This window comes from Lynx canadensis, chromosome F2, assembly GCF_007474595.2.
Source record: "Lynx canadensis isolate LIC74 chromosome F2, mLynCan4.pri.v2, whole genome shotgun sequence".
Lineage (NCBI taxonomy): Eukaryota > Metazoa > Chordata > Mammalia > Carnivora > Felidae > Lynx > Lynx canadensis.
Window position 1 is genome coordinate 70,076,522 of NC_044320.2, and position 72,089 is coordinate 70,148,610.

The window sequence follows — 72,089 nt, forward strand, 5'->3', positions numbered from 1 at the left end:
GATGTACATAATTCAAGTATTTTTTTCATGTTCAGTTCACTACTAAGCCAAAATAAACATATCTTTGAATAAAAATTTTTGGTGGAGTCTAACCACAGCGGGAGCCTGGAATTTCACCGGTTGTCACTTTCGAAACACATGCTTTACAAAGTCACCATCTTAAGCCAGTTTCCTATTGGCAATTTTATTAGGTGTTTATCCTCCGTTGTGCAATTTCTATTAGTAATTGCATTATGAAACCCCACGACTGTCTGCTGGAGTTTATATAGAAAATAAGACTCTACTATCCTCAGCAAATGGAAGTCAGAGAGACCAAGGAGGAGACTTTCAGAACGGAGGGATGTGGTGGCAGCATGAAGTGAAACAGAAAGGCCAATATTTCAGTGTGAAGAAGACTAGATAGAGAGCATCCTTAACAAGATCAATTTTTACTGAGTGCTAGAAACAGAAGGTGGCTTAGGCCATTGCAAAGATGAGGGAACACTGGCTGATATAAAGGTCCAGATCACAATCATGGGAGGGAGGGAGAAAAACTTTGATTGGAATTGGGAACAGTTAGACATCAAGTGGTCAAAGAATTCTGCGTCCCTGAAAATGACAGGAATTGGGATAAACAAACAAACAAAACAAAACAAATCAATGAACCAAGCACTAAAGTTCATCCTTTATGTAAGAGAATAACCCAGAGACTGAAGATCATACAGAAGTGGACGGAAAGGTGGTACGAAAGCCTGGTGCCATGGACTTCAGTATGATTTTTATTTAAGAATGGAACAAGGGTGGGGCGCCTGGGTGGCTCAGTAGGTTAAGCATCCAACTTCAGCTCAGGTCATGATCTCACGGCTCGTGGGTACGAGTCCCACCTCGGGCTCTGTGCTGACAGCTCAGAGCCGAGAGCCTGCTTCGGATTCTGTGTCTCCCTCTTTCTCTGCCCCTCTCCTGCTCTTGCTCTGTCTCTCTCTTTCTCAAAAATAAATAAATAAATGGGACACCTGGGTGGCTCAGTCGGTTAAGTGTCTGACTTTGGCTCAGGTCATGATCTTGCAGTTCGTGAGTTTGAGCCCTGCTTCGAGCTCTGTGCTGACAGCTCAGAGCCTGGAACCTGCTTTGGATTCTGTGTCTCCTCTCTCTCTGCCCCTCCTGTGCTCGAGGTCTATCTCTCTCTCTCTCAAAAATGAATAAACATTTAAACAAACAAACAAACTTAAAAAAAAAAAAAAGAATGGAACAATGGTGCCTGAATGGCTCACTCCGCCAAGGTCCTACTCTTGATTTCAGCTCAGGTCATGATCTTGCAGCCGTGGGATCGAGCCCCCCACATCAGGCTCTGCACTGAGCATAGAACCTGCTTGGTCTTTCTCCCTCTTTCTCTGTCCCTTCTCCTCTCATACCCTCTCTCTCTAAATAAAAATAAATAAACAATAATAATAATAATAATAATAAAAAAATAGAACAGTAATTGTTTGAAAAAACTGGGTAGATTGCTCTAGGTTGAGAAATTAGCAGTAATACAAGGGGAGGGAGCAGCTCCCACCTTCCAGGAAACCTTTTTTTCCCCAACCTACTGATTCCTTTTATTAAGTTTTTAATTTGGGGGTGCCTGGGCGGCTGAGTCGGTTAAGCGTCTGACTTCAGCTCAGGTCACGATCTGGCGGTCTGTGAGTTCAAGCCCCGCAAGTTCAAGCCCCGAGTCAGGCTCTGGGCTGATGGCTCAGAGCCTGGAGCCTGCTTCCGATTCTGTGTCTCCCTCTCTATCTGCCCCTCCCCCGTTCATGCTCTGTCTCTGTCTCAAAAATAAATAAACGTTAAAAAAAAATTTTAAAAAGTTTTTAATTTGAATTTCAGTATAGTTAACATACAGTGAGTGTTCTATTAGTTTCAGGTGTACAATATAGTTATTTAACAATTCCATACATCACCCAGTGCTCATCATGACAGGTGCACTCCTTAATCCCCATCCCCCTACCCACCTCCCCTCTGGTAACCAACAGTTTGTTCTCAATAGTTAACAGTCTGTTTCTTGGTTTGTCTCTCTCTTTTCTTTGTCCATTTACTTTGTTTCTTAAATTCCACATATGAGTGAAACCATATGGTATTTGTCTTCCTCTGACTTATTTCAGTTAGCATTATACTATCTAGATTCACCCATGTTGTTGCAAATAGCAAGATTTCATTCCTTTTTATGGCTGAATAATATCCCATTGTATATACATACCACATCTTCTTTATCCATTCATCTTTCAGTGGACACTTGGGCTGCTGTCATAATTCGGTTATTACAAATAATGCTGCAACAGATATCAAGGTGCATGTATCCATTTGAATTAATGTTTTTGTATTTCTTGGGTAAAATACCCAGTAGCGTGATTCCTGGATCCTAGGGTATTTCTATTCTGAACTTTTTGAGGAAACTCCATACTGTTTTCTACAGTGACTGTACCAGTCTGCATTCCCACCAAGAGTGCAAAAAGGTTCCTTTTTCTCCACCTCCTTGCCAACACTTGTTGCTTCTTGTGTTTTTTGATTTTAGCCATTCTGATAGGTGTGAAGTAATATCTCATTGTAGTTTTCACTTGTATTTCCCTGATGATGAGTGATGTTGAGCATCTTTTCATGTGTCTATTGGCCATCTGGATGTCTTCTGTAGAAAAATGTCTGTTCATGTCTTCTGCCCATTTTTAACTGGATTATTTGTTTTTGGGGTGTTGAGTTATATCAGTTTCTTTAAATATATTTTGGATACTAACCCTTTATTGGATATGTCATTTCAAAACATTTTCTCCCATTCAGTAGGTTGCCTTTTAAACTAGTTGGTTGTTTTCTTCTCTGTGCAAAAGCTTTTTATTTTGATGTAGTCCCAAAGGTTTATTTTTGCTTTTATTCCCTTTGCTGGGAGAGACATATCTAGAAAAGTGTTGCTATGGCCAATGTCAGAGACATTACTCCCTGTGCTCTCTTCTAGGTTTTTTATGGTTTCAGGTCTCACATTTAGGTCTTTAGTTCATTGTGTGTTTATTTTGTATGTATGGTATAAGAAAGTGGTCCAGTTTCATTTTTTTTGCACATAGCTGACCAGTTTTCCCAACACCATTTGTTAAAGGGACTGATTTTTCCCACTGTAAATCCTTTCCTCTTTTGGTGGAAGTCAATTGACCATATAATTGTGAGTTTATTTCTGAGTTTTCTATTCTGTTCCAGGGATGTATGTGTCTATTTTTGTGCCAGGTCCATACTGTTTTGATTATTACAGCTTTGTAATATAACTTGAAGTCTGAATTGTGATACCCCCAGTTTTTTTCTTTTTCAAGATTGCTTTGGCTATTTGGGATATTTTGTGGTCCATACAAATTTTAGGATTATGTGTTCTAGTTCTGTGAAAAATGCTGTTGGTATTTTGACGGGGATTGAATTAAATCTATTGATTGCTTTGGGTAATTCAGACATTTTAACAATATTTGTTCTTCAAACCCATAAGCATGGATGTCTTTCCATTTCTTTGTGTTGCCTTCAATTTCTTTCATCAATGTTTTATACTTTTCAGAGTACTGGTTTTTCACCTCTTTGGTTATTATTTTTGGTGCAATTGTAAATGGGATTGTGCTCTTAATTTCTCTTTGTGCTGTGTCACTATTAATGTATAGCAATGCAACAAATTTCTGTACATTGATTATATGTCCTGCAACTCTCCTACGTGTCCACTGCAGTGCTCTGTGAGGTCTTATCTAACTCCTCTTCACCTCCTCACGGGTCACCAAACCCTCCTCTGGCCTCAAATTTCCCAGAGTACTTCAGGCAACCTGAAGGTAACCTGAGGAGGAGGGCACAGAATTGGACAGAACTAGACAGAATTAATGTGCCCTGAGACTCCTAAAGATGTGTTTAATATCCATATCTAATGGAGAAAGCATTAGCAAAGTCTGTAAATAAACATGTAAACATAAACATCTGGCAAATGAAAGCCAGCACTGTGTTGTGGTAAAACCTCCAGACTCTGACTTACTGGGCTAAAATCCTGCTCTACCAGCAACTAACTCCAAGGACTTGAAAAACATAGATTACTTCCATTTCCTTTTCTGTAAAGTGAGAATCATAATAAAGGTATTTAACACAGAAGTGTTATGAGGATTAAATGAGTAAATTAACATAAAGCCATTAGAACTGCCCATGGTGAATGTGCAGTAAAAGGTAGGTATTATTTTGATTAGCACAGTTTTTTTTTTTTAAATTCTCTTGATTTTAAATTAAAATTGATGTTGACTTTAGTTACATACTTGGTTTTCCTTCTTTTGGTGTACATTGTTTTATACTTATGGTTTTCTTCTTTTGGCAGAATTTAAGCAATGAAAAGTAAATTAAAGAAAATTGTTAGGAAACACTTTAATTATTCCCTAAGTCTAATATAGCTTATGCTTTCATATTTTTACACTTAACAACGCACAAATACACACATGATAATAACTGAAATATAATTTCAATACGTTATCTAAGGACTTCTCTCATTGAATTCTACCAATAGTCCTTGAAAAAGAGATTCTATAAAGTATTCTTAAATAGGTAAGGGAAAATAGGAAAATGTTGAGACGGTATATTTAACATGAAACTCTCCTTCTCTCTCTTTCCAGTTCTTGCTCTTACTAATCTGTAAGTTATTTTAGACAGGGATTCCTTATTTTCCCTTCTTATTACAATCATGTGGGAATGTAAATACTGGTGGCTTTTCAGATGAAACTGCAGAGTGAAATGTATTCTGCACTTTAGTGGGCCTTTACTCCGCTCCTAAAATGAAATAGCAAGTGGAAGATTTTAAGACTTGAGGTCTATTTATTAACAGGCTGCTTAGGATAGCATTTGTACTGTCCTTTCCTGGAAATCTTCCGAACTCAACACTAGCCAATCTATCATAGCTACACAAAGGAGACGATGAAAAACATGCCTGTCTCCTGCACTTAAAATTGAAATTAGCCTGATTGGATTGCACAAAGAGTCCTCTTGCAGTCAGCCCTGGTTGACTTCAAAGGATTCACATACATGGAAGAAACAAAACAAAACAAAACAAAGCTGCAAAGAGTCGAGAATCTGGCACAAATAGTGTCATTTTTTCACTCAAAGCTTAAAACAAAGAGCAAGCAAAACAAAACAAAAAACACCAACAACTACAGCAAAAAAATCTGCTCTTGCCAAACAATTTTAAAACTATGTTGATGTGATTAGTCTAATTACTTGTCATTTAATAGCTACAGGTGGCTCTCAATGTTACAACTCAAGTTTAAGTCAATTATCTTTATGTAACTTATAAAAGACATCTTGCTTTGTAAGTGAAGAAAATAAAGAATATTCCTGAAATTCGGCTATACTTGTTGACCATTTACAGTGGTGTGGCCAACATAAATGCGCGCAGGGCCAGTGAGAGGTGTGATAAAGGAAGCAGCCCGCATGGGGAACTCGGTGAACGGGGAGGGACAGTCTTGTTTAAAGGACAGCCATCCCTCAGCATCATCCCGTTGGTGCCTGGCAGGGAGCCGGATCAGCACTGCCAGCTCTGAAAGACTGTCAAGGGAAGGCTGAAAACTGGAGTTTTGTATGATCTCTCCCAGTTTACCCACAATTGCAATTAACTAAAAATGTAAACACTGTGCAGGGTAACCCAGGAGTCATATCTATCATATTTTGTAGAAAAATCAAGACACAGAGGTGTTTGCAGCAGACGATGAAAAGGTTGGGTTGTTCAAAAATTAATAACTACACGAAATCTCTGCTTCTTCTAAGTTGGAAGAGTGAACATGTCATCCAGAGGTCAGTGGCAGGTGCCTCAAGGCTTCAGATGTCCAGGTCCAGCTCCTTAAGCTGAAGCCCAGGAAAGCCGCTCTTCTGGGGCTGGGCCATTACTGCTGTCCCTGAAGCTGCAACCGCGAGGACTCACACATCAGCTGCTACACCTGCAGCTAATATTGTTATTGCTTCCTGAATTATTCCCATTGCTGCCCCCATAGCCTCCTTCATGGAGGGTCCCTCAGTGCTGCTGCTGCTGCTGAGCGCAATGTTGTTAGTGCTTCCAGAATGGTTGCCACTGCAGCATTATTATGCCTGCAGCTACCGCTGGGGATCGCTTCAGACACTGGGAACAGAAAGAGAGTCGCTTCTCCCCTCCAGCTGTATGGTGTTCAGTCGGTTCCCCCATAGACAGATGACATAAAAATGCTATGCCAACTTCCTTAAGAGTACAGATGCCAAATTCTCCTGCAAATGTTAGAAAACTAAGTTGACCAGTGTGTATGCATGTACATATATACATCAGTCATACAGACTAATGGCACTGGTTTCATCCAGTAATGCAGGAATGCTCTACCAATAGAAATCCTTTCAATGTCATTTACCACATTAACAGACTGAAGAAGGGAAACCATAGGATCATCACAGAAGATGCAAGAAAAAAATATATGAGAATCCAATATCTATGTATATTAAAAGCTTTACAACCAAAGTGGGAATAGAAGACAACTTTTTAAACCTGATATGTTTATCTATAACAAAACCATCAATGCCAACATGTTTAATATTGAAATATAATATTTTCTATAAAGGCGAGGAAAAGAAAAGAGCTGTCTGATGACACTGCCTCTATTTACCACTGTCCTGGAGATCCTGGCCAGTGCAGTAAGACAGAACAAAGAAATGTTATAAAAGTAAAAACAAACAAACAAACAAAAAGACACAAGTTATTATTGTTTGGAAATGTTAAAATTACTCTTAAGAAATCTGAGAACATCTGCAGTTAATACTATGCAAATCAATAAAGCTTTTATATATAAAGTCAAAGCAAAAAAACCCAATAAAATTGTCATAAAACAGTGGGAACCAATTAGAAAAAAAAACTATTTTAAAAATATAACATTTACAATAGTTTCTGCTATGACTCTGCACTGTATAACATACTTGAGTCCTGACCCAAACTCACAGTGCGGCTCCTTATCACAGGACCTTTTTTTTTTAAACCAAAGTGGTTAAGTAGATGGTTGGAAAACCACAGTCGTGTGGATTCTGGGAAATGCTGTTGCATCAGTACACAACTACCTGCCATGGATGACCATAGTCCACCATAGAGACGCTACAAACTCTGAAGCTGAGTGCGCCCTTCCCTCAAATTGATCACCATAAATGCTTGTTAATTAAGTAAATGAATACTGTTTCAGTTATCAAGTCACATACTTTAAAAGGGGGGAGAGAAGACCATTCTTAAAAACAATCTCAAATTTTCCTCCAGATTCATCTTGCATTTTGTGAGTTCAACCACTGGATAACACCAGCTCATTTTAGTCCCTGCCGGTAACATAACCCATTTAGAAATACTGAATGTCTTTATGAGCACATGAGTAATTAACCAAATAATGGGCAATACATCAGCCAATTATTCCAGAGCATAAGCTGATCCTTGGAAGGAAATCTGATCATTAGAGGGCTTTGGATCACTCCCCCCACCCCGCCCCGTTATTTTAGGAGTATCAAACTAATTCCCCAATGAAATCTAATGCACTGAGATAATCTGATTCAATAAAAGGAATAGCACCCCTATGCCATTTCTAATGAAGAAAATTAATTTCCTGGTATACTTGAAATGTCAGAATTCATACCCACAACCTCTATGAACTAAAATAAATCAACTAATAACAAATATTAAGGGAGAAAACTGAAATACTAGTGTTATCAAAGGGGTTATATGATAATGATTTCCATTGAATGTATAAAAATTTCTGTATGTTTTCCTAAGAAAAAATGCTTTAAGGAAAATAGAATGTATTAACACAGGAGAAACACTCAAAGGGAATACATGAATTTCTTTTCCTCTTTTGAATAAATGTCAGCTATTGGCCCATAATACACTGGGTTAGATACACAGAAAAAAAAGAATGTGATTAAATAGCTTCTCATTTGGGTGCACTGTTTATGTATTCAGTCTTGATGATAATGCACTCAAACACAATCGATCACTGATTTTAATTTCCTTTATTGTGTTACAGACAGATGAAAAGGAAAGAATTAAATGAAGGAGTTGTTTAGCCAGGCTGTGCACTATTTCCCTGTCCAGATGGCACCACACGCCGTGTGTTCTTTGCAGCATGAGTTTGGCAGCAATGCACACCCCACCCCAGTGCATGCGGTTCACACGGTACTTTCCTGGGTGATGCTGTGTGAACGGACTCACTTCCTCACCCTGTGTACGCGAGGGGACCACGAAGCAATGAGCGACACTTTCATGAATCATAAAATAATAATAAAAAAAACAGTCTCGTATTCTGTATGTGTTACATGTTCTAGAAATTACAAGATCAATAATAGACGCCTTTGACACTACTAGGGATTCCATGATCAAGGCTGTCTTTGCTAATACTTTTCACTATAGTAGGGTTGGAAATTCCTGTTGTTTTCTCCCTCTCTCTCTCTAACTATACAAACATTAACCAGAATTTATAATATAAAGTAAAAAAAAATATTGTGTAGACATGAGAATAACAATTGTTTCTTTATTGAGTATTTTCTACAGGAGTAAAGTAAAACCTAAAGAAAGGATCTGTAATTAAAAACCTGAAATTTCTTAAGCTTTATGACCAGTGAGAATATAGCATTTTTTAAGCTTTTTATTCAGCACTCAGGCTTACTACCCAGCACCATCCATTCTGAAACCTGTATCTTGAGAAATCGTTTCTTCAAGGAACTTCCTCAAAATGCCTCCCTTTTCCTGGAAATTCATACATACAGTCTCTTAACTTGGACATCTGTCAATACAACTGGCTAAAAAAGTAAAACATATGGTGACTAAAACAAGAGTCTAAACAAGGACCCCCATTCCCAGACGACATTATCTGACGCTCAAAGAGAGCCCTCGCTGCCAGGGCCCCCCACTCTCTCTACCTCTAATATCCAAATATCCAAATAATCGTTCCTATGTATCTTTCCCAGCTAACTGTGCCCTCTTTGAGGGACAGAGTCGTGCCTTCTCCATCCCTGTATTCCCCAGGGCCAGGGCCAAGGACTGGGCTTGTTTTCTGAGTTCAATAATGCAAAAAGGATAGTTGAGAAATCCTTATATGAAAATAAAAGCTACTTTTGTATTCCTTGTCATAGAATCTATTGTGGACATTTTTCGATAGTTCAGAATACACTTGAAACATTTCATCCTGTGTTCTTTTATGCGCTGGTCAGTCGAGTGTGGCTCAACACAGGAGGCACAGGAGAAATCTGGGAGAACTAAGTATTTTAGACTCACAGGTCTGTGCAAAACATGCAGAAGCACATGGGGAAGACTCGGGATGGTGAGGAGGCAGAAAGCAAGAGCAGGGGAAGCTAGGGTTAGGCTCTTTCTTGGGAGTTCCGGGGGGAAAGGCAAGGCAGAGCAACAGAAACAGTTCAGGACTGACTATCTGAATGGTTTTGGTAGGTTCCTAGCTTTAGGGGTGGTCCCTAATTGCCTAGGACCTGGCCCTGGTATGCCCAAGACACAGCCTATTGCCTCCTGGGTACACTGACCAGGGAGAGGAGGTGGGGCTCTGGACTGGGGAGTCTGCCTATTAGAGGCATGCTTTGGCCTGACCCTTTCACTCCCTTTCCCCAGCCAGAAAGGTTTTTAAGATACCAGAACATCAATAATATACAGAGATACAAAGGATATCTATCCAGAAGCACCTAAAAATATGAACAACACACGCATGCTCACGGAAAGGCTCATGCAAGTCTGCAAGCAGGAAAAAGGTGGGGTCCCAGCCACTTAGAGAAGTGGGCAGTACTGCCCACCTCTCCTTTCCTTTCCCAGTACAAGACCTCCTGGTGTCCTCTCACCTATTCTGTCTCCATTTAAGGCGGCGTGTAGATGACTGAGAACAGCGGGGGCACAGTGGCGCACGTCTGTGCAAGTGGAAGAAGGTGATTTATCAGCGGTGCTGAGATTCAGCACCGGTGCATTCCGTGGAGAGACGGGGCACTGGAGGGGGAAGACTCTCTCTTCCTCTTGTTGAATTCAGAGCTCCTCTTTCCCAGGACCAGCGGCAAAAGTGTCAACATATGGAACCCTGTGAACTGGGCTGACGTCATCCTGAAATCACGGTGGGGTCTCGGGTCCCAAACTGCCGTCAGCAAAGACAATGGAGCCAGTAGATGTGCCTTCTCTATCCTGGCTTCTTTGTAAGCCTCGTCAGTCCAGCCATGATGCGCTGTTCCACCTGCTAGGACTCTCCCCTCTAACACAGGCCACCCAGTGCAGGAACCTACTCCTCCACACATCTAACAGCTTTGTCGACTGCCTCCGAAGCAGTCACAGACCTGTGACTGTTCCACGGGCAGGCACTTCCAGCCCACCCCATGCTCGTTTTCTGTGGTGCTGCTGTTATCGGTGTTCTACCTTGCACTCCCTGAAACCCCTGTTCTCAGACCACATGGGCCTCTGGCGCACAGATACTCTCTTTATGTGATGTGTCAGGTAGGAGAAACCAGTCACGCTGATTTTCCTCTTTTGGGATATTGTGGGACATCAGTTATTATTTCTGGATTGTTACAATTCAGTGTGTTAGTCTACTGTAAAGGATTACATCATAGAATGATTGTTTCTCCAAAAGTATTACTATCTTTGTTTTGGACCTGAAAAAGTTACTCTATATCAAACTGAAAGGGAGAGTAAAAAATAAGGACCCATAAATAAATGCTGATTATTTCCTCTTTTCTTCTGGAATGTTTGTATAAAAGCCTCCAGCCTGAAAATGCTTTCCCTGGAGCTCTTTGTCTGAGCCGGTACCGATGATGTCAGAATATGGTATATGCCACTCAAATTTGTTTCCAATTTAAATTCTAGGGCACTGAGAATATAATCTAAAGAAAATTAATCCTAAAAATTATAACTTTTAGCAAGTAAAGCCACCATGAAAAATTAAAATCCACTTCAGTGTTTATAAAAGAGGTAGAACAGACTTCCCACCACTTATACTTCAAGGACAAACGGTAGGAAAACAAACAGCCACATCCAAGGTCACAGGTACCTTCTCCATCCTCACCATGGACCCTAGATACCAGGTTTAGAATGGGACTGAAACCTATTCAATCAATATTAATAATCATAAAAAGTGTGTCCCTATAACTCCATGGAACTACTTTCCATAAATTTTCACTTAATGGAATTGAACTGCAAGTGGTTCCAAGGCATTCATAGAGTTCTCATTGTCATGTGGGGACACGGCACAAGAAGCCCCCTTAAATATCAGACCTCAAGGTCAAGGAGAAAAGAAACACTGCCTTTGTGTTTCCTCCCATCCTGAAACAGTGTGCTAAGGGGTCGAACTGATGGAAGGCAAGAAACAAAGATATAAAATGGCAGGCATTGTCCCAGGAAGAACAAGGCAGAACATGCCATACAACACATATAAAATGTGTCCAAAGGAAAAAGACAAAAAAGCTCTTTTCTCTTGCCATAAATAAATAGAATAAAAAAGCCAGCAGAAGAAGAGTGGACACACAATGGAAGACAGTCTGTAATGTGTGACTTATTAGCCCTGTATTTTTGCCGATGATACGCTACTCTTTGATTCCGTATGCCAGGCAGTTGGAACATAATTAAAAATAAGGCGGTGTGTAAAAAGAAAGGTGACAACAAACATTAAGTAGGATGATCAAACTACTTTCATGGAAATAGAAGGGCATCGGTGATTGCTTTAAATCACCATCTCAGACCTGATAAAGATTATGCCTTTAAGCTTCCATTTCCTTTTCGACCTCACAAATTGATTTGAAAAATAATGAACTGCTGTTTGTGGAGCACTTATTTCTTAAATAATGATTGTAGTAAGAAGGAAGATGATGGTCAAAGGAGGAAGTATTCTTTTCAGAGCTGAACAGGTTTTAAACAGTGACATCATCTCTGAGACTCCGACTGGCTAGGTCCGGATGATATTCTAGTACCTGGACCTCATCTCTCGGGAAGCAGCAAAGAGTTACCTGCAGCGATTCTCAGACCCTGAGTGCTTGATCCTCACATCAGATCCAAGTTGCCGCCCTCAGCTCTATTTCGGAAGATAAAATCAAGAGTGATTTGTGCATCCTCACATCCAAAATGGAAAATTAGTTAACTGTGTCACTCTACCTGGAAGAAGAAAATACATGGCATTCAATTTGCCATGGCACAGAATGTTGAAAAGATAAAACCTGTCTGGGCCAAAAAGAAAAAAAAAAAAAACAACAGATAAATTGCAACCAATACTGGAGTGTCAGAAGTCTCAAAAGTGCCAGGTTGTTTATATCTTCTGCAATGCTCTTAACACTAAATTAGGAAAGATACTAAATAGCATTGGAACTGACAGACTGTAGAAAGTGATATCAACAAAACTGCTCAGAGATAGAAGGAAGTCTTAGCTTTAAACGTCAAGTCCAAATTGATCTGTAGATAGAGAAAGATTCCCTCCTGGAAAAAAAAAAAAATTGCAGCCAAATGCTCATCAATAGAGACAAAGATGAGCTCGGCAAACTCATTATAGTGCCAGTGAAGCTGTTTGATAAACCACAGGATAGAGACAAAGCTCTCTGTTAAAGGAGCAGTCTGAGGCTCTCCACTCAACCTGCCAACTGCAGCTAACATGAACATCTCTTAACAAGAAATGTGCAGGGGGTGGAAAAATGAAGGAGCGATTCACTGAATGAGACAGAAAGCTCCAGATCAGTCAAAGGCAGTGCCTGAAATGCCCGGACTTGGTTAGATGCCAAAGCCCAATGATGCCGCGAAAACATCTGCAATCAACTGCTCAGAGGAGATCAACATTCAGCACACCCCAAACTTAGCTAACTATTCATTTACAATTCTACACATCTGGGGCAGGGCAAAACTGAACAACGGGCTGGGCCAAATGTCATCCATGGGAGAAATAATGAGGGCTAAATATCAGAACAGCCATCTCTTCCTGCCTGACGCAAAATGTCCTTGCAGATCAAGCTTTGTTCAGATCATTTGTGACTTTGTATGGGGTCTAGATGTGTAGGCTTACACACGTAGCCCGGAATGAGTCCCGGTCTGCCGGTCTCGACAAATGTTACTCTAAGCTAGTGAGAGAATCTGAGCCAGAAATAATATATGCTCAAAGATTCAAAATGGGATAGTGCTGCTTTGAAAAGAGATAGGGTTGTGACAACCGTGGAGATGCTCAGGCAGTACCTCCCTGGTAGAGAACCTCCCAAGAACCTCCTACGGATGACTGACAGCGTCCAGCTGCTGTACTTCTAAGTGCACAGTACACAAGCTGGGGTCCCGCTTCCCCCTGCTGCTCCCATCAGTGGCTGAGCAGGGCAGGGCCACTAGACCAGGCCACCTCTGCCTGATGTGGGAGTCCTCTGACAGGCGGTCTTTGCTTGGGGAGAGATCTCAGAACCGCACAGTGGTCCGAGACCTGTCCCACCCAGCCCTTCCATGCTCTTCTCTTCTCACAGGTGCCACCCCTAAAGGCTCTTTTCTCCTGCCCCCACCCTTCTCCTTCCTGCCATCTCCTCAGTAAATCACCTGTGTGTCTAAGCCTGCCTGGGCGACTGCTTTTTTTGAGGACCCGAGCTAGCACAAGTTTGCATCTACAAACTATAGGTGGCCATCAGTCTTTGATTCCACAAGCTACAGATTCTACCTATGGAAGAGTCCAGATTGACCTATCAGAATGTTTGTTTAGAGTTAGACAAGTATGGCATGGGTCTTCTAACTAAGGCATGTAACATGCCTTACAAGATTTAAATGATTTTCTTTTTATAGTAGGGTTACTAGCATGATACATGGTGGGGGTGGGGGAGCAGAAGACGTGTATTTCACAAGGCATCTGGCAGTGTCCCACGTATGACACCTGGTCTGTGAATGTGGTAAGGGCTGTGGGGTGACTAACCCTGACTAAGCCCATCAAAGGACACTTCGGGGGGAAGGCTGTGCAGGATGCGTGGGAGAGGTGCACGCAGGGAAGATGGAGAAGACTGGGCAGAGACCCAGCAGGCAAAAGCTGCCATCCACGGGGATGCTTCCAGGCCATTTACTACACACCAGGCAGTGTGTGAGACACATTGCATGCTTTATGTACATAAACACATAAAACCAAAACGAAATCCTTCAGATAAGCCTCTGAAAGAGAGAATTTCCTCTGGGTAGGGCTGAGGAAGCCAAAGCACGGGCAATTTGTTCAACCTGACAAAGAATGTACTGGTGGTTAAGGACCAGAATCTGAAACCAGGTCTGTCAAGCCCTGTGCTAACCACACCCCCCCGCCTGCTGTCTTTGGGGGAAGGATTTCAAGTTCAGTGTGGCCAGGCTTTGACATGCAGTGTGAGGAGTGGGGGGAGACGAGGGTCTCCTCCGTAGGATGCTTCTTGCACAATTTGAAAGCGGACCTGCAAGCCCTTTTTACAAGCAGCCAGTGTCCTCTGCAGGGCAGCACATGGGGGTGCGGGAGTGTATGCGGTGAGCCTTGGGCTGCTCTGCAGGCACTAATAGCATGGCCACCCCACTGACTGGGTGGTCTCTGGGCAAAACGCCAGCAGGATGAGGTTCAACCTGGGGAGGGTGCGAGCTCGGTCAGGTGACCGAGATCGCCCCTCCCCTTAATGCCACAGGTAGCGGATGTGACCCATGCTCCCTTCGCAACAGCTTATTTCAGTTTTAACTGTGGCGGGCGGGTCCAGTCGAGCTCAGCCCGCTTTCGTGCCGTGCCGCCAGCTCAGCAAATCGAGAACCTTGCATCTTCTGCACTTCTCTAGTAAGACCTTTCACAACTCAGTGCGATCTCGCTTCGTACCATGCTCATATGCAGCCTAGAAGTACAGAAAGCTTAGCAGCTCCTTCAGGGGAAGGGAGTCATGGGGTAATGCTGGGGGCAGTCTCTGCTTCCTAAAGGTCATGGAAAAAAATTGAGCTACTGTTTTTACAGTTGCATTCTAGATAATGTGCCCTTATATTGGCTTTTCATTTTTTTTTGTCTCAGTTTCCCTGCTTCCTCATTCCCCTGTGATCAGGGGAATGAAAAGAAAAAATATATATATATACATATATGTATATATATATATGTATATATATATATATATATACACACACACACACACACATATATATATATACATACACACACACACACACATACACACAGAGAGAGAGAGAGAGAGAGAGAGAGAAAGGGGGGACAGGGGGCTGGGCTGTAGTCCTTGTGATAGGCTCTCCTATCCGGGTAACTTAAACTAAACCAGGTATAGGAAATGATTCTAGAACATACTCAGGATGGGATCTGGTACTAAGTCAATCACAGATCATCGCCCCATTTGTGATTAGATGGGGGCAGTCAGTAGTCCCTGGAGCGCCTGAATTACAATGACTCAGTCACAGGTGAGGTGACTGGGCTGAGGGACAGGGTTGTGCGGTAGCTCTAGCACCCGAGCAGCATGAGGCCACGGTAAATAGGAAGGCGATGGCTGGCAAAAGGCTAACTTTTGCTTAACTGCCTTGGAAGGCTTGAACAGAAGAGACAATGTAGGTTCAGGTTAGTCAACTATCAACCCGGGGCATGCCATGCCGGCCAGGACCCGTGCCAACTAACACTGAAATACCTCCTGCAGCCATAGGACAAAAAGTGCCAAAAACACATCCCAGAATTCATTGTTAAGGCTGAGAGCTCAGTGGAGACTGAACGTCTCAGCTCAAGAGGTAGCCTCTGCTGACATCAGGGCCCTCAGAGGAACAGAGGCGACATGCCACAAGAACGTGTTTCTCATCGGAACATGCCAACGGAACCAATGGCACCTTGAAGCCTCGGATGAGGACTCTCAGACGTCTGCATCGAACAAAGGTACAGGCAGAACGGCCCCACTTCCCATAGCGGCCAGCAACACACCTGCAGGACGCGGGCTCTATGAATCTCGGGCCCCACCGGAGCAGAGGTCCAGGGGGAGAAACCAATGGCAAACATTCCACCGAGGGACATAAAGGGCAGTTTCCCCTGAAACTGGAGCTCCAATTGGTAGTTTTAGACTCCTTAGTTCAGCGTAAAAGAGGAATTGTGTTCTTTTAGTGTCACTGATTCTGGTCACTTTCGGGAGCTAAAGGGGGAGGGGGCACGGCGGCAACTTGGGGATTCCCTGGGGTCCTCTAGTCCTTCCACGCCTGGTGATCACTGAACAGACCATTGTAACAACCACTGCCCACAAAAAGGGCAAAGCAATCAAGAATGCAGATCCCGCTGGGCTGAAGGTCTCTGTCTCTCTACAGGGTGAGCAACGTAGATCTGCAGCAGCGTTGGATGAGGGTGAGGGAGATCGAGAAGGTGTGGCTGCAGAGAGAGCTGATAAATGCCCACCGTGGACTTGATGCCAGCTGCGGCAGGGAGTTTGTCCTCCCAAACCTGCCTGCATGAAGCTCTCTGCTAGAAACTGTAGCCAGTCTCCACCTTGAAAACACAGTGGCAGAGCAGACCCAGTGAGGGACGTGCCCCACTCTGAACAGCGCCACGGGCCGGAATGTGGCAGATACCACTGGCGCGTTGCATTCTGAGCCTCACCTGCAGTGACACCCGCATGTGAGCTCAGCCGCACCTTGTTGTACCTCAAAGGAGCATGGCCTGAGTCGATGTTCCAGGGCTTTCTGAGATGCCAATAGAACTCACTTGCTCTCCTTGTAGGCCCAGCCTGAAGGTAATACCCTTGGGAGTGACCTTCAGCCAATGGGAGATCAGTGTCAGTGAATAACGGCTTCAGTCTCCCGACTTTCATGAGGACGTTTCTGAAAAGTATTCTGTTCATTTCACAGAGACTCTGAACAAATTGCCCAATTGCCTTTGGCAGTGGAAGCAATAATGCACACTTACGTCCTTTTCCTCCTCCTGTGTCTGCCTCCTTCACTTGTGCTTCCTGAGATCATCTCTCAGACAAACTACCTGCCCTGAAACCCCTTTTCAAGCTCTACTTTCAGAGGAAACCAGACCAAAACACACAAAATGTCTTGAAAATCTTCATATTTTCTACTGATAACAAATGTGCTCACGCCTGCTAGAACGGTAGCTGGATTGAATATTGGATAAGGGGTATTTATTATTTAGAGCCAAGAACAGTATGAGTCTGGGGTATGTGCCAGATTTCAGATTTCTACTGCTCTGCAGAATCTTCACCATAAAACGTGGTGGAGATGCTGAAAACCCACAGTCACAGCCAGACGAGTTATTGCAACTGGAATTTTTAAGTCACTCACATAACATATTTTTTGGAAAAAGTCTACCCCAGAGCAAAATTGGAAGCACTGGAAGGAAATACACCTTATGGGCCTGTAATTTTTTAGCTTTCAGATTCCCTTACATATCCAGTTCGAGCCATCATTAGTATTGCTTTGGGGCACTCCCGGCCGTCCCCAGTGAGCAGTCTGCTACTGGCTCTAACCACTTTCTAAGAAACATGAAGTTCAAGCAGCGTCTAAAAGCTTAGATCAATGAGTCATGAAGAAGCTAAATGAGATGACTAGCCTTCACAGAGCTCCCAGCCCCAAGTGCAACACGGAGGAGTGCCGACTGATGCTCTCTCGGGCACGGCAGTTAAGACAACACTTAGCACTTCGCAGCTTCCAGGCCCAAATTTACTGAAATCCTGTACACTCCATCGCCACGCCTTTGAAACATGTCATATGACTTTCGTTTTTCTAAACGGAGGAAAAGAGATTACAAGTGACTTACTTAATATTAGAGTGGTCAAAACTTTAAAAATTGGAATTTAGTGGGCCCTGAGTTCAGGAACATTCCTCCTGTGGCTGTTTAGAATTTAAATCGGACTGGGGCGCCTGGGTGGCTCAGTTGGTTAAGCGTCCGACTTCGGCTCAGGTCATGATCTCGCGGTTCGTGAGTTCAAGCCCCGCGTCAGGCTCTGTGCTGACGGCTCAGAGCCTGGAGCCTGTTTCAGATTCTGTGTCTCCCTCTCTCTCTGACCCTCCCCCGTTCATACTCTGTCTCTCTCTGTCTCAAAAAATAAATAAACGTTAAAAAAAAATAAAATAAAATTAGAATTTAAATCGGACTGACGTATCATCCCAGAAGTTTTGTTTTGTTTTGTTTTGTTTTTTTCCTGTACGCTATTTCCTGCAGTGTCCTAGATCCAAGTGCCATCAAGGAGTTCTTTGAAGAGAAGGCACTGGCTTCAAGCTTTTGAGAGTGAGGAATGTTTTTGTTGCACTCAACAGGCCACAGAGGTCTTGGAGACTCAAAAATCATTGTTGAAGACAGTAAAAGAGTGTTTCCTCTTCCTCACTTATCGTGAATACACAAAAGAGGAGGTGCAAACTATAAGGAATGGACTGACAGGTGTAGGGTAGAATGGACATCTTATTGTGTGACCACAAGTAGTCCAAAATTAAGGCACCGTTCCTTTATTATGCTACCTGAGTTGAATAACTTTTCATTTAGAGTGCTTCTTGCAGAAAGTGTGTATACGGACTTCATTTTTTAAAAATTTCCTTTTAAATGTGGTTAAAATGACTCTGTTAATTAAATGATTTTACATGACCTTTTCACATAGATATAATTCCTGAAGTTCTGGTCACAGTTATACCCCAAAAGGCTAACAATCTTCTCAACATATATAAATCTAATGAAAACTAAAAAGTATAGAAGAGAATTAAACTAATCCAAATTACACTGATATAAAGTAAATATACAGTAAAAGCCTGATACCTAAGTGCCATTTTCTTAAAAGCCTCTGGGATGCTTATTCAAAATACAGGTTTCTTGGCCTCACCGAGGACCACTGAATCACAATGTCCTAGGGTAAATTCCCATTTCTCTTAAGCACACTCCACTCCTACCCCTCCCCCTACCAGCATGGGACTGAACAACTGAATCCTGGGAGGTGTGGACAACCAAAACCCTGAACATTGTATCCTTACTCCCCATGTGTGGACAGCAAGTTGCATAAGAGTTCTGGTTTATAAAAGCGTATAAGTTGGGATTTATTTTCTCACACACACTAAGTCGGCCTGTGAGTGTCTATTAGCTTTGCTCCATCCACCAGTGCTGTGGTGCCAGGGGCAGTGTCTATAGGTCCCCTGCATCTCGTTCTCAGGACTGTCACCTTCCACTAGGAAACACTACTCAGCTCACATTGAAAACACCTGCTGTCACCCTCAGAGGGTGCAGCCTAAGGACATGCACAGTCATCAAGAGATGCCAGGTGTATTAGCAGGGTTCTGTTGGCCTCCTTCTGATGTCTCTGTTAAGCTGTCCACCTCTGACTGTATCACCTGTAGCTGTTAGGCTACACTAATAGCTGATTAATTGCTCTATTCTTTTCTTTAAAATTTTTTTTTAACATTTATTTTTGAGAGAGAGAGAGGAAGATAGAGCACAAGCGGGGAAGGAGCAGAGAGAGAGAGAGAGGGAGAGAGAGAGAGAGACAGCATCTGAAGCAGGCTACAGGCTCCAAGCTGTCAGTACAGAACCCAACATGGGGTTCGAACCCACAACCCGTGAAATCATGACCCGAGCTAAAGTCAGACACATTATGAACAGAGCCACCTGGGCACCCCAAATTGCTCTATTCTTTTCAATGATGCCGTGGGCATAAATTTCTTTAAGGTCTGTGATCTTCTGCAGGGATATTTTTTGAGGCTAGTATTTGAATTTTTCTTAAGTTTATTTTATTTGGGGGGGGGTAGAAGAGGAGAGAGAGAATCCCAAGCAGGCTCCACGCTCAGCAGAGAGCCCAATGTGGTGCTGGATCCCACGACTGTGAGATGATGACCTGAGCTGCTATCAAGAGGCTGATGCTTAACCGAATGAGCCACCAGGCATTCAGAGGCCAATATTTGAATTTTGTTCTCGCTCTGGGAGAACATTCTTTTTCCTCTTTCTTTTTCTTTTGGTTATCTCTGATAAAGTAGATGGCCTTCAATTTAGCTTGTTGTTCTAGTGCAACTACCAGTGTCCTCTTAATAACTTTCCATAAAAATCTCCATTGTTTTAGAAGTGCCCTGGTGGCTCAGTGGGGTAAGTGTCAGACTCTTGGTTTAGGCTCAGGTCGTGGTTTGTGAGTTTGAGGTGATTCAGGCCTCATGGTTTGTGAGTTTGAGGTGACTCAGGTCTCATGGTTCATGAATTTGAGCCCTACATCGGGCTCTTAACTGTCAGCACGGAGCCTGCTTAGGATTCTCTCTCTCCCTCTCTCTCTGCCCCTCCCCAGCTTGTGCATGCTCTCTACCTCTCTGAAAATAAACTTAAAAAATATATCTCCATTGTTTTTTAAAGCAACTTTAGGTTTGAATACCACTCGCTCAACTCCAAACAACATCTGTTTCTTTGGGTAAAGCTTCAGAGCTCTGACCTGCCTCTCTCTCTTAGCAAAATCTCTGAGCCACTGCTCTTGAGATGGGACACTCCTGATTTATGAGCAGGATGCTGGGTGGAGGCAGTACACTTAGGTTACCTTAGCTTGCCTCTCTCAGCTTTGAACCTCCCGGTATGAATGATCTAGGGGAAAGGGGATTAGGACCTGCCAGGCCTAGAGCAGAAACTTTGCCCTATAAGTGGGGGACAGGCTTGCTTGGAATTTAGTCTCTGAAACATGGATCTGGGAATACAATATGAAATCCTGGCATCCTGTTCCTCCCAAAAGATGTCATCGCCCTCGACTAGGAACTGTGAGGAGTTGTTAACTACATTCTTAACCACATTCACCTGAGGAGTGGAATGTCCCTCTTGCAGAGCTGGACGGGGAGGAAAGAAGCAGGTCAGGTCAAGTGACACAGACTCTGTTCTAACCAAGATTTAGTAGATTTTTTTTTGAAAAGATGTTTCTTCGTTTTCTATAAAGCCTTAACACAATTTCCAGAGAGACTGTGTGTGTGTGTGTGTGTGTGTGTGTGTGTGTGTGTGTGTAACTAATATTCATGAGTTATGGTTGTATTGCTGGGGACACGTCTGTGGAGCTACTCACACTGCCATTTTGGAAGTCATCTCTTTTCTTGATTCTTTAGACCTGTTAATGCATTACAGAATTTGCATCTCCATCTGTGGTTATTAGTTGCCAGTTTTTCTCATTTGTCTTCTTATAACAGTTGCAGTGTGTTATTGTGGCATGAAGGTTTAAAATGAAATTGTTCAATTATTTCCTCTTTATTAGATTTTGAATCTTAGTTGGAAAGATAGTCTCCACTCCCATGTTATAAAATAATTCACTCATTTTCCCCTAGTACTTGTATGATTTAATTTGTACATTTAGATTTCCAAACATTTTTAGTTTCTTGAAGTGGGTCGTGTGAGGTATAATTTCTAAATTACTTTGTTCTAAATGGCCACTTAGGTGTTCCAAACTAATGACTAAAAATTCCATCTTCTTCTCAGTACTTGAGATTGCACATGTTCCACATAGATTTTAGTTGGTTTTAGATTCCATTTTGTTTTCTTGGTGTATCAGTCTATTTATGAGCTATACTCTTTCTCTTTTTCTTAAATATTTGTTTCTGAGAGAGAGAGAAAAAAAACATGAGTGGGGAGGGGCAGAGAGTGGGGGACAGAGCATCTAAAGTGGGCTCTGGGCTGAGAGCAGATGCTGGGCTCGAACTTATATAAACCATAAGATCAGGACTTGAGCCAAAGTCCAATGCTCAACTGACTGAGCCACCCAGGCACCCCTATGAGCTATACTCTTAACTCTAAAGTTTTTATGTTTTTAAATGGTTAGCCCTTTCAACTCAATTATTCTAATTTTCCAGGGTTTTCTGGAAGGCTCTTATTTATTTATTTTAAAATTTTATTAATTCTAGAATTAGCTTATATAGCTCCGGGCCAAGAAAATAAACTATTTGGAATGTGTGACCACATTTACACATTAACTTTAGAACTACATCTTTTGATTGAGTTATTACAGAAACAGCAGCACTAAATATCCAAAAATATTTTAACAATACACATGAAAAGTCTAAATGAGGAAAAATCTAAGATACCACTGAAAAGCAGGAAAAAATGAGTTCAATCAAATGGGCAGACCTTCTATAATTTTGAATACAGTAAGTGGCGATTTTCTCTTCTAACATACTTTATGCATTGTTGTTTTTGGTCTATAAAAGGGCAATTGACTTTTGTGTTTTAACTTCATAACCTGCTAAATGACTGCTTCTTTTGCTGTTTGTGTTCATTTTTTCACTGTCTGTCTTTGGTTTTCAAGGTATACTATTATAAAATCTATAGATGAAAATATTTTTTTCCTTTCTTGTAACTGTTATGTTTCAAATTATTGATCTTGTCTGAAGGACTGGCTAATACTTCCAAAATAATAATTAGTAGTAATGGATAGTTCAGTATCTCTTGCCTTGTTCATGATGTTAGTGAGAATGTGAATGATGTTTGCATCTTAATTAAGACGCTGGTGCTGATTTGTCTTCATTTTCCTGGAATAAGTCCCACTTAGCCATGATGCATCTTTTTTATGGTACTGTTGGATTCTATTCACTAATGATTTTTTAGAACCTTCATCAATATCTGTGTGATTAATCGGTGATTTGGTCGTGCAACTGTTGTTGCAACCATTGTCAGATTTGGGGACCCCCTTCATAAAATTAATTTAAACGCTTTCCTTATTTCATAAACCCTGGAACAGCGTAAGCAGCAATAGCAGTATTTGTTCTTTGAAGGTTTGATGGAAGTCTCTGTGACAGCATGGGTGAGGTCCTTTCTGGGGTATGACACTTGGATATAGTTCTCTACTTCTTCTAAGGACACTGAAACTCAAACTTTCCCATCTTCCTGGGGTTGGTTTTGGCAATTTGGCAATTTTGTTTTCCCAGAAATTCAGCTTTGTTCATCTAAGTTTTCAAACTGATTTACAAAGAATTGTGTAAAGTCTTCTCTTACGAATTTATTATATTTTCCCAGCCATTTTTTATTTTGTGTATTTATGTTTCTTTCCTTTCTTGATTGTGTTAGATACTTATTTGTCTTTTAGGTTGTCTATTAGTTCAAGACACCAGCTTGTGTACTTAGGTATGTTACATTTTTCTTGTTTTCTGATTTGTTAATTTCTGCTTGTATCCTTCTTACTTTATTCTTTCTTTGTATTTATTTTGTTCTTTTTCTTCTCTATGAAGTGGATCTCTCCACTTATATTTGTGTTAAAAGCCACAAATTTGTCTTTGAACATTGTTTTAATTGATTCTACAGATTCTCTTTTGTATAGTTATAATAATTTCTAAAAGAAATCCTTCAATTTTAATTTGCATTTCCCTTTGATTCAAGAGATGTTTATAAGGAAGTTTGAAAATTATGCATCTAGGGGCGCCTGGATGGCTCAGTCCATTAAACATCTGACTTCGGCTCAGGTCATGATCTGATGGTTGGTGAGTTCCAGCCCTGCATCGGGCTCTCTGCTGTCAGCACGGAGCCTGCTTCAGATCCTCTGCCTCCCCTCTCTCTGCACCTAGCCCACTCTCTTTCTCTCTCAAAAATAAATAAACATTAAAAAAATAATAAAATAAAACTCTGGTTATAAAGACTTTCTACCCTCTTTAAAAATTAATTTCTAGTTTCATGTATCATGATCAGTGAATATTGCTTGCATTGTTTTTAATGAAACATATTCAGATTTGGTTTATTATTTTTTTTAAGTTTACTTGTTTTTGAGAGAGAATATACATGCGTGTGTGTGCAGCAGGGAAGGGGAGAGAGAGAGGGAGAGAGAGAATCTCAAGCAGTCTCTGCACTGTCAGCACAGAGCATGATGCGGGGCTCAATCCCATGAACCATGAGACCATGACCTGAGCTGAAGTCAAGAGCCAGACACTCAACCAACTGAGCCACCCAGGCACCCCTTGCCTATTTTTATATGTTAAAATTTGCATATCCTTCTTTATTAAGTTTTGTTCCAATTACTTACTTGTCTTAGCTTGCCAATATTTTGCTCAAGTCTCTTCTTATTGGTGGGATTCTGATTTTTTGCTATGTCATTTGTTATTAGTATCTATTGCTGTTATTTTTTTATTAACATTCAGAAATGTTTCATATATTCATTGCAAAATTATGAATTTACTAAACACCATAATTCCGCAACATGCCAGACAATTCAAATCTACAGAGATGAGCACCATTGCCCCTCATGTACCCATCACCTTAGCTTTAATAGTTCTTCACTCAAGGTAAGTACCGTTCCATTTATACACTTCTACCAGCCCTCCACCTGCTTTCCCTGCATTATTTTGAAGGAAATAATAAAATAAAATTGCCAAATTTTCTTCTTTTTCCATGCTTTCAAACAGGTTAACACTAAGATTATCTAATCTTTAAAAGTTTGTCAGAATTCCCCTCAAAACCATCTGGGTCTAGTGCTTTTTGGTTGTTGTTGTTAGCCATGTCTCCTATTTCTTCTTTGGTAATTGTTCTGAGGTTAAATTTGGTGGGCTGCACTTTTTCTAAAAGACCATGTGTTTCATCTAGTTTTTCAAACAAATACAAACAGTATTATAAAGCATGTTTCTTTTGATTTTAAGAAGTTCTCTATTTTATGGTTAATTCCCTTTATATATTTCAATATTATAAACTTGTTCTTCTGCTTCTTAAAAGCCACTATTGTGAATGAAAAGATAATAAGCTTTAGACCAGGAGAAACATTTGTAAGCAATATATATGATGCATTCAAATATGCACATAACTATGAAAATAATAATAAAACAGGCAGTCTAGTAAGAAAAAATGAACAAAAATTTTAGACAGGTCCACAAAAAATATATGTGAATATCAAATAAGCACACTAAAAGAGTCTCCATATCATTAGTCATCAAGAATCAGAGCGGTGCATGGATGGCTGGGTCAGTTGAGTGTCCGACTCTTGCTTTTGGCTTAGGTCATGGTGCCATGACCCTCACACTCATGTCCTTCAGTTGGTGGATGGATTTTTTTTTTAAATGCGGCAAATATGGGGCGCCTGGGTGGCTCAGTCGGTTGAGCGTCCGACTTCAGCCCGGGTCACGATCTCGCGGTCTGTGAGTTCGAGCCCCGCGTCAGGCTCTGGGCTGATGGCTCAGAGCCTGGAGCCTGTTTCCGATTCTCTGTCTCCCTCTCTCTCTGCCCCTCCCCCGTTCATGCTCTGTCTCTCTCTGTCTCAAGAATAAATAAACGTTAAAAAAAATTAAAAAAAAAATAAATAAAAATAAATAAATGCGGCAAATATAATGAAATAATATAATGAAATTAATGAAATACTTCTTAGGGATTCAAAACAAATGAACAATTGACACATACCAGAAGGATGAATCTCAGATATGCTTTGATAGGTAAAAGAAGCCAGACTTAAAAAGCTATGTGCTGATAATTCTGTTTGTATGATGATCTGGAATAGATACACTTACAAGGAAGGAGACGACATCATTGGTGACCAGGTTAGGGGACTGGGAGAAGAGGTGACTATGTGAGGAGCTCAAGGGGGGATGATGGAATGTTCTGTATCCTGATTGTCATAGTACTTGCACAACTCGATGCACTTGTCAAGAGTCATAAAACCATGCATCAGTAAGAGATTATATTCACTGTATGCAAATATAAAAAAAAAAATAAAGTGGATAGGTATCAGGATGGTATAAAGGTAAAAACAAATTCAAGGAAAACAAAATAAATACATCAGATATCCCATTTTTTGCTACGAAATTGTTCTTACTCCTTCACACCCCTCTGTGTGCCAGCAGGCTGACCTTTTTAGGCAACATCAACATACTCCCTTTCCAACAGTCTTTTGGTGGGCACAGCCACATGGGACCCCCCATCATGAGATCAGAGGAGTGAGGAAGGCAATGTTAGGGTATTGATTCTCCTGGCTCCTTCCCTGTGGGACTGCCTCGGGCTGGCTGTGATCTTCCACAAATCACAAAAATTCTTCTGGTCATCCTACCAACGTGAATCTCCCCTTTCACTTTCCGGCATTCACTTCTTCCTCTGATCCTTTTTGATCTAGCCAAGGTAACAATTCCCACTGATACTAGCCCTAGGGGATTACCTCACAGAGGTAAGAGGTTTCCTTACCTCTGTCCATACTTCTGTAAACATTCTTCTATTAAAACCTTTCAAATCATCCAATTTAAATTTGCCATCCATTCCATGCAGAGATCCTAACTAATAATATAGTGAATTAAGACTCACGAGAATAAATGTTCTGGGGACAGCAAGGAGGCCAGCTTCACTGGATTAAGAAGCTAAAATTTGAATAACTGAGAAATAAGGTAAAATGCACAGAGTGAGGCCATAATCAGCAAGGTCACAAGATCTAAAACTAGGTTACTCTTAATTATGTGGGGAAAAATGAAACCATTGGAAACTTCTGAACAGCAAATTCATATTATTAAAGTAATACTTAATAAAGATCAGCTGTATGCAAGATGGATTGGAGTGGAAAACATGGAGTTTGGACGAACAATTAAAAGAATGATATATGACACGTAAGGCGAAGGAAGCTACACAATCATTATGCAGTGGAAATGACAAGCATAGAAAATTAGACCTTGGAAAGTAAGTGGATACAGGACAAGAAAGAATAAGAGGAGCCAAAGATGACTTTGCAGTCCAAGTCTGGGTGACTGGAAGAATAATGACGTTATTAAAGGGTGACATTTGTTGGGAGTACAGACTGATTTGCAAAGGAAGATGATGCTTTAGAGGTAAGGAACTCACCCCCTCATACCACCATTTCAGGAATTTGCTCTGGGTGGTGGATTTGATTTCAGCTTTGAATTTTTTTTTTTCTCCCTACATGAAAGGAAAATCTCAAGTTGTTAATCCCCACTGAGAACCAGCAAATGGCTCAATGTGAAGAATTTATGGAGTCTGATTCCATAGACCACTGGGAAGAGAGGCTCCAATCCCAGGAACAAGGTAACATACTAATTTCTGTGACTCAACTCAACAGGTCAGACAGATTGATGGTTGGACTCAGGCAAAAGTTACTTTGCATTGAATTGGGAAAATGGAAAAACTGTCCAAACCGAAGGAAACACTGAGAATGGAGCTTATCTAGGAGAAGCTGTACCACACACGGGGGTAAAGGTGAGGGGAATCATTATGCCAGACAATTTACTTGCTTAGCAGTTTACCAGGCTAAGGCTAATCACCGCAGTGAAATTACTTAGCCTGGGAGGGGGTGGTATTTGGATTCGAAGGCCACAGCCGTGCATGGTGTCATTCCTGTTTCAGTTCTTGCTCTGGCTGGTAGTGAGCTACGTTTGGTGCAGTGTGGGGGAAGCCAGCCATGCTGATCACACTACTGAATCTGACACCTGAGGAACACAGTTTAATAGTAAGCTTAGGTTCCCTGTGTAGTTACTGATACTTTTGCTGCAGACGTGAAGTCTGGCTTGAGAACTGGGGCCAGGGAGGAGATGCAGACAGAACTCAAGCAAGAGAAAGGAAGCTGCAGATGGAATACACCCCAGACGCAGAGTTGTGCAGAGGTCAGCGCTTTTTCTTCTCTTCGGTCTCATATAGAATCTAACGCAATATTGGATTCACAGAAGATGCTCATTAAATAAATGTTGAATAGGAGTGGTACGAACCCAGACTAAAGGCAGTCTCGCTTTTGGCTTGAAAAAAGCCAAAAACTTGTAAGACCCAACAAAGATACTTAGGTTTTGAAAAATCCGATTTGCTTCCAGAATCATGAAGTGGAATTCTCAAATACGTAAGGGTAAATAAATGTCTTCTAGATAAGGGGTAAGAGCTTATATGACAAGACAGTATGTATACAGCTCAACAAAAACTGAAGGAATAAGGAGGGATAGGCAGACTGAAGTTACTACTCTCTATTTTTCAAAGAAATCCCCTTGGGGATGAAGCTTTGAGTTAAGAGGGCATATCAGAGACGTTTCAGCAAATCAGTGGTTTCTCTAACTTGAAATTGAAACAAGTATAATGCAGATCTGTTCACACTTACCTAACTGATAAATTTCTTTCATCTCAAGAGATTAAGAATAGATATTAAAGAGGCATTTCAATAACTGATTTAAATTCCATCACTTCCAAATGAGTAAGGGCACTGTAACAAAAGTACATGTAAAGATCATCTTACAAAGTACATTGCAGAATCATCTCCTCCTTGGATACGCTTCTCCAACGGTGTTTGCCAGTGGCCAGAACTTCATGATTCAATGTTGACAGTAAAATCTTGAGTTTACATTTTTATCATTGAATCAGAAGGCTCAGAAGAATCACTAATAGACGCTGTAAAAGAAACCTATCCAAAAACCCTACCTGCATTTCCAGAATCCCTTGGTGGTTTATTAGGAAGCATCCATATCTGTGATGCTGGATTTTTCAACCGTAAAAGAGATCTTTGTCTTTAGGTTTTTTTCATTGTCTCTGTCTAGGAGGATTGAAGTAATAGTACTTAGTCAGTTTACTGGGGCTAAGCCCCAGAAAAATTAATAAAATAATACTCATTAAAACATATTTATTATCTCTAATATGCCATAAATGGATTTACAAGTATTCCTCACAATAGGTGCTATTCCTGCCATTTCAGTTATGATGGAAAACATTAATGTGCCCAGAATATACACTGCATACCCTAAGGGCAAAATCACTCTCACTTGTTCTTAATTTTACTGATACAAACACTGAGGCCTGGTTGTGAAGTGCTCAAAGTCACAGAACAACACTACTGCAAACAATAAACTCACACAAAACTCAAATGTGCAACCTCGTTTTCATGAAATATACATCAAGAAATCATTTTTATTTTCACATCACCAATGATAGCAAACAACGTAGCTACATTAAGGTATTTATAAGAATCACTATAAAATGCAATGGAGTAACTCCTCCCAATATCAATATGTTTTAGCAAATGGTGAGGGACATTTTAAGTGGACGGGTAGACAGGTATTTATTAAGTTCTTGATATTTTATTAAATTATTAAAATCACAAAAGCTCTAACAAGTGCTTCCCAGCAGAGAAAGAATACATAAAGAAACCTAACTGAAGGGGCATTTCATTTAAAAAACAATATGCATTCTCTTATTTAAAAGTTTATTAATTAAAATCTGAATGGGTTCTCTTCTTCAGGCTTAGAGAAGAGTAGAAGTTCCCTTGGGAAATTTTCTCAGCTTTCCTCAAGGCTAAAGAACTTGGTTTTATATAGATTAATAACCTTAGAATTTTATCCTCAAAGAAATGTTTAATAGCCTGATGGATTATGGTATAGTGCAGGTGATTTCTATGAAATGTTATCTTTTACTTGTTTTCAGCACAGCAAAAAGGGACCTCATAAAATCGTAGTCTCCCTTCCTCAATGTAGTTTCCATTACTCTCTGAGTTTATCAAGAAGAGTAATGATGCTCTGATTAAAAAAGGAACACCAGTGCTGCTGGAGTCGGGCCTCACCAAGGGCAGGCCTGCACATCATTCTTTTGCTCGTTTTCCCAGCAACTGTGACGGAGAACAATGGTGAAACACCTCAGATTATGACAACTGTGTAAGGGCGGCTGTGTGTCTTCAGTTCCTCAGGAAACATTCACAAAATGTTTCTAACCGCTGCCTTGCATATACTTATCAGTCTTCTGTTTTTCCTCTCTATAAATATGTAGAAATATGCTAAAAGAGGCAAAGTCTATCAGCCTCCAGCCCACCAGCCCAGAGTCACTATCCCATTAGTGAGATTCTAAGATCTAAACAGAAAGGGCAGCACAAGAAATGTGATATATTCTGTATCTCTTCAACTTCCCCATCCTATCACTCCTCTGGTTCAGTTTCTTACCACAGCTAAGCTGCTTTCTTGCAAAGGTCTTCCAGGCAATTTGCTTGCTTCCTAATTCATTCTTCACTTCAGGTCAGCACTCTACTCTCTCACTGCCAGAATTTCTAAACCTTTTAGGTTGTTGACCCTCTCAACCCCATTCCCATACATCCCTCCCAACCGTGGAGAATATCCTCAGCCCCCTTTCAAGTCTCTTTAGACTTTATTTTCCCCGTCATCCTATTTTTCTGAACTTTGTGTTATTTCCTGTCCAAGTTATGTGAGGTGATTTGATGAGAGTGCTTCATTGATAAAACCTGGTAAGTTTCCAGTGGGTTCAAGATAATTCATCCTGCAGAAATATTCATGTGAATCAGTTTTAAAACACTGGGATTTCTTATCTGTCTCTTTTTAATCTTTAATTATATTTCTTTCACATTATTCCAATGAGACAATTTCTGGTAGTTTTAAAGGCTAACATCTTATATATTTTTAATCACTTTAAGCATATAAAAGGCAATTTGACTATTCACAATGTATTGTCAGAGTATTTTTGGACACTGGAAACATTTCTTGGCAAAGGGAGTGCACTGTTTCCTGAATTGACATTGATCTTCCTTTTAACACACCATGACTAATGTAAAAGTTTGTGAATATTTTCTACATGTTGGTTCTACATATGACCACAAGAAATTATATAAGTGCAGAATTAGTCACATGGTTCTGTTGTTTAGGATCTACATGTGGAAATGGTCCATATGTGAATGATTGGTCCTGAATGATTTATGGAGAATACGAGGTGATATAAATCCTATTGATATTATTGGTTCTGACTTAAGAGACACAAGGTGTACAAAGCTGAATCTGAGCAGAAACTGGTTTTTCTACTCTCTTTACCATTTTTTTTTTTCTCATCAAAGCAAAACTTGGAAAGCCATACATATTCAACAATATACAATTTGGTGTTCAAAGCCACTTTGTCCCAGAGCATGTACTATGCTAAATGGTATCTGTATATAGTCCTTTATTCAAACTCTTAGGACCAGGTGTGCTTCTGAATGTAGAACTATGCATATTTTAGGAAAGCAAAACAGTGCATGCATCTTCCATTAAAACAGACTCCCAGAGGAACCCTGAGCAATATCCTATAATCAAACGCATTACTGTGTCAGCAGTGAAAATCATGACTATTCACTTAGGAATAATGAACTTTATAAATGGCCTCTTCTTAAGACAGACAAGGTTTTGCAGCCAAATGAGTAATAAAGACAATTTTAATTTTTTCAGCTTTTGTGGATTTCAGAATTGTAGATCGAGGCTTTTGGACCTGTGATGTTTAATGAAAAGTAGAACATAGATTCTGCTCTCAAGGAACCCAACAAGTGTTAATATTTAGCTAGTTCACACTGGTAGACCCATACTGGTGGTAAAATATTAAAATACTTTTTTTCCAGTGATTAAGTGGCCATTGTCCCAAGCCACTCAAGGACTCTCCCTTCCAACCCATGCATCTCCTGAATGCCTAGTGCTTCTCCTGCACCTACCATGACCCAACTACGGAAAGAATAACTTTGGCTCCATGGCCAACCTCTGTGTGGTTGGTGGGTGTCTGAACCATACCAACTGTTCAAAATTTTGAATATCACTCCTGAAATCACAGGATATTACTGAATTTTGACAGAGCCAGAGAATTCTGACAGAATGAGAAGAGGTTGAGAGAACTAAGGAGTCCTACTTCCTTTTACTTTTAACTTTTATAGATCAGAGGTTTGGGTAACCAAAAAGCCAGTGAAATCATCCGCAATCCTGTTTCTACTGTCCAACAAGGACAGCCAGTCCCCAAGAGAGCAAGCAGGGAAAGGGTGACCCCGGGAAAAGATTGTCTTCCATGATCTCTCATCAGTGGCTTTCATAATTATATTCATTATATTTACCTCAGATGTAGGAAATTCCATATATGCTCATTGATATTTTTTTTTCAACAGATGTGAATTTTCAGCATGGCACCATTGAAAGAGAACACGATTTGATGAAAGACCTATTGTTAAGAACCTCTCCTTTACTTTTTAGAAATAATATCCCTGAGCAAATTCCAACCTCGCTGAGTGTTATTTGTATTTTTCATCTATAAAACGAGTATAATAGTTCCTTTCTGATGCCAGGATGTTTGTAAATATTTATGAGATGGTATATATTGCTACATTAATACAAGACATTACCATTTGTTTCTTTATCAGATTGAAAGTGACTCTTTTAGATTCCTGTTGGTTTTTTTCACTGAATTTGATCAGTCCTGATGGTCATGCTTCAAAATGAGATGTATTGATCTGTCCCTACCCTGCCCAATTGGCCAGAGGTCACAGTGTTGAGTGGATACTAATTAAGACTTTCATTAAAAAATGCTGCCACCTCTGATTTAGTGTGACAGGCAGTACAACAGAGTTGCTAAGAGCATGGGAATATGATTGCCTCGGTTTAAATCCCAGCACTGGCACTTACTAGCTTAAGCAAGTTACTTAATCTCTTTGTTCTTCAATTTCCTCATTGCTTAAATGAGGATAATAATTGTTTCTATCTCATAATATTGATATAACACTGAAGTGATTTAGTGAATGCAAACCACCTACTACTGTGCCGAGCAGAGAGAAAGCTTTAAGTGCTGACCATGGCTGGAAGGACACCTGACTCCAGGAGGAGCCCTTGCCACAGTTACTGCAGACTTGTTAACTGCTGGCCAGCCTGTAGAGGCTGCTCTCGACTCAGTTTCTCCGGAGCCATGCAATCAAAGCAACTCAACTCCTTATCAGACCTTTCTCATTGTCACTGCCATTGCTGCTGCCATCCTTCTCCTTCTTTTCTCCTCCTCCACATCGTCCTACCCTCCTTCTCCTCCTCTTCCTTTTCCTAAAATTCACCTGTAATGCATATCTCTTAGTACTGTAAGAGCCAAGGGCAGGCAGCCCCACGATGGGCCACTCTAACATGAAGATTATTCTGAGCTGAAGGCAATCGAGACCCTACCTATTCAAGAGAAACTCTTGCCACTCCCTTAACTACACAGAAGGATGCAAATTGAGGACTTTCCCAGAATAATTAGCAGAGAGACATTTTGTCTGAGTGACCTATCTATATGGCAGGGCAAACATCTAATTACCAAACATCTTCTCTTTTTCCTATTGCTCTGTGAAGTACATTCCTTTCCCCTGAAGTCCCTTTTCCTGATTTCAGGATGACGTATAGACCTCATTTTGCCTGTCTTGGCAATTTCCATGTCTGCTTGGATTCCCCATACACACTCTATTAAATTTGATTTCCTCCTGTTAATCTAATGTCAATTTGACTCTTAGTCCAGCTAAAAGGATCGTTAGAGGGGACAGGAAGTCTTCCTCCCTGACAGTACAAAAACATGTTATTAGTTTTTGCTCTTCCACCTCTAAACTTCCCATGCCTAAATTATTCTACTGCATCTTGATAATACTGAAATAGTTCATCACACACACACACACACACACACACACACACACACACACACGGTCTCCATTTTGTTATCATTATGTCACATTGTGGCTTATCCTCATTGGGCATTTCTGTTCTTATTCCTTTACACATCCAACACTCTATTTTTTTTAATTTTTTTTAATGTTTATTTTTGAGAGAGAGAGAGACAGTGAGAGTGGTGGGGGGGGTTCAGAGAGAGAAGGAGGCACAGAATCCAAAGCAGGCTCCAGGCTCTGAGCTGTCAGCACAGAGCCCGACATGGGGCTTGAACCCACAAACCATGAGATCATGACCTGAGCCAAAGTCGGACACTTAACCGATTGAGCTACCCAGGTGCCCCTAACACTGTGACCCATTTTAATCCTTATCAGAACTCTGAAGTACACTCCACCAAATCAATGTGTCATCCTTTCCACTGGTTTCTCCACCAGCCAGAAGTTTAGCTATGTTTATTAGCCTGTGTCACAGCTTGCTGACAGTCTTTAATTTTCCATCCTATTTTCTAATGCCTATTCCTAAGTATGCCACTTCAAATAAATATTGTTGAGGTCACAGTATTTAAATGGCAAGCAAGAACCATCTAAGTTCACGGAGTAAAGATTCTTTATATTAAAAATTATATTTTTATGTTAAAAAAGATTAAGTTTGCAGAACATCCCCTACAGAGGTTTTTCCCATATCTACCATTTAAGCCAAAACCTTAGATAACTAACTGCATTTTAGGATAATATACAAACTCAGTAGCAAAATTTATTACGCTTGCTAACTTGACCTTGTATTAGGAACTTGTTTAACTATCCGAACTTTGAGAAAAGAATAACCATGAGGCATGCAAGAAAGAGTAATTCAATTCTTGTTTCTTCTTTTTTTGATTTCTCCAGTGGCATCTTAAGTAACAATGGTTCCTTTTGATCAGGTTCCCTAGCAAAGAGAGATTAAAATAAAAGTATGTGTGCTAACATTTGACTGATTTAGCAATCATAAGGCAATGTGATGATGGAAGCAGAAAGTAGAGTAAGTCAGCTGAGAGCCAAGGAATGCCATAGCCTCTAGAAACTGGAAGAAGAAGCCAGGAACTGATTCTCCCCTAAAGCCTCCAGGGGGAACTAGATCTGAGGAGTCCTTGCTTTTAGCCCAGTAAACCTAAGGTTATTCCTCTGACCTCCACAAACATAAGAGGATAAATAGGTGTTGTTTTAAGCCATTAAGTGTGTAGTAATTCGTTACAGCAGCAATAAGAAACTGATATATATTTTGGTACCAGAAGTGGGATGCTGCCATAACAAATACCTAAATTATCATAAAACAGAATTTTGGTAGGAATGTGAAAATTAAAGGTGCTGCTGGTGAGAATTCAGAGGACATGAGGAGCATGTTACTGGCAACTGGAGGAAAGGAGATCCTTGCTACATAGCAGCAGGAATCTTAGCTGAATTGTGTCACGTAGTTATGCACAAAACAGAACATGATGGATATTATCTGACCAAAGTTTTGAAGATATGGCCTGATTTCTTCATGTTGACTATAGTTCAAATTTGGGAGAAAGAGATAAATTGAGGGTAGAACTAACAAGCAAAAAAGAATCTGGATTTGATAATTTGCAAAATTCTCAGCCTAACTGGATTGCAAATGATGCTAAAATTAGGAGACTCACTGTCAGAAAAGAATGGTCTGGGGGCACCTGGGTGGCTCAGTCGGTTAAGCCTCTAACTCTTGGTTCGATTCGGGTCATGATCTCATGTTAGTGAGTTCCAGCCCCACATCAGGCTCTGCACTGATGGTGTGGAGCCTGCCTGGGATTCTCTCTCTCTCCCTCTCTCTGCTCCTCCCATACTCTCTCTTTCTTTCACAATAAATAAATTAACTTTAAAAAATTACAAAAGAAAAGAATGCTCTGGAGAGAAAGCCGGGGATGTGCCTAGACTACCTTTTGCCAGTTCCTGGGAAGAATCAAAAGGTCAAAGTATTCAGTCACACAAAAAATTATTTTAAAAGATAAGGCATATGAATCATGGATCCTCTCAGCCGTATCAGCAGAAGCCAGGAATAGACATGAAATTATCCGGTAAAGACCTTTGAATGAACTTTTGTCTAGTAGTGAATACCTGTGATATATGTCGGAAATCCATAAGGTTTTTGCAAATGTTGTATCAGCAGAAACATCTCCAGCTTGGATTGACAGGGAAGAGAGGGTGAAATCAAAGAAAGCTGTTGGATTCTATACATAGGAGCCAGGCTAGTGTAACTACTCAGCTACAAATATGCTCCTCTTCATTAAAAAGGAAGAAGGACTCAGAGGGTTCCTGTGGAGGCCCAGAGGACAGAACCTCAGTCCTAGAGGGTGGAGCCAGGGGCCAAGTGGACAGAGCCAGGAGCCACAGAGGATTATTCTCAGACCTGTAAACTGATGGAGGTTTTCATCTCCCAGCTGGATCCCAAAACTGCTTGAGAATAGTGACTTCTTTATTCCTTCCATTTTCTCCCTTTTGGGAAAGGAACTGGATAATTTTTTCTTAAATGTTTGGTATAATTCATCAGTGAATCCATCTGGACCTGGCGCTTTCTGTTTTGCAAGGTTACCAATTACGGATTTAATTTCTCTACTGGATATAGGCCTTTCAGACTGTTCCTTCTTGTGTGAGTTTTGGCAGACTGCGCCTTTCAAAAAACTGGTCCATTTCAACTAGTACTTGCCCTGTGACTTCATTTCTCTTCTGGGTCCATGAAGGTCTAAGAAGGATCTTCACCTTTTCCTTGTTTTTAGAATGGAGCAGTAACTTCTGCACTCCATGCACACTGGGCTGGAAACAGAAATCTCACAGGCTACTTTTTAAAGCAGCATGGTTGAGGTGTGAAAGAATGTAATGAAGATGAAAAATTAAAGAATTTTATTCAGGCAGTTCTGGAGATCTGAGCCACACAAAATAAGCCAACAGAGGGAAGAGGCTGCAAACAGAAGAGGGGGAGCCACGGGGAGAACCAGACAGGAGGGAACACAATCCTGAGCATGGATGAAGTAGCATTCTTGAACTGAGGGGTGGAACAGTCCTCCCTGGAGATCGAGGGTCTGCTACTCATCTGGAGAGGAGTTTAAACATAGAAAGGCTTGGTGTCCATCTCCTCTTAGGTGGACAGCTAAACCAGCAAAATAAGATACGGAAAAGTGCTAATAATATGTGACGGTCAGTAGACAAATGGGACGAATGACACCTGTTAGTCCAAAAACCACATACATTTTCAATATTCCTCGTCATCATACTTTTTCTGATCTACAGATCTGCAAATTTTCTACTCTTCTCTTCCCCCCTCCAAACTACATGACGTTTCATCTCTACTTTTCTCAGTACCAGTCTCCCTCTATATTGCATTATGATACTTTTCAAAAAAAATTTTAAGATAAGTATTAATTGACAGATATGCATTGAGTGTCTACATTGTGCTAGGTAGGCCTCACATCTCTTCTTAAAATGATTGAGATTGGGAACTTCCTCTAATTCATTCTTGATTCCACCAAAGGGTCTGAACCAGGGTTTTATACTTACATAGATAATAGGCAAATATTTAACTTTTAATGGATTAAAAATAAATGAAATTACGTTAGTGTTGACATGTTCATTGTTCCATGCATTAAATGGCAGGGATAACAGCTAAAAGGACTCAGCTTTTCTCATGAGTCATGTTGTTTAATCCTCATGCAAACTTGTGATGTATATATGGTTATCTCTATTTTACTGTTGAAGAAACATAACTTTCAAAAAGTTAAACAATTTACTCAAAGCTACATAACTAATAAGGACTCTGCTCCTTGAATAGCCAACTCCAATAGCTTATTTTTTAACCAGCATCTTCTTCAGTCCACAGAGTATACTGCCTGTTCACATAAAACCTTCACTTTTCACCATCAGAACTTGTCAAAAACGCCAAGGTCAAGCATTAAGAAAAAAAGAACTTAGAGGATAAACAAAAAGGAAGACCTTCACCTGAGAATACTTAAGTTGTATAATCGCAATAATGCAGCATTATGAGAAAATAAAAATCCTGAAAAGAGAGTCTCGGTTGGTGAAGTCCCCTTTTGCTCACAGGATACCAACAGACACAGAACCTTGGCTCAGCCTGTCCTTGTCCGCTCAGACATAGTGTGTTTGCTGAGATCAGCATGGAATGCCTGCCTGTGTGCGTAACTCATCGCCCGTACAGCTTTACCACAATTTGTCATGGCTTATATTCTGCTTTCAGTTTTGGCCCTGGTGCTGAGGCTTCTCACTGGTGCCCTGAAGGGCTTTTCCAGGACCATCTGACAACAATCACCTAGGTTGCTGCAGCACAAGCACTTTGTGGAGTTGGAGGCACTTGATTGAAAATCACTTACTCCATCCCTGAGAAGTAATATTTTCAGTTTATTTCACACAGACAACACTCTCTCAAATTCAGAGTGGTTGTCTGTTTCCATAGCACAGGTAATTCATTCCAGTTACTTAAGACTGAACTCTAAATCCATGTGCCGTTGGTAATTTAGGATGGATATAAGGAGGAATTTCCTGAGAGCCTTATGGGTTATTAAACACTAAAATGTGCTACAGAAGAAAATTGAAGGACCCTCTTCCTACAAAGGTGTCTAAAAATGGAATCAATGAACATTATCCAGAGTGGGCTAGGGTGAACCCATATGAAGGCAAGGATGTGGGCTAGATGACTTCTCAAGGTCCTTTAACAGGGCTGGCATTCTATGATTCATTTCCTTTAAAATCAATGATCTGTGTTGAGAAAAATTATATCTTATCAGTATGTGAAGAAATCAAACATAAAATATTCTAGAGGCGATGATAAGCATTTATGGTGTACTAAACCAATCCTGCTGCCTTAGAAGATACTTACCAAGTTTCACTGATTGCAAATGTGGCAGAGATACTATAATCTTAGGGGGGAAAGCTACCAGTTTTTAATGTAGCATTTAAAATTCATGCAGTGAGAATGGAGAAAGTTTTCCAAAATGCTCACCTTCATTTACTGTCTATAGTCAGTAAACAAGAGAGGAGTTAGGAACCTTCTAAAATGTCCCTGCATTCACATTATACATGAACCTGAAGATGTAAATGAGGTTGTACCATGCTATTTTTAAATGGCATATAACCTCTTTATTCTTCCATTCTCATAGACTCTTTAGGCGGTTTTCCATTTAGCATGGCTGTCCTCCAAAATCTGGGGCTCGGGGAAATGAGAATGCATTTTTGTTGTTGAACAATGTTGATTTACTTGCTTGCTGAGCCTCCAAACAAGTCATTTAGCCTAAAGAATAAACATAATGCTGCTTTAACCTTAACCATAAACAAATGAATGAATTGGCAGTAGGTTTTTTGTATTGCACTTCTTCATCTTAAATACTGGAATTGGAAGAGGTGGAAGGACATTTAGGTAGAAACAGTGCAAACAATGTATGTGCATTTACATAGGCTTTGGTACTTGGTGTGACAGAGTACCTTTGTAATTTCATTTCAACTCTTTTTACTTTTGATCATGTGGATGGGTTTAACATTACTGATAATTTCACTGAACTTTGACAGTATTCGTATTTCCATTTATTTATTAAACAAGTAATTTTTGAGCACTAAATGTGTTCCAGGCACTGTTCTAGCCGCTGACTTTAGTAGTGATGAAAAAGATGAGGCCCTTGTCTTTGTAGATCTTACAATGCACTAGAAGTTACATACCGACAAGATAATCACAACAAAAAAACGTTTCAAATGTGCACATGTGTTTAAACGGGAAAGGCCTGCAGAGTGAAAATTCAGAGGGAATTTGAGGGAGCAAAGGGAAGGGTGCATGGGATGGGATGGGGCTGGAGTTCAGGCACTGAAAGCAATGAGGACACACTGAAGAGAATGTCTGTTCAGGAGACATAACTGAAGGCTATGTATGAGACTGATGATGGAGGACGACAGAGGAGCATGAGACAGTACAAAACTGTTACTATATATAAAAATGCTTGTACACCGGATGTGCTCAACTCAAGTTGAGAATGCCTGGACCTTGGGGTATAAGCCTTTTGGAAACTCATGTCTGACTCATAGTGTGACTTTAGATTATTCAAATAAACATCAAGAGGAGAATAAGATCGAGGCTTTAAATCCCTTAATACTCCTTCTATCAAGGGGTGGGCTCTGTTTCCTGTTTTGTTTTTTTTTTTTTTTGATTCTGGGCTGATCTGTGACTGACCAATAGAGTGACCAATAGAGTGGGAACAATGCGATGCCAGTTTGGGGTCAGTCCTTTAAGAAAACTGGCCATTTAGGCCTTTTACCTTACATTCCTTAAGCCACCATAGCAAGGAAACTCAAAACAAAACAAAACAAAACACGTGGAGAGGCTTTGAGGCTACATGAAGAGGAAGAGGGGTTCAAGTGAGCTCAATGTTCCCAACATCCCCACTGAGGTGCCAGTGCATGTGAGTAAGGATAACGTGGACCCTTCAGATAAGCACCCCCACCAGCTAAAAATAATACTGACTGATGGCAACTGATGGCCCATAGAGCAAAAGAATCACATAGCTGAACCTTGTCCAAATCAATGACTCAGAATATTGGGGTATCAGTAAATGGTTGTGGTTTCAGGCCACTAACTTTTTAGGGTACTTTGGTCCAGAGAAATAGGTAATTGGGGTAATTTTTGTTTCCCAGGAGTGAGGTGCTGCCATACTGATATCTAAAACCAGTGGCTTTGGGACCCAACAGAAAGAAGCTAGAATGGCCTCAAGGAGACTGGCAGTGAAAGCTGGAAGAGCTTTGGGGAGGTTGTTCATGAATACTTGAAAGACAATGAGGAGAACATACTGGAACTGAAGAAAAGGGAACTCCAGTTATGTAGTACCAGAAAGTTCGGCAACACCTATGGCCTGCAGAAATGTAGAAGATAAGAAATGTTATCTGTAGAACTCATTGATTTAGCTAAGTGGATTTTCAGACAGAATGCTCAAAGATTGATGATTCTAGCTATGATAAAATAGTCTATTATAAAACATAAAAAAAGAAGTGGCCATTATTTTCTTTTTGGGAATAATTTAGAGAAGATATAGAGTTCCCAGGAAAGTTTTTTCTAGCCAGCGGATGATTCTCAAAGTAGGAAATGATCCTCAGGCAAAATTCAAACCCAAGTCAGTAAGACTGGGTCTCTGGGAAAGGCTGAGGTCAGGATGAGGCTCAGACCCCTTGTTTCATGCTTTGCAAAGATATAAGGGCATGCCTCACAGATTCTTTCTGTTGGACAATAGCATTTTTAAGAATTTTAAATGCTGTCATTTTTTCCAAGACCCTCACCAGTTGCCCAAGATAGGCCAGTTGCTATCTTGGGAAGTCATGTAAGTATGGCTTTTGTCTAATAAAGTGAAATACGATCTGACATATTAGACACCTACAGAATGTTAAGAGATTTGTACTAAATTAAAACAGACATAGAAAGTACAAAATCAAAGAAAGAAATGATATGTGTTCTCTTAGCTGTCTATGGAAAGAAAGCAGCCCGAGAAGACTACACAGCTGTGCACCTGGTGCATTTCTTATGGGAAAGGAAGCATGACTCACATTCATGAAGGGTGGATCCAAACAACACTGAGAATATTTCCCAGGGGTCAGAGACTGATGACATGTACCTGGCCAGATTCAGAGTCACCATGAATCAGTTACGTGTCTCTTATTTTCCCCCATTTTGAAGGCAAGTGTCTGTGGTGGTTGCCCTAACGGTCTCGTATTGTATACTGAGCATATGGAGGGCAGATTACTTATCTCTTTAGTTCACAGGTCTTCAGAGCAAGAGGAACCATACTCAAGGAGCCGTTCTTGAGGAACTTCATCTAAACCTGGTCCTAATCGTAGATAACTAGATTGTGGACTTTGAGATGATGCCATAATGGGATGAAACTGTGGTCATCTAGCAAGAGGTAAATGAATTCTGCTTGCAGAAGAAACGTAAAGAATTTGTGGCTATGGGAAAGATGGTAGCATGGGAACCATGCCTTGAATTATTTGAAATCTCCCTTTTGAGAGGTTTGATTCATCTCCCTTCACACTGAATCTACACTGAACTAGATTCCTTGGAGCATTATGGCATGATGGGATGGAATGATACTATGCTAACTGCAGGCCTAAACTGTAAAGGGACTATAAGTTTCTGTCTTCATAGCTTAAATCTCTGAGCTGTCTTTATAAATCTGATTTCCCAGTTGAAGACACCACATGGAGAAGATCTAAGACTACATGGAGAAGACGAAGAGCCCCGCTGAGGTCAGCTTTCCAGACATCCCCCTCCAATTCTCAGGCATGTGAGTAAAGTCAGTGGCCTTTCTAGAACAGTCCAGCTGAATTCCACTGAGAGATGACAAAGTTATACAGGGAAGAACCACCCAGTTAAGCGTGCCCAAATTCTAATCTATAAAGCCACAAGATATAATGGAATGCTTTTTGTTTCAAGCTACTATATTCTGAGGTAATTCTGAGGTAATAGCTGGTGCAGCCCCTTAAGGAACTGACTTGGGAGGAACTGAGGATTATGAATGGAATGTGTGTATTTATATCAGTAGAAGCAGTAACTGAAATAAAGACAGAAGCTTTGATGACTGAAAATAAGGATAAAGGGGTGCCTGGGTGGCTCAGGTCATGATCTCGCAGTTTGTGAGTTCAAGCTCCGCGTTGGGCTCTCTGCTGTCATCATAGAACACACTTCGGATCCTCTGTCTCCCTCTCTCTCGGCACCTCCATCGCTCGTGCTCTCTCTCAAAAATAAATAAATATTTAAAAATAAAATAAAATTAAGTACTTGAAAACATAACATTAAAAAAGAAAAGAAAAGATGGGTAGACGTTTAGTGATAGGGCACAATGACCTCAAGGCAACAGGGAATATTGGCTTACAATCCACATAAGCTAATAGCTGATTACTGATAGATCTCTGGCACGCCATATGAGTAATAAATATTGGTTCATATAATGTATGATTGTGTCCATCATTGTAAGAACTTGGAAGTGGCTATGGTCCCAGATGAATCTGAGGAATGAATTAGGTGGCTCTTTGAGTGTTCAGATCCTAAAGACTCACTGCCCTTTTTCCTCAGATTTAGACTTCTCTCAGAGGTTTTCTGACAGATGAAAGTTCTTACTCAATTCATTATATCCATTCATTCAGCAGTATTTATTGTATCACCTGTATATGTACACTCAGTGCGAGGTTCAGTTAGGGATGCGAAGGAAGAGATGTTGTCCCTGCACTTTCAAGGGACTTACTGTAGAGTGAAACGGATCAGACAAGGAACTCAAGGAACTCTAATGCAGGAAAAAAAAATACTGATTTCTAGCTTTTGGAGAGGGTTGACTGACAATAGGATTTTGGAGTCCAGTCAAGGAGCTTCCTAAGTTTAAGAGGTAAACAATCCACCCCTGAATAGACTAGGGTACCAGACAGGGACAAAACAAAGCAAGAAGCCAGTTACTGGAAAAGGTTTTACCAAGGTCTCCGTACAATTTGAAGAAAGATTGTATGCTGAACCCCAGCTTCTTCATTGAGCTTTTAGAACTAGGAACATATTAGAGTCTACATCTCAGAAGAATTGCAAGTAAGTGCCAAATCACTCCAACTAAGAAAATTAGAGGTCTACCTGAGATTAGAACCAGTAATAGTAGATGAGATATCAGTAATTCCATGAAAATGTTGCTGCCTGAAATTCCAATATAATTCCTGTTGGAAGAGTGGGATAGTGGCTGAGTTGGACATAATTTGTCCATGACTTTATAATGGATGCTGCTATTCAAATCCCAGAGCCACTGCTTTCCTTATTTTCACTCCTGCTCTCTTGTTTTCACTAAATCCTCCTCTTCCTGCAAATTGTGTTCTGTATCACTCAATCCAAAGGACTCATCCCCTGTCTTCCCACCTTCCCCAGCTCCTATGGTTTTTTGGGTTGTTCAGTAATATACGCACGTTAATTTTTTAAGTTTTACTTTTTTTAAATGATAGCCCCTCCTCTGTACTCACATTCCTAGATTCTCTTACAGCTGTGGTTGATTAGATAAATTGGTTTATCAGTTTTCTCCAAGGAGACATAAGAAAATCTCCACTAGTTAATTAGGATAATCTGTTTCCTTCAAAAAGACATTTCTTAAGCTGCTTCTTCCCTTCTTTCTATCTTGAAAATAGATGTGATGCCTGTAGATGCAGCAGACATCTTGCAACAATGAAGCAACCAGCATGAAAATAAGAAGCCAACACACCAAGGATGACAAAAAAAAAAAAAAAAGGAAAGAAAGATCTGGGTCATTGATGACGTTGTTGAGCTTTCAAATTGGCTGTCAGACCTCTTGTCAAGGACATAATAAACATTCTTACTTAAGCCGCTGTTGGACAGGCTTTCGGATACTTACAGAGGAATGAAATGCTAACTGATGTAGTTATTTTTCATTTCATTAAATACATAATGTAATTGATTATAAGTTATATCATTATTTAATTATATCATTATTTAATATACTGCTGAGCAAGAAAATAAGCAGCAAGTTGCACAAAATGAAATGGCTCCTATCACTTATCATTTTTATTTTATACTTCTGGAAAAAACTCTTTTCTATTTAAAAAGACATGGATTTTTATCATTTATTCCATTTGTGAATACATTAAAGAAAATAAGTGGAGTAAATTTCTTAAAGGGTGCTAAAACTTCCTCACATTCAACATAAAACTCTACTGAATAATTTTGTTACTCATAGGCTTCTATTTCCATGGTTCTTTTTCTACATAATATCATTTTTTGTCATCAAGAGTGTAGATGATGCAGTATTTTTTAAGTGAATTCATAAAACAATGAATTCCAATATTTGGGCTCTTGAGCCTGCTTTGCATGTGTCTAGAGCAAATCAATTTTCGGATTTCCACTTCAAGAATATGCCTAAACACTTAAAATTAACAATTTCCAACACCCTCTCCCCATGCTATTGAGTTCCTAGGAGTAATGAGAGTATGGAGTCAAAGAGGAAAGATAAAAGATCTGAATTATTATTATAATTGTAATGTTAGCCACTGGGGAGTATAGTCTGGGAGTTTTTCTAGTATAAAAATAGGCTTTCACTTGCTTTATAGAAATTTAGGAAGTAGAGGTATGTAACTATGGGTCGGTTGATAGACATATTTGCTCACTGAATATGGCAGGCCTAACGGTGGTTAACACAGCTCATGCTTCACCAATTCTATTTGGTGGAAAAGTCCTCCAGCGTCTAGACTAGGTTTTACGTGGAGGTCATGGCAAGCCGAGAAGGCAGCTGAGGAGACTTACCATATGCAGTTTTCACATTTGGGTAAATGATAATGAACAATGAAGATAACTGAGGATCTATAATCCTGCAGGACAGAGGAGATTTGGAGGGTCGAATATATTGTGAGGCAGGTGGAAAATATCCTGGAGTGAGGAAGGAAGCTGGGCAGAACAGACTGAGGGAAAGCTATTTCCCTTAGAGTAGGATTCAGAATGAGACGATAATGTGTTCTGTTATCAGTGAGATAGGTCACTAAGACCTATTTCCCTCATGCTTTCCAGCTAACTTTTCAAAGGCAGATGTCTTGTTAAAAATTTATTCTTTCTAATATTTTTAAAGTTTTATTTATTTATTTAGACAGAGGGACAGCGTGAGTGGGGGAGGGGTAGAGAGAGAGGGAGAGAGAGAGAATCCCAAGCAGGCTCTGTGCTGTCAGCACAGGGCCCGAGACAGGACTCAAACTCACAAAACAATGAGATCATGACCTGAGCCGAAACTGGGAGTTGGATGCTTAACCAACTGAGCCACCCAGGCGTGCCCTCCCCCCCCCCCACTTTCTTTCTAAAACCATAAGCAGAACTATTAGAGTAGTCTACCCTCCTTTTAGGACAGCTAAGAGCTAAAGTAAAAGACGAGCCAGGATTGATTTTGCTCTGAAATATTAGACAAGGTCACGCTGCTTTTTTTGGAGATTGTGTTTTGTTTGCTAGGTGATCACACAAAAAAGAAACTGTCTTTATTTCAAAATAACATAATAAAGAACCTTGGCCCTAGCCAATCTCTGCTTAGCATAGAGAAGCATAGAAGAAATTCCCCAAATCTCATGAATGCTTATTATTTGAGTAAACTAATCTAGGAGGGAGGTGCCTTCCCTGAATAGAAATGTCAGCCAAGGTCTTTCTTCTGTTCAATGGCCACCTAGTATATGATTTGTCTTACAACTCGCGATTACACAAGTAAAGACTATGGATTTTAGATTACACATTTTGCTACCAAAAGGATTGGAAAGGGCTAAATACCCATTGAAAACCAAATGAAGGAACCACAACGTTCAACCTAGGGCATGAAATTTTAAATACCTACTCCCAGTTCGTTTCTGTATATAGAAATTCTATACATAGTCACATTTTAAAACTTAGCATAAATAATAATATGAAGAAATTAAAGAGAATAATGAAAATAAATGAGGCAAAAGACAAACTTGCTAAGATAAACACAAAAAATAGAATGTATAAAGAAAGAAGAAAATTTCACGTAATTGAAAATACACTTTAGAACATTCAATAAAAGCGCTAAAATTTTAAAAGGGACAACAACGTAGTCAGATACAAATAATGTAAATGAATATTATTTGAAAGGCTAAAGAACAGCAAATAGACCAAAAAGAAAAAGTTAAATGATTCAATGATAATGGTCTAAGATTTAAATCCATGCATGGAACAGTGGCATGTGTTCTCATAAGACAAAGCCAGCGAGCACCACATAAAATGACCCTTTATATATATGCAAAGAGCTTTTATTTTCGTATTTTTTAAATGAAGATTCTCTTTATTTAGAAAGTAAGAGTAATCTAACATATGGGTAATTTTTTTTTAATTTTGTTTATCATTTATTCAATTTTTGAGAGACAGAGCATGAGCAGGGGCGGGGCAGAGAAAGAGAGGGAGACACAGAAGCCAAAGCAGGCTCCAAGCTCCGAGCTTTCAGTACGGAGCCAGATGCGGGGCTCCAACTCATGAACTGTGAGATCATGACCTGAGCTGAAGTCGGACGCTTAACCGGCTGAGCCACCCAGATGTGCCAGTATATGGATAAAATTTTAATGAATTAAAACATTGATCACATTTACAATAGTAAATTATCAGAAACATTTAACTCTAAACAAAGTGTTTAAAAAAAATTTTTTTTTTAGAGACAGACAGAATGTGAGTGGGGGAGGGGCAGAGAACGAGGGAGACACAGAATCCGAAGCAGGTTCCAGGCTCTGACTCAAACCCATGAACCATGAGATCATGACCTGAGCTAAAGTCTGGCGCTTAACCTACTAAACCACCCAGGCGTCCCATCAAAGTTTTTGGTTTTTTGGTTTTTTACATTTTTTTTAATGTTTATTTATTTTTGAGAGAGAGACATAGAGTGCGAGCAAGAGAAGGACAGAGAGAGAGGGAGACAAAATCTAAAGCAGGCTCCAGGAGGGGTGCCTGGGTGGCTCAGTCGGTTGAGCGTCCAACTTCAGCTCAGGTCATGATCTCACAACTTGTGGGTTTGAGCCCCGCATAGGGCTCTGTGCTGACAGCTTGGAGCCTGAAGCCTGCTTGGGATTCTGTGTCTCCATCTCTCTCTGCCCCTAACTCACTCACATTCTGCCTCTGTCTTTCTCAAAAATAAATAAAGATTAAAAAATGTTTTTTTAATGAAATAAAATAAAGCAGGCTCCAGGCTCTGAGCTGTCAGCACAGAGCCCTGTGCGGGGTTTAAACTCAAGAGCTCTGAGAGAGATCATGGCCTGAGCTGAAGTCCAGTGCTTAAATGACTGAGCCACCCAGGTGCCCCTCAAAGCGGTAAGTTAAATACAATATAGGCACAATGGCCAGCTGCTGCTGCGAGCTGGGTTCTATCCCCTACTGCTTACTCAAGGTTTTCTCTACTGCAATTTTACTTGAGTATTTTGAGTCACTAAATTATTCTTGTCAATATACAAATATACTTTAATATTTCCCATATCTTAAAATAGATATGTATTTATTGGTAAATCATTAGTACCCAGAATATAAAAACCGTATTTATAAATCAATGAGGAAAAGAGAGCTAACCAAAGAGAAAAATGGACAAAAGGCTTGAAATGACACTTCTTGAAGGCAATGTGCAATGGGCCAATAAACATTTGACTTCACTGGTGTTCAGTGAAATGCAAATTAAAATCACATCATAATTGATAAAATGAAAATTTAAAAAGGCAACTACGTCTTGGCAAAATTATTCAACAACTGGAACTTTACAGTGCTTTAAGAAAAAACAATTCGTAGAATTGTTTGGCTTTAATGATATATATGTTTTGTGTGACTCAGCAATTCCATTTCTAGATCAATCCATCATGTGTTCACTGAAGGTCATGTACTGGAAAATACATGAGCATAATCTAGGAGATTATGACTACTGGTGGCATTATTCATAATAGTCCAAAACGTGTAAATAGCAGATTCCCTTCAACATATTAATAAATGAATAAACTGCGGTGCATTCAAATAAAAGAAAATTAAACAGCAATGAATGAGAATGAAAAAATGAGTCATTCTCACAAATATAGTTCCCAGGAAAGAAAGTCAGACACAAAAGAATTGCCAACACTAGTGTGAGACACTAGAAAAGAGATCGATCTTTTCAGGGTAATTAAGGATCACATGGAACACCTTCTAGGAAGGTGGTAACATTCCGTTCTTTGATCTAAAGGCTGCTGAGGTTCTGAAAATTCATCAAGTATATTTAAGATATATGTAGTTTTTTCTAAATATATGCTTAAATTAAAAGTAGAAACAAAAAAAAAAACCCCAAAAAACCTTGATCTCAGTGCCCTCAATTACTACACATTACATGACCTATTATAATTAATCTTCTCAACTAAGTGTTCTGAACTTGCTGCATTTAGTGTATCCACTTTCTCATGCTGCTCTGTCTTTTATACCCACTGCTCAACAGTAAGACACTTTTTAAGGCCACTGATGACCCTAAACCAATGGTTAGTTTTTAGTCTTTATCTTAACCTCCCAGGAGCACTTGCCACATTGATTACTCCATTGTTCTTGAAAAATTTGTGTCCCTTAGCTTTGTGACACTACATTCTCCCCACTGGCTACTCCTTTGTAGTATCTCTTGCTCAATAGTATGAATAAAACCAGGAAAATGGCATAGCTAGAATTCAGAGGACACCACAAACTTCAAATTACCTGTAAGTACGAAAGTACGTGCTGATTTTCAGCAGAGCCATCTCTCAAGCTTTGCAGACAGCTAGGGAGAGGGAACTGGGAAGAAGGCTTGGAAAAACTGCTGAGGAAGAGAAAATTGGACAAGAAAGGTCCATGATTGATCTAAGATCCCCTTAGAAAGAGAAAGTCCACTGTAAGTGTGAAATAACTGAAAAATATTTCTGATAAATCAGAGCACAGACAGAAAAGAACAGGCATAATAGTGTGTGGGGCTCAAAGTGACAAGATTGAGAAGCACAGTTTCTGAAGGATGAGGGTAACAAGAAAAGGAGTGTCCTCTGTGGACTAAAAGGCAAAAGACACAAAAAAGGAGCGAAGGGGGAATATTGGGATCCTGCTAGAGAAAAGAGAATAAAAAACAAAATCAAGGGCATACAAGCTCTTCTCCCATTAACTAACTAACTAACTGACTAACTAACTAACTAAACAAATGAGAATTTCCTATTCTTGAAACAGAAAACTTGTAACCCATTCCCCCAGCATCCTGTCTGCAAAGTGTGTAGATGTAAGCTGTGATGTCTACACACTGCTGCTGCAGGAGGAAAACAGAAGGAATCAAACGCTTCATCCAATGAAAATTCTCTCTCGGGAAACCAACCACAAAGCAGAAGAAAACTGCAGCACAATATCCCAAACTGAATTAATCCTCAGGTAAGCTTTTGTGGACCTATAGCCAGAATAAGAAATGTACATATTAGGGAAGAAATAAAAGCTGACTGAACTCAGAAAAGAAGAGGAAGAGGAGGAAGAGGAGGGAGGAGTAAAAGGAAGAAGGGAGGAGGGGGAGAAGGAGGAAAAGAAAATTATAATAGCGTTAACTACTAAATTATATGAGGTACCCAGGGAGAATAGACTTAAACAAATACTTAATAAGGGACTTTGGAGAAAAGTAGGAAAATAATCAAAGGAATGACAATGAGTTAAAATAAGAAGTGGAAAGAGTGAGAAGGAAAGTGGTGAAAATGCAAAACAAGCAAATATTTAAAAAATCATAAAATATGGAGTCTCTTACAATGAAAAACAAAATAACAAAACAGAGCTTATATTTAATTGTTTAATATAAAAATTCCTGGAAATAAAATAACTCTTTTTTTAATATGGAAAACACACAGTAGTCGCCTGAAAGCCTTTCTTTCTTTCTTTCTTTCTTTCTTTCTTTCTTTCTTTCTTTCTTTCTTTCTTTTCTTTTCTTTCTTTCCTTTCTTTCTTTTTCTTTCTTTCTCTCTCTCTCTCTCTCTCTTTCTTTCTTTCTTTCTTTCTTGCTTTCTTTCTTTCTTTCTTCCTAATATAATTTATTGTCAAGTTGGCTAACATACAGGGTACACAGTATGCTCTTGGTTTCGGGGTAAATTCCTGTGATTCATTGCTTACATACAACACCCAGTGCTCATCCCAACAGGTGCCCTCCTCAATGCCCATCACCCACTTTCCCCTCTACCCCTCAACCCCCATCCTCCCATCAACCCTCAGTTTGTTCTCTGTATTTAAGAGCCTCTTATGGCTTGCCTCCCTCCCTCTCTGTTTGTAACTATTTTCCCCCTCCCTGCCCCATAGTCTTTGAAACCCTTTCTTGTACTGACTATGGAGAAATAAAGTTGGAAGCAGTAAGTCACTCCTGGAAAAGTGACACAGAGTTGAACTGTTAATACTTACTGGGATAGCTGCTGTCTGACACCTCAACCCAAATCACAACAGCTCTGTCCTCCTCATCCATCTTCTCCTACACTAGGACTACTGCTAAAAGTCAGTCCACCCTTGGCATTATTCAAATTCCCTGGTCGGTTCCAGTCATCTCTCTCTCTCTCTCTCTCTCTCTCTCTCTCTCTCTCTCTCTCTCTATATATATATATATATATATATATATTGAGCCAAGACCTCTTGTCTCTCTCTAGGCCTAGACATCAAAGGATCCTAGCCCAGGGACTCCCCTCACTTTGCATTAGCCTGAGTAATCAGCCTTTGAATTATCTGCACTCACTGGCTGTGGTAAGGTATGTTTTGACATATGATACTTTTAAAGGTGAGAGAGCTGGCCAGATTGGGCCTTAACAAGGGTCAACTCCAAGAGCTATGTTAATAAATCCATAAGACTTTGATGATTCAAAAAAAATCTTTAGGACTTACAGGCAAATCCTTTTGACTTACAGGCAAAATGATCAATAATTTAAAAGGACAAGAGAATTAGACTGACATCAGATTTCTTAAAAGCAACATAAAAAGCAAATTAAAACTAAAACAATAGAGCAGCATTTTTTAATGAAAAGAAAGTGACCAAAGATACTCAAAAACACTGTCGTTTTTTGAGTGCCAGAAAAATGGCTTTAAATGTACAAGAACACAGGTTATACTGTACTCTCAAGCTCTCCTTGAAGAACCTTCTTGAGAATAAGCCAAAAAAGAGGTAATGCAGAATCTTCAGCAAAAGTCACTGTGATACGCATTTACTACTCAAGTGCAGAACTAACACTGAGGGTAAGGTATGGAAGAAGGTGAAAGAATGGCAAGTAAGCGGTATGTGTTCTCACAAAATAAAAATAATGCAACTAAAATAATGGAAGAAAGGGGCACCTGGGAGGCTAGTTGGTTAAGTGTCTGATGACTCTTGGTTCTGGCTCAGGTCATGGTCTCACGGTTTGTGAGATCGAGCTCCACTGCGGGCTCTGTGACAACTGTGCAGAGCCTGCTTGGGATTCTTTCTCTCCCCTTACTCTCTCTGCCCCTACCCCAATAGCTCTCTCTCTCTCTCTCTCTCTCTCTCTCTCTCTCTCTCTCAAAATAAACTTTAAAAGAAAAATAAAATAATGGAAGAAAGAAAAACAAGAGGAACATGGACTAAGTTCATTGATTGGCATAGGTAAGAGGCAAAGTCAAAAGGTAATACTGAAATTCAACAAACCAACTAATAAATGCTTGTATAAGAAATAAGGGTACTAAGAGCACTAAAAAGGTACAAGATAATTACCAGAAAAAATATCAACTAAGTAGCAAATGAAACATAAAAATGAAAAGAGCAAAGTAAACACAACAAATGCAGAAAGAAATATGACATGATACACAGAACAATTATATAATTATATATGTAATTGTGTAAATGCATAAAAATTATTAAAAATGAGTTATATCACTCGTATCAGTAAATACAGGTGGACTTAAATATTAAAAGAAAACTTTTAACTTTACTAACAAAGAAATGCCAAGCTATACAATTCTGTGCATAAGTGATATACCTAAAATAAAAGGATTTAAAAGGCTAACATAAAGATCAAGGACACATTGGTCAAGTGTCCAATGATTAGAAAGTAGATTTTTGATCTTAATAGACAAAGTAAAGTCAAGCCAAAATTAAAAAAAAAAAAATTAAGTGTGACAGCGGAAGACACTTTCAATATGAAAGCCACAATTCCCAATAAACATGTAAAAGTTATGAATGTGAATGACCAAATAAGTAATACACTACTGTCTTAAAGAACAGAAACTATAGAAAACAAAATGAGATGAAAAGAGGTTTTAAGGAAGAAATAGAAATTCACTACTAAGAGAAGATTTGAATATCTTTTGGAGTATAAGGTAGATCAAGTGATTAAATAAGTAGGGCCCCTGGGTAGTTCAGTTGGTTAAGCGTCCAACTTTGGCTCAAGTCATGATCTCGCAGTTTCTGGGTTCAAGCCCTGCGTCAGGCTCAGTGCTAATAGCTCAGAGCCTGGAGCCTGCTTCAGATTCTGTGTCTTCATCTCTCTCTCCCCCTCCCCTGCTTGTGTGCTCTCTCTCTCTCTCTCTCAAAAATAAATAAACATTAAAAATATTTTTTAATATTTAATAAGGAGATAGAAGACCTAAGTAGTATAATCAATAGGATACAGTACACTGCATGAATATAAAACAAACTTTATACCTACTTAACAGAAAATACACCTTCTTATTAAGTGCATATGGATCATTTACAAAAATTGATCACAAAATCCATTAATAATTTATTGATCCTTAAGAAAGGATCTACAGTACTATAATGTAGAAATGCTGTAATACTCTCTTATTGCAGTGCAATAAAGATAGAAAATACTGACACCCCTCATAAGCAACTTTCACTTAAAAATTTTACTTACAAAAGAAATTTTTCTATTGAAAAACTCTTGAAATACTCTTGAATAATACTACAAACTAAAAATATAAAATATATAAAATAATGATAAACTATATTATATATGTATATATATATATATATATATATACACACACACACACACACACACACACACATTCAAAGTAGTGATCAGAAGAAAACTAACAGCTTAAACCATTATAGCAATAAAAAGCAAAGAATTAAAACAAATAACTTTTTCCAGTTCCTCTTCCTTTTCTTCTTCCTCTTCCTCCTTATCTCCTTCTTCTTTCCTTCTAAATTAATGCATCAAAAGCTCTTTGGTGGGGCAGAACAAGGAGGGTAATGGCTCCAGAAGGGGTAGGCAGCTATGGCAGAGTTGATCAAAATGATGAGAACATCCATAGCCTCCCCCATTACCAACATCCCCCACCAGAGTGGTACATGTTTTACAACTGATGAACCTACATTGACACATGATAATCACATGAAGTCCACAGTTTACATTACAGTTAACTCTTGCTATTGTACATTCTATATGTTTATAAAGATACGTGTAATGACATACATCCATGGCATCATAAAGAGTATGTTTACTGCCATAAAATTCTTCTGGGCTCTTACTATTTATCCCTCTCCTCAAACCCTTGAAAAATCACTGATTTTTTTTACTGTCTCCATAGGTTTGCCTCTTATAGAATGTCATATAATTAGAATCATACAGCATACAGCCTTTTCAGATTGGCTTCTTTCACTTAGTAATAGACATTTAAGATTCCCCTATGTCTTTTCATGGCTTGATAGCTTATTTCTCTTTAGCACTGAATACTATTCCATTGTCTTGATGTACCACAGTTTTATTCATTCACCTACTGAAGGACATTTTGGTGTCTCCAAGTTTTGGCAATTATGAATAATGGTGTTATAAACATCTGTGTACAGGTTTTTGTGTAAACATGAATTTTCAATTCATCTGAGTAAACACCAAGCAGACCAAATGCTGGATCATATAGTAAGAGCATGCTTAGTATTGTAAGAAGCAACCAAACTGTCTTCCAAAGTGGCTGTACCATTTTACATTCCTACCAGAAATGAATGAGAGTTCCTGTTGCTCTATATCCTTGTAAACATTTGGTGTTGTCAGTGTTCCAACTTTTGGACATTCTAATAGAGGTGTAGTAGTATTATCGCTGTTTGAATTTTAATTTCCCTGATAACACATCATGTTTACTATACCTTTTCATATGCTAATTGCCATCCATATTTTCTTTGATGAAATAGCCATTAAGGTCTTCGATCTATTTTTTTTTTTAATTTTTTTTTTAACGTTTTATTTATTTTTGAGACAGGGAGAGACAGAGCATGAACAGGGGAGGGTCAGAGAGAGGGAGACACAGAATCTGAAACAGGCTCCAGGCTCTGAGCTGTCAGCACAGAGCCCGACGCGGGGCTCAAACTCACGGACCGCGAGATCATGACCTGAGCCGAAGTCGGCCGCTCAACCGACTGAGCCACCCAGGCGCCCCTTCGATCTATTTTTAAGTTAGTTTTTTTGTCTTCTCATTATTGAGTTTTAAGTGTTTGTATATTTTAGGTAGCAGTTTTTTATCTATGATTTGCAAATATTTTCCCAGTCTGTGGCTTGTCTTCCTATTCTCTTGACATTGCCTTTTGCAAGGCAGAAGTTTTTAATTTTAATGAAATTCAGCTTATCAACACTTTCTATCACGGATCATGCGTTTGGTGCATCCAAAAAGTTATTGCTATGTTCAAGGTTATTGACGTTTTCTCCTCTGCCTATCTTTTAGAATTTTATACTTCTGCATTTTATCATTAGGTCTGTGATCCATTTTGAGTTAATTTCTTTTTTCTTTCTTTTGTTTTTTTTTTTTAGTTAATTTCTGTGAAGGATGTAAGGTCTGTGTCTAGAATCTTTTTCTTTTCTTTTCTTTTTCTTTTTTGCATGTGGGTGTCCAGTTGTACCAGTATCATTTGTTGAAAAGACTACACTCCATTGTACTGCCTTTACTCTTTTGTCAAAAAACAGTTGACTATATTTATGTGAGTCTATTTCTGGGCTCTCTGTTCTGTTTCCTTGATGCACTTGTCCACCCCTTCACCAACATTACTTTGTCTTGATTCCTGTATCTGTACAGTAAGTCTTAAAGTTGATCAATGTCAGTCCTCCAACTTCATTCTTCTCCCTAAATATTGAAGTGGCTATTCCTGGTCTTGTGCTTTTACATATAAACTTTAGAATCAGTTTGTTGACATCTACAAAATAATTCGCTGAGATTTCTAGTGGAATTGTATTGAATCTATAGATTAATTTGGGAAGAGCTAACATCTTGACAACATTGAGTCTTCTTACCCGTGAACACGGAAAAATGCAATTTTAAAAACTGTGGTTAGGGTCACCTAGGTGGCTCAGTTGGTTGAGTATCTGACTCCTGACTTCAGCTCAGCTCAAGATCCCAGGATCATGGGATCAAGCCCTGCCTTTGGCTCTGCGCTGAGCATTGAGCCTGCTTGGGATCCTTTCTCTCTCCCTCTGCCCCTCTCCCTGTATGCTCTCTCTCTCTCTAAAACAATAAAAGTAAAATAAATTAAATAATCCTAAAAACCTTTTTTAATTAAAAAAATAAAAGCCTGTGGTTATACCTATATTGGAAAGAAGTTAACTTTTAAATAAAGACTGAAAAATAAAGCCTGAAAATATTTTTGATGAATTTTCACCTTCTTCACTAAAATTATTGTAAATTAGTATGTTCTACCTTTCCAATGGGAAAAAAATTTTCAAAAATAACCTTAGTGTCCTTTATGTTGCCCATAGTTAGTGTACCACACCGTCCCCTCCTTTTTAAATCATCTTTGGCTTAAACATGTGTACCTAGCACGTAAGAAGGGTGAGAGGCTGAGAATTCTTTTTCTATATGGCAAGAACTGCCATCAGCATTTTGAAAAGGTCTCTCTTCAAACAAGAGAGGAACAGTCACTTCAAGCATGGACTTGTGGGTTCAGATGGAAGCAGTTTCCATGTCCCAGCTCTGCCTAGTGCTCATATGTCACTGTGAGTGACTTAACTTCTCCAAGCTTCAGTTCCACTGCTTAAGAAGTGAGAAGCATACAAGAACCTTCTTTTTCTTTGTTGTGAAAAGTTAGTGAGATGATATGCTTTGCACGGTGCCTGGTATGTGACAGCAATCAATACATTGTGTGCCTTTAGTTTTTTACACATCTCTTATGAGCAAAAAGTACTCCATGTATTTAAGTAACTCATGTCATATAAGAATATCAAACCCCAAATACTGATACAAATACATGGGATAAATAATGAGTAAAGACTATTTACTTCACCAAACAGATCCACAGCAAGATCTTCTTAAATTCTGTCACGATAGTCCATTTACTTTCTATAAATAATTTCTAAGAGACATTTAATGAACATGTAAACATATATAAAAAGAAAAACAAGGAATTAAGATCTATATACATAAAGAATATGCACATCGCATTTATATAACGCCAGGCATCCTTAATCATGCTAAAGCACTTGAACATTTTCTTATCTGTACCAGCTATTCTAGATCATAATCAGCTAGAGGGCAGGCCAAGGTGGTATTTAACCTTCTTTGCCTTGTACTTGTATAAACTAAAAAATATTAATGTCAACAAGCTGACTTGATATAAAGTTTCACAAAACTAATGCTAGCATTCAAGTGTGAAATGCAGAAAAAAATATACATTGTTTTGTCTGGTATCTGCTTTTCCTCTGGATGACTGTGTCGGGGAGCAATGAAGTTCTCCATCCTAAGGGCTCAATGGCCCGGGTTGCTCAGATTTAGAAAGAGCACGAACATCCCGGGTATAGAAAGCCGAGTTGGAGGAGCGTCTCAAGGTCAGGGGGACCAGAACAACAGAAAGGTGCATCACCCGGCTACTGTGTGGTCGGTGAATTTAGGTGAAAGTAGTTCTAAGAAATGCACTCTCAACTTTGTAAGAGATTCCTGTCGTATTCTAACCTCACCACGGGGAGAGAAGGTAGAGGGCTTCTACCAAACGCTTGAGGTGAATACAGAGGTGTTCTCTGTTCCACCGGCAGCATGAGGAAGAGGGAGAGGATGTCTACTCTGTTCTTAGCCCTTCACCTGAAAGCTCCATCTGGGAGGACACATCATCTTCTGCCCACAAAGAGATAGCCTATCTCTCTGAAAAGATGCTCTGGAGGAAACAGAACACTGAAGGGGAATTTAAAGGGCAGCGGAAACAATAAAAGACATAAAAGGTCAATTGATCCAAACACTCTGGCAGCCAGAGCTCTCCGACCCCTCAGCATCTGGAGAGCAGGAAGGCAGTTACAAAGCGCGCTGGGTCAGGGCATGCATGAAGTGACTGACAGGGAAACTGGTTCTTCCTTGAGCTCAGTGTATTTGCTTCAACCACAAGAACACTTAGGAAAAGCTTGCCTGTCCTCTGCACAGTGTCTTCACTTTTAGATCAAATCGTTCTTCAGGTAAAAACTGTCACATGGAGATGGTCGATTACATTGGCTCTTTGAAAGAAGAATAATTTCTTGGAAAGCCTCCTCTTTCAGGGGGTATAAATGTCTTAAATATCCATGGGCTTGATCTTATACTGGCTAAAATAGACAGTTGCTACTATCTAGGCATATGTTAGTTAAATGAATGCCACACACACACACACACACACACACACACACACGCAGAAGATGTTTGTTTGTTTTTCCTGGAGGTTCTATTTATGGAATGCACTTTATGTTTTCTTAGAGAACAGTTCTGCTTTTGTAGACCATGAAGCCGTCACGTATAACTTTCTGACCTGCTCTTTTGAGCTTTAACCACACCTTCATACCCTTCCCTGCTCTACTCTGGTTACTGATGGAAGGTAAAATAACTTACTAATTCTATGCCAAATCATATTGTGCCTATTTCTCTGTGCCTCTGTGTGTGAGGCTGCTTGTATACGCAGTGCTCCTATGCTCTAAGTCAACACACATAAATACCTACAGCCTTAATGATGGTAAAATGCCGGTAAAATTCATTGGAAAATAACTTTAAAGTGGATGCGATTCATTCCGCATCTTTTTAAAAAAAATTTTAACATTTATTTATTTTTGAGAGACAGAGAGAGACAGAGCACGAGTGGGGGGAGGGGCAGAGAGAGGGGGGTACACAGAATCCAAAGCAGCCTCCAGGCTCTGAGCTGTCAGCACAGAGCCCGATGCGGTGCTTGAACTCACAGACAGCAAGATCATGACCTGAACCGAAGTCAGATGCTTAACCGACTGAGCCACCCAGGTGCCCCCATTCTGCATCTTTATGATTGCACTTATTTGATTTTCAAGATTATTTTGAGTGTGTGGCAAACTGTTTCTCTCGTCATAGTATGTGTAATTCCACAGGGGAGAGAAAAGAAAAGAAGAAATAGGGAAGGTTAGGAAAATGTACACAACAATGATGCATTTAGGTAGAGATAATAGAAATTGCTAACCAGCATGCATTTGGTTGTAAGATTTACTTTCACAACATCTGCTAGACTTTCATTTGTAATATTGGCGTTAGAAACTCTAGCAGTGTATTTTTACATTTTTTTTTAGTTTTTAGGGGAAGTCTTTTATTATCTTTATTGTTGAAAACATATGGATGAGTAATCTAGCAATATATATTAGAAATTCAGAAGTCATAACTAAAAATATCTAAATATCCAAGATACCTATAATGTCTGACCTAGATCAGAACAGCATAAGAAACAACTATTCTTAGCCTGACCCCTAGTGTTAACAGCAAATAAGCATGGAATCTGACAGTGTTAGACCAAGACAAAATTATTTAAAAAAGAAATACATAATAATTTTTTTCATTATCAAATAATTCATCCTTAGTGTGTAAATACTGAGCACAGGAACATCAATCCAGAAGGAGCTGAGAGACAAACACCTTCATTTGATAGAAGGGAAGCCTTCCTTTGGTAGTCTGACTGGTTCTGGGATGACAGAATTAGTCTGAATTAGTTTACAGAGCCTCGTTTCAGTCTTTGCACCCCCTCCACTGGCCATAAATCTATTTTACAACTGCAGGAAGACAATACTCTGACTTTTGATCCCTGTCCTCACCACTTCCTGAGCACTGCTATGGCTAAGACATGGGTATACTCAGCACCTGCTCGGAGCTGGCAATTAAGTTCAAGTTACTCAGAAGGCACAGTAGAAAGGGCCAGAGAAAGAATTTATTCTTTATTAATCAAGTCTGAGTTTAGAATTGTCTGACTTTTCTCCAATCAACCGAGGCAATCTTAGTAATTACCCTTCCATTTACAAGACATTTCCAAATATAGCTCTAAATTCAACCAACTCAAATGTTTCCCTCATGCTCTCTGGAAGGGAGAAATCTCTTCTTGTGGAGGAAGCCCTCTGAAGCTTTGAACAGGATGTCCCCTAAAATGAAATTATCATCCAGGGACTGACTTTTACTCATGACTTCAGGTGATATTCTTGGCAGACAAAGAGAAGGAGAATTGTGAACTGCTTGCTTATTTTTCTGAAGATCTGGAACATCCGTATCTTCCGATCTCCTTTGCTCTCGTATGCTATACTTGCTTTAATGCCCCCACATCTTTATTACTTTTTCTTATTTATGACTTTTTCTACTTCTTTTGATCCTAAATTCAGTTCATAAAAGCTTTCCCAATGGAAATTCCTTAGTTTCAGAACTTAGATAATTTCAACTTTGCCTCTTATTACCAAACTAATACGCGCATTTACTTCATAAGCCTGGAAACTGTCCCCAACGTGTTCTAAGATACTTCTGATAAAACTAACCAAGTAGATTTTTCAGCAGAAATCTGAATAACTAATGTCCCAATTACCACTCAGTTTCTTACCTTGGGAATATTTGAGGGGGTATATTTATAAGCTGATTAAAGAAGGTCATGCTTAGAGGTAGCCTAATTGTTACTGGTTTTAAAATGACACAATTCTCGGGGCACGTAGGTGGCTCAGTCAATTAAGCGTCCGACTTTCAGCCAAGGTCATGATCTCACGGTCTGTGAGTTCGAACCCTAGGTCGGGCTCCGTGCTGATAGCTCAGAGCCTGGAGCCTGCTTCAGATTCTGTGTCTCCCTCTCTCTCTCTGACCCTCCACCGCTCATGCCTCTGTCTCTCTGTCTCTCTCAAAAGTAAATAAACATTAAAAAGAATTAAAAACAAAAAAAAAAATGACACAATTCTCATTGTCTTCCCTGTTTTTCTCTTGTCTTTTAGTGTATTGATGGAAACCTCTGAACAAAAACATGATTTCAGAGATGTTGTCAAAATAAACTTGCAATAACACTTTGCAAAACTTTTGATAAAGCAATTGCAATGATGCAGTTATATATACATTTGAATTTTTGCTGTGTTTAGAAGTTTGCCCATACTAAAGAAACAACAAACACGATAAAGATAATAACTTGGGGGGGGGCATACTAATTCTTAGATCATGAACTATGGTGACTCAGCCATCCTTGAATCAGCTTCACTGCTATCCCTTTTACCCACCCCTTCAGAGATCCTTGATTCCCGTCTGTTTTCCAAACATGGAGCCCAGTAACCTAACCTTTCCGTGAGCTTCTCCAATAGTATTCTGATCAATTTCCTTCATTTTATAATGTTGGTTTCTGTTGCTTGCATCCAAAAACCCTAATTAACCCAGGGTAGCAACATTACGAGTAACAAGCAAAAGCTGGAATTGGTTCCAGGCAAAATAAGGCAGGTGGCAGTGACAATTCCTAGCCATAAACCCAGAGAGGAACGTAACACTCCATGGAATGAAATGGCTGGATTAGTTAATTAAATCACCACCTGTGCTTATCCAAAATCAAATTCCTACTTATGGCAAGACGTTGCACTGCTCTGCTATGGAGAGTAAGAGACGTTTCAGACCCCAGGGTGACAAAATGCCAAGCCGCAGCCCTGTATGAGGCAAGCACAGTTATAAGAAGCAGTAGGGCAGGCGCAGTGAACACATTTTGATTCACAATAACACCATGGTCAATCGAACGTAGTTTTCTGGAAGAAAATAAAAAATAAAAATTCAGGCCTGGGGAACAAAAGTCTGTCGTGAGCCATCATAATAAATGGGTTCAATCGTCCCTCATTTCCCAGTGCTGAAATAGTTCACAGACAAGAGCTTCTTGAATAAAGTCAAGGTGGACTTCAAAATAAACCCTGAAATATATCCACTATGTATGGCCTATGAGATTTTTTCCCACCATAACCAAAGGGTCCTAAAGCTACTTACCAGGGTAATTCTTTTTTTTTGAAAATTTTTTTAATGTTTATTTATTTTCGAGACAGAGAGAGAGACAGAGTGCAAGTGGAGGAGGGGCAGAGAGAGAGGGAGACACAGAATCTGAAACAGGCTCCAGGCTCTGAGCTGTCAGCACAGAGCCCAACGCAGGGCTCGAACCCACGGACCGCGAGATCATGACCTGAGCTGAAGTTGGACACCCAACCGACTGAGCCACCCAGGCGCCCCATACCAGGGTAATTCTTTAGTGGAATGAACACACCAAATCTTTCAAAGACTATCAGGCACTGTCTCTGAGCTAATTGTTGGGACCCCAAAACATTGCTTCATACCCCTAGTCTTATTCAAGGCTTATGAGCCACAGGAGAACAGTGAAGTTTTCACATTAGCTTCCTGGAAAAACTAAAAAACTTCAAACTCATTTCATGGTTATGTTTAACGATCCTGAGTGTGTAGTTTGAATAGACATCTTTAGAAGCAGGCATCATCCCTACATTGGTGCCACTGACTAAAACCAATGATTATATAGGGTCAAGGGTAAGTCCCTGGAGTCCCCTCTTCCTACCAAGCAGCACACCATAAATCTCAGCACTCCCCCTTGGTAGGGAAAATAGCAGGGACTAGGAGAACCATCAAAAACTTTAAAAAAACTAGGTAATTTCACATCCTCATTTAATTATACAGTTTAACTGATGCAAAAATGAACAGGCTTAAAATAGCAAGCGTTTGGGGGGTTGTTGATCTGAAAAAAAGTGTTCATTTTGGCTTGGTTATAGAAGATAATATTTCTGGACATTGATTCAAGGTCACTAGTCATTTTCTTTTAGGACACCGGAGACATTCTTCTAGGTCTTTATTTTTGCTTTAGACAAGTCACTTCTCTGCTTCTGTGATTTTTTTTTCTTTGATTTTCTATAGTTTCACTACAATTCACCATGTGTTTCTTTTTATTTAATCTGTTTGGGTTCATTGGGATTTTGAATGGGAATACTGAGATCTTTCATCAGTTCTGGAACACTGTAAGCTATCATCTTGTGAAGCATTGCTTCTGTACCATCCGTTCTTTTCTCTCTTTCAGGAACTCATGTGTAGACCTTGCTCTCTTCTGTTAGCTTCTTAAACTCTTCTCTATTTTATATCTTTTTGTCTCCTTATCCTCTATTCTAGATGATATCTTCTGATCTCTTCTGATTTTCTCTTCAGTTATATCTAATTCGTTATTAACATGTTCATTGCATTTTTAATTTAAATTTAGTTAATTCATTAATACAATTTGTTTTCACAAGTTTTTAGATTTATAGAAAAATTGAGAAGCTAGAACAGTTTCCATATACTCGACACTCCGTTTCTGCTATTATTAACATTTTACATTATTATGATAAATGTATTACAATCAATGAAGCAATGTTGATACATTATTATTAACTAAAGACCATAGTGTATTTAGATTTCCTTATTATTTCCCTAATGTCCTTTTTCTGTTCCAGGACTCCATCCAGGATACCACATTAAATTTAGTTGTCCTCTCCTCTCAACAGGTTCCTGTTGGCTGTGACTTTCCATGTCTTGACTTTCCATTTCTTGACTTTCCATGTCTTTAATGACCTTGGCATTAAATGAGTACTGGCCAGGTGTTTTTTAGAATGCCCTTCTGTTGGAATTTGTCTGATGTTTTTTCTCATGATTAAGCTGGGATTGTAGGTATTGGGAGGGAGATCACAGAAGAGCTATTATCATCACATCATAATAAGCATACATACTATCAATATGACTTATGAGTTGTTGACACTGGCTTTAATCACCTGGCTCATGTAATGTTTGCCAGGTTTCTCCACTGTAAAGTTGTAGCCCCATTACTGTACGTTTTGGGAGAAAGTCACTACGTGCAACACACACCTATAGAGTGAGAGTTATGCTCCCCTTCCTTGAGTATGGAGCATTTATTAAAATTATTTGGAATTCTTCTCCATGACAAATTTATCTCCTCAGCATTTATTAGTTTATTCAATCTTTTATTTATATATGTATAAACATGTGATATGTATTGTATTCTACTTTGAACAATAATCTAAGAATATTCATTTTGTTGCTCAAACGGTTTCAGCTTTGGCCATTGGGGGATCTTTCAGTTGTCCCTGTGTTCCTTTGATATTCCTATCAATGTGTTTGTTTTTAGCTATTTCTTGTTTTCTGGCAAATGCTCCAGGCTCAGCTTGCATATTTTCTGTCACAGTGTTAGGATCAGCCATTTCTTTGAGGAGCCCTGATTCCTTTTATTAGAGAATGGTATTAGAAACCAAAATCTGGACGCTATATACACATGTTGCAACAGGGTGTCATTTCTTTTACGCCCTTTCATCTAAAAAGCAGAACATATATATGATTACACTAACCTGTATATTTAAAGGTATCTATAAATGTTTCTATATGCAAACATCTGTACCTATATTAAGCTAACCATGAATTCACATGATGTCTCCAACTGTAGCTGATTGCCACATGGGTATTTTTAGCTCCCTCTTTTCACTTAATTGTAATCTCCCACTTCAACAGTGATAAATCTGGCTCCCACCATGTGTCATACATTTATTAATTGTTTCAGTCTGGTATACATGTATAGCAGTGGCAGAATTGGCAACCCGTAATCCCATGGGAAACAACTTTATCAATTAGAGTACAGTGCTTCTGTGCAGTTTCTCACATCTTCAGTCTTACAGATGCCACTCATTTCTAAAAATACTCCGCAATCACCTTTCCTCCAACCCCTGCAGTGAAATTCTTTCAATTGTTTTTAAGAGTTAGACTCCCTTGTCACAGTCTGCATTTCTTCTCAGAATACCCCAATCTCCTAAATTATAATTAAAATTTTGCATCCATTAAGGTTACTTTTTGTGCTGTACAGTTCTCTGAGTTTTGACAAATGCATGATATATTGTATTCACAATCACATTATCATAAAGAATAGCTTTATTCCCCTGAAAACCCACTATGCTTCACTTATGTCTTTAGAATTTTATCTTTTCTAGAATGTTACGTAACTGGTTTCTTTCACTTAGTAATATGCGTTTGATATTTCTCCATCTGTCTTTGTGGCTTTATAGCTCATTTCTCTGTATCTCTGAATAATACTGTGATGAATCTCATCTTACCCATTCAGCTTTTAAAGGACATCTTGGTTAAATCTACAATAAGCATTTACATGGAGGTCTTTGTGTGGGCTTGGCTTTTCAAATAGGTTGGGCAAATACCAAGGAGCATGTTTGCTGGATCATATGCTAAGACTGTGTTAACTTTGTAAACGACTGTCAAACTGTCTTCCAAAGGAAACATAGCATTTTATATTCCCACTAGCAATGAATGAGCATTCCTTTTGTTCCTTGTCTTATCATCTTTGAAAATTTTTTGTTTATTTTACATTTCACGGTTGTACCCACCCAAAATTTATTTCTATATATGGAGTATGTATGGATCCCTGTGTTCTTTTTTTTTCACATGAATTTTTAGATAGAAAATGTGATGTTTTTGCAAATAGAAATGATAAATGTATTTCATTTAAAGCAATTTATTGATAATATGTTGGAACACAATTTTGTATGTTGATATTTTATTCAGTGATGCTTACCTAACTTATGAATTAATTCTAATAAGTTATCTATAGATATATATAAATTATATCTTTAAAAAATTTTTTTAACATTTATTTATTTTTGAGAGAGTGTGAGCCAGGGAAGGACAGAGAGGGAGGGAGACACAGAATCCGAAGCCGGCTCCAGGCTCTGGGCTGTCAGCACAGAGCCTGACGCGGGGATCAAACTCATGAACCATGAGATCATAACCTGAGCTGAAGTCCAACGCTTAACCTACTGAGGTACCCAGGCACGCCAAATTATTTTTCTTTCTTTCTTTCTTTCTTTCTTTCTTTCTTTCTTTCTTTCTTTCTTTCTTTCTTTTTTATTGAGGTATAGTTGACATACAATGTTACATTAGTTTTAGGTGCACAACATAGTGATTCCACAACTCTATACATTATGCTATGCTCACCACAAGTGAGGCTACCATCTGTAACCATGTAACTATTACAATACCATTGATTATATTCCCTATGCTGTAACTTTCATCCATAACTGAAAGCCTATTCCTCCTACTCCCCTTTACCCATTTTGCCCATCCCATCACCCTTCTCCCTTCTGGCAACCACCAGTTTGTTCTGTATTTACAGGTCTGTTTCTGCTTTGTTTGTTTGTTTGTTTGACTAGTTGATTCATTTTTTAGATTCCACATATTAAGTGAAATCATATGGTATTTATCTTTCCCTGTCTGTCTTATTTCACTTAGCATTATATCTACTAGGTCCATCCATGTTGTTGCAAATGGCAAGATTTCATTCTCTTTTTATGGCTGAATAATAGTCCATTGTATGTGGATACCACATCTTCTTTATCCAGTCATCTGTTGATGGACTTTTAGGTCGTTTCCATATCTTGGCTATTGTAAATAATGCTGCAATAAACATAGGGGTGCAGATATCTTTTCAAATTACTGTTTTCACTTCCTTTGGTTAAATATCCAGCAGTGGAACTACTAGACCATATGATATTTCTATTTTTAATTTTTTGAGAAACCTCCATGCTGTTTTCCACAGTGGTTACACCAATTTACATTCCCATCAACAGTGCACAAGGGTTCCCTTTTCTCCACATCCTGGCCAATACTTGTTAATTTTCTTGTCTTTTTGATATTAGCCACTCTGATGGGTGTGAAGTGATATCTCATTGTAGTTTTGATTCGTGGTTTCCTAATGATTAGTGATGCTGAGCATCTTTTCATGTGTCTGTTGGCCATCTGGATGTCTTCTTTGGAAAATGTCTATTCAGGTCCTCTGCTTATTTTAATCAGATTATTTTGGGCTTTCACTGTTGGATTGTGTTCTCAAATATACCACTTGCAAATATCTTCCCCCATTCAGTGAGTTGTCTTTTCATTTTGTTGATGGTTTCTATTTGGGTGCAAAAGCTATGTGCAAAAGCTTCCTATATGGGTGTAGTTCCAATAGTTTATTTTTGTGTTTGTTTCTCTTACCTGAGGAGATACACCCACAAAAATGTTGCTAAGGCTGATGTCAAACAGGTTACTGTCTATGTTTTCTTCTAGGAGTTTTATGGTTTCAGGTCTCACATTTAGGTCTTTCTTCCATTTTGAGTTTATTTTTGTGTATGGTATAAGAAAGTGGCCCAGTTTTATTCTTTTGCATGTAGCTGTCTAGTTTTTCTCACACTATTTATTAAAGAAAGTGTCTTTTTCCCATTGTATGTTCTTGGCTCCTTTGTCATAGATTAATTTAACATACAGATGTGGGTTTATTTATGGGCTCTTTATCCATCTCCACTCAACTCTATGTATATTTTTGTGCCAGTACCATGCTGTTTGATCACAATAGCTTTGCAGTATATCTTGAAATCTGAAATTGTTAATACCTCTAGCTTTGTTCTTTCTCAAGATTGCTTTGGCTATTCAGGGTCTTTGTGTGGTTCCTCACAAATTTTATGATTATGTGTTCTAGTTCTGTGAAAAATGCTATTGGTACTTTGATAGGGATTGTATTGAATCTGTAGATCGCTTTTGGTAACATGGACATTTTAACAATATTAATTCTTCCAGTCCACAAGCATGGAATATCTTTCCATCTGTTGGTATCATCTTCAGTTTCTTTCATCAGTGTTTTATAGTTTTCAGAGTACAGGTCTTTACCTCTTTTGTCAAGGTTATTCCTCAGTGTTTCAATCATTCAGGGACAATTGTGTAAATTATCCTAATATATAATTAAATCCATCTTTAAATACTGTGAGTGATATTTCTACTTTTCCAATCTTCAAGTATTGTATATATTTTATACATTTTTCTTGTATATGCACTGATTAAGACAATTTGTACTCTGTGGAATAGAAATGGTAATAGTGGACATCCTTATCTCATTCCTAATCTTAATAGAATGTTCAGTATTTCACTAATGAGTATGTTCTTTACTGGCATCTAAAACAATATAAATACCACTATTGACAATAATCACATCACCTAATTATCAGATTATTCTCAGATTAGATACTTGTTTTTAACAGATTAAGGCAGTTTCCTTCTATTCCTAAATGGATAATTTTTTTTTCATTATACAATAATGAATTTTATCAAAAGTGTTTTCCTGTGTGTACTGCATTGCTCATGTAATTATTCTTACATTCTATAGAAGCAAGGCATGGTAGCACTTGATTTTCTCATGTTAAACTAACTTTAAATTCCTGAAATGGGTCTCACTTGTTTAAGGTGTATTAACTTCTATAAATATTGCTGAAAGTGGTTTCCTAGATTTTTTTTTTTTAGAGAGAGACAGAGAGAGAGAGAGAGAGAGACAGCATGAGCAGGGGAGAGGGGTAGAGGGAGACAGGGGGAGAAAATGAAAAAGAGAGAGACAGAGACAGAGAGACAGAGAGAATCTTAAGCAGGCTCCCTGCTCAGCGTGGAGTTGGATGTGGGGTACCATGCTACAACCCTGAGATCATGACCTGAGCTGAAGTCAAGAGTTGGGCTCTCAACCGACTGATCCACCCAGGTCCCCCAACAGTTTCCCAGATTTTTATTTAAAATGTTTACATTTTTTTTTTTAAATTTTTTTTTTCAACGTTTATTTGTTTTTGGGACAGAGAGAGACAGAGCATGAACGGGGAAGGGGCAGAGAGAGAGGGAGACACAGAATCGGAAACAGGCTCCAGGCTCTGAGCCATCAGCCCAGAGCCCGACGCGGGGCTCGAACTCCCGGACCGCGAGATCGTGACCTGGCTGAAGTCGGACGCTTAACTGACTGCGCCACCCAGGCGCCCCTATTTTTTACTTTTTTAAAAAAAAATTTTTTTTAACGTTTATTTGTTTTTGAGACAGAGAGAGACAGAGCATGAACGGGGGAGGGGCAGAGAGAGAGGGAGACACAGAATCGGAAACAGGCTCCAGGCTCTGAGCCATCAGCCCAGAGCCCGACGCGGGGCTCGAACTCCCGGACCGCGAGATCGCGACCTGGCTGAAGTCGGACGCTCAACCGACTGCGCCACCCAGGCGCCCCTAAAATGTTTACATTTAAATTACAAGATGTATGAGCCTATAATCTTTACTAATGCCCTTAACAAATTTTGGTTCAAAGAATTTGGACTCAAAAAATTTGTTTGAATGTGTTCCTTTTTCTATGCCTGAAAGAGTTTATGTGATAAAGGTGTTAAATCTTGCTTAATATTTGGTAGAAATTTTTCACTGATATATTCTGGGTATGGAATTATCCTTGCGGAAAGAATAGTTACAGGACTATTCAGATGTTTCTACGTTGTCTTGAATAGCTTTGGTAAGTAGCATTGCTCTAGAAAGTTGCACTTCTCTTTTGCTGTTAATTAATTGGCATGAAGGTATTCCTAATGTTCTTGTATTATATTTGCATTGTCTGCAGGATACGCAGTGATAGCCCCTTTTCACTCCAGTATTGGTTATTTGTAGCTATTCTTTTGTTCTCAGTAAGCTTTACAAAAGTTTTATTAGTCATTTTAAAGAAACATTCTATTTTCATATCAACATTAGTCCTTTCTGATCTGTGCTTGTTTTCTATACCAACAGCTTCTGCTCTTATTGTCTTATTTTTCTTCATTCTTTGGTTTAACCTGCTGTTTTCATAAACCTCTTGAGAGGAATATTTAGTTCATACAGTTAAGCCTTTTTATTATTTCTTAAATACTAATTTACAGCTATAAATCTCTAGGCATGACTTTAGCTACATGCTACATATCTTATAATGTAGAATTTTATTGCTCAATTCAAATTATTTTTCATTTACACTATGATTCTTCTTTGATTCAAGAGTTAGTGATATATTGCTTAATTTTTAAATAATGGCAGTTTTCTGGTTAACTCTGTGGTCAAATAACAAATTGTTTATATGAGCCCTTTACAAGGTTGCCGAAGGTGTGTCAAACTTCTGTAAATTTTTCACATATATTATGATTGCGAATTTGCCTAGTTTATTTTTTAATGTGAATTCTTGCTTCATGCATTTTGAGACTATGTTATTAGATTTTTTCTGATGCAATATTTAGTACATTAATGGCTCTTTATGTCTAATTTGTTATACATTTACTGATTATGTTTGTACTTTCAGTTATTGTATATTTCCACTGTAGATGTCTGTTTTGTCCTTTTTATAGTTATTCAGCTAAATTCTAAATCTTGTTTCATTTCTTTGAGCATGCCAATCATAGTTATTTCAATGTAAATAGAAATAATACTTACTTTGGTAACTATTATCTGAATCTCTTGATGATTAGTTTCATTTTTTATTTTTCTTAGTTTTTGATCATGTTTTCCAATATACCATGCCATTTATATTTTTATTTATTTTTACTTAACCGCTAGATATTGAACATGAAGAACTGGAAAGATCACAGGAACCTGTAATGGCACTATCTTTCTCCAGAGAAAATTTGCAGGGCCTTCTGACAGGAGCCTAAAGACAAAATAAATCTCATATAATCTCAATCCAATCAGGAAGGGAGAAGATATGTACCTCGTGTAAATCCTTAAGGAGGTTGATCTGTTTTCAGTTTAGCTTTTCTTTTAGAGTGGAGACTTTGAGAGCCCTGGGCACTTACCAGGGACCTTTACAGCCCTTGAACTCCAGTTTTTGCCCCACAAGCCTGTGAAATGAGTGAAGATTTCTTAGACTTTCAGTATCTAGGAGAAAGTTGGCCCCTCCTAATAGCTAGAATCACCTCTTAGGTATTTTGTTTTCCTAGATATTTGTCCCTTAATTTTCCATAGGTGTGACAGGTCTTTGATATCATCCAAAAGATTAAAAAAATGTCTTGCACATCTTCTCTATTTCTTCTTATGTGCACTGCTGTCTGAATGTCTGATGCATTCTGCCTTAACTTATAACAAAACTTCTGTGTTGAGAGTGAAAAATATAAATGGTTTTGAGAAAGGAGAGACATGGGTGGCTTATTTTTCTCAATTTTGTTTATAAAATATGACAGATATGAGACAATGAAAATATAAAGAGAAATATTCATGGAAATTAGAGTCATATGGAGAGTCCTTTCTTAACTTCAATTTAACATTTCTCATCCTTCATTTCCTGTGACATTTTTCAGCAAATATATTAAGTTTAAGCTTTCACTTAAAATTCTGTTTTTGTCCCAATGCTATGATCATTTCTATTTCTACACACAAACTGGCTGCAAATCAGAAAGAATACACAGCCTATGGTATAATTAAATAATCTTTATGCAGGTCATGTGAAGACAACCCCACATAAGCTGACTGCCCAATCACTTGGAGAGACCTATCCAATTCATCTGCAAGTAGAATGAAATAGCAAATATTGCTGTAAGGAATATGTAAGAAAAATTTAAATAGTGACACTGAAATCTCATTTCCCCGAAATTTGAAATGGTTTAGCTACTAATATTTTTCCCTCATCTAGGATTGATCTGATGCCTCCAGGACGTTCTGAGTCAGTTATGTAGTTTCAATTTTCAGTGTGATGACCCTGTGTTACTTGTGTCTTTTAAGCATAGATTAGGAGTCAGAACCTTTGTGCTGCCTTATTTTCTTTAATTACTGTGACACCGCTGAAAATATACTTAGCTCTTGGGCCAAGAAACTCAGTATGTAAGTGACAGTGATTTCTACGGGGCGAGCAGTGCTTTTCTGAGCTGTCAGATAAACAGTGTTTGATATGTCACATTACACCTTCGTTTGAAACAAGGGTAAAATAATTTGGATGGCTATTGTTCCATTAATTTCACCAGTATTTGAAATATTAACAAGGGTATCTCTATAGGTTAAAAAACTGCTGTGGCAGAATGCAAAGCAAATACTGGCAGTTGATACATAAGTTGTCTATATTTAATTTTTCTTTTTACCCCATTCAATTTATTTTTTTTTCTTTAATATTTTTTTTTTCAACGTTTATTTATTTTTGGGACAGCGAGAGACAGAGCATGAACGGGGGAGGGGCAGAGAGAGAGGGAGACACAGAATCGGAAACAGGCTCCAGGCTCTGAGCCATCAGCCCAGAGCCTGACGCGGGGCTCGAACTCACGGACCGCGAGATCGTGACCTGGCTGAAGTCGGACGCTTAACCGACGGCGCCACCCAGGCGCCCCTACCCCATTCAATTTAAAGAGAATATGAAGTATAAAGGCAGAAGAGGCAGAACACAGAAAGGAGATATTCTGTCATTCCGCACTGATCAGCCATTTATTAAAATGAAGCTATCAGGGGTGCCTGGGTGGCTCAGTCGGTTAAGCGTCTGACTTCGGCTCAGGTCATGATCTCGCGGTCCGTGAGTTCGAGCCTCGCGTCGGGCTCTGTGCTGACAGCTCAGAGCCTGGAGCCTGTTTCAGATTCTGTGTCTCCCTCTCTCTCTGACCCTCCCCCATTCATGCTCTGTCTCTCTCTGTCTCAAAAGTAAGTAAACGTTAAAAAAAAATTAAAAAATAAATAAAATGAAGTTATCAAGCAACTTATTTAGAATAGCAAGACAGTTTCTGAAAGCTGCTTCTCTAGATACTGAAATATTTTACAGAAAATTAACAATACAGAAAAATTATATTTTAATGCTGAGGGTTTACAGTATAATAACTTGGTGAATCAGGTATCTTTTACTTTTGTATTGATATCTTGGCTTTTAACTGCTTAAAATCACATAGGAAGTCCAGGGGATGTGGTAATGTTGGAAACTGGTATATCCAGGCTTTTAATAATCTAAAACGTTAAGTGGGATTGAATTTGTATACTACTCTATCTTGAAAGTTGTGTATGTCAGGATAAAATTCAACTTAAATAGTATCTTTTGTCTTTCATTATAGAAAAACCAAAAACCACAGATCAATACATGTTACTCCACCTAATTCTTCATGTTTCTTTTATTCTTTTCCAAATTATACTCAGTTTGCCCTCTATGTTTGAATGCTGCCAGCTAAAAAAAAAATCCAGAAAGACCAGTATAAAATAATATTTTAAGCAGTATATCCTATCAAAAAAAAAAAAAAAAAAGAATTTCTGCAACAAGGAAACCACAACAAATAGTGAACTTTAACAACGCAATGACCTTGATGTCTCAGGTGCATAATAACATACCAGTCAAGGGCTTTATGTGTGTCATTTAAAA